General features: G+C 38.3%; 2 protein-coding genes across 6 annotated transcripts in view; both read right to left on the bottom strand.

The window, feature by feature from the left end:
* LOC135203608 (uncharacterized) overlaps positions 1-12,231 on the bottom strand; it is a 29,701-nt gene extending 17,470 nt beyond the window's left edge. The window contains exons 1-2 of the mRNA XM_064233430.1: positions 12,074-12,231; positions 4,808-5,105 (exon numbers count right to left, since the gene is read on the bottom strand). Coding sequence (XP_064089500.1) covers positions 4,808-4,881 — 74 coding nt within the window. The 5' untranslated portion in view covers positions 4,882-5,105; positions 12,074-12,231. The remainder of the gene's footprint in view (positions 1-4,807; positions 5,106-12,073) is intronic.
* Positions 12,232-20,662: 8,431 nt separating this feature from the next.
* LOC135203606 (tumor susceptibility gene 101 protein-like) lies at positions 20,663-71,228 on the bottom strand. 5 transcript variants are annotated; one of them, XM_064233424.1, is made up of 9 exons: positions 71,141-71,228; positions 67,076-67,141; positions 66,352-66,417; positions 56,394-56,557; positions 54,667-54,805; positions 27,493-27,743; positions 26,692-26,916; positions 26,231-26,367; positions 20,663-25,879 (listed from the first exon to the last, which is right to left on the bottom strand). In XM_064233424.1, the coding sequence occupies exons 1-9, from the start codon at positions 71,190-71,192 to the stop codon at positions 25,693-25,695; spliced, it is 1,287 nt and encodes a 428-aa protein (XP_064089494.1). In that variant the 5' UTR covers positions 71,193-71,228; the 3' UTR covers positions 20,663-25,692. The 5 variants fall into 5 exon arrangements, with proteins under 5 accessions (XP_064089494.1, XP_064089495.1, XP_064089496.1 ...); XM_064233425.1 differs by having other exon boundaries at positions 27,493-27,689; XM_064233426.1 differs by lacking the exon at positions 66,352-66,417.
* Between the last annotated feature and the right edge of the window lie 861 nt (positions 71,229-72,089).

Below are 72,089 nucleotides of genomic sequence, written 5' to 3'. Positions count from 1 at the left end.
TCCTTGTATATGTATGTTTAATATGTTTTGTGAATAAGTTTGAGCCGATTCAATACAGTTTGAATATGCCTTTTCCGTGATAGTCTGAAGTCCCGTGAAACCGTTATAAGTGATACTGTGTGTATGTGTAACAAAACAAGTCAGCCGCCAAAGACGTTACAAGTTGGCGTGGCTTAGGCAGTTCAAAAGAGCGCCACGCATCTCTATATCCCTTCTTGATTGGCCCTTGTGTCTAAGGAGCCAGAATAACCAATCAGCTTCTTGCATATGATGCCATGTGAAAGGGGGCATTTGAAACAGGCCGCACTACCAGTTCGTTAGCTGGTCCCATACAGCAGAGTGCCCAGTCAGTGCCCTCAGTCCCGCCACACAAAGACTTATGTCACCATGAGTGTCAATAACAGTCTAACCTGCTGTCCGTTTGTGCACTAGCATGGTTAACGTAATAATTACAGTTAAAGGCCACCGGTGTAGCTAAGAAGAATACATCTGCGTTAAGCGTTCCCTCGATTATCATATTTGCATGTCTTACATTGCATGCACGTGAACTTCTCTCTCTCCTGTTTTTCCTTCATATCCCGAACCCACAAATGACCGAGATCAGGTCAAGTTTTTGTTTACCAAAGATATGAATGTGGTCAGCTGCCGCCCTGTATAATCCTTTAATTGTCTTGTCCCTGTGTCTGAGCAGTTGGACTTAATCTTTTTGTTCTTAAACTGTACCCATGTTTATGCTTGTTTGGAAAGATTACTCATTCTCCAGGTGTTGGATTCTAGGTACTTATCTCCTTATAATCCCTATCTGTCACTTATACGACCTTTCCTGTACTCTGAATTTCTCATATAAGTCAGTTTGTCTGCTAAGTAAAGGACGTTGAGTCGAAAGATCTTGCAGAAACTCCATTGTTTATCTTTCCTTCGTGGCTTATACCTTTATTAATATATACAAATTTGTTATCTCCATACATATAGTACAGGCCTTGACCCCAAAAATCTACAATAATAGTCTAGATGTGCTTATTTCACACCTATGAATGTATGAAACCACCATCTTGGTTTGAACCAATGCTCAAAATCTCTAAACCATGAAATCTTTTAACAGCCACAGTGGTTAAGTCAAGTTTGAGGAAATTAAGACACAGCAGGCAAGAGGAGGGAGCATGCAACATTTTCCAAAATTTAACCTGACCATTCAAACATCCCCTTATATGACCTGCCCAACCTTTAAAAGCTTTACATACCATATAAAACAAGTCCCTACTATTAAGACTGAATAAGAAGTCTGTGGCTACCACATAAATATTACTGTATTTATTATAAATTCTACACCTAGTTATAACTTGAAGTATCATACTATGAGGAGGGACTTTAATCTTATGGAAGAAAAACCTTACTATGAGTTTGTCCAAAAAATTTTAAGGAGCAAGGGAAAGCAAGCTTAAGCATTCCTAATAAACAAATTAAAGTAATTCTGCAAACCCTTAACTAAAACCTTGCAAAACCTTTCCATTCTAAGTGAAAGCCAGATTCATGTGCTAGCTTTATAAAGGTAGAGTAAAGTTGTTACCTATACACGTTATATGTACGTATTATTAGTTAAGTATGCATGTCAGCCCTTTTTTCTGAAGTATCCATTACCATTCAATAATTAGTGAAATAAGGTTCCTATGTTAAGATAGATAAGGCTCTTTAATACTCTTTCATCCAAGATAACTTTAGTTCCACACAAATCTTTCCAAACACTAACATTGTTCACACATACTCGTTCGCTACACAAATACATATGTACATCATTGGAATCTCACATGGTTAAAAATATGAGAAAGTTGACCACATCTGCTACAAAACTTCTACATTGCTGAAGAACAAACATATGTAGTATATGCAACTCTGTCATTCATCCATTGCCTAAGCTTTGTTTTTTTGAGAAAAATAAAAAAATTAAATTAAATAAAATAAAATAAAATGCAGTGAATTACAAAATGAAGTTTTCATTAGTAAAATGAAGTTTTATTGAATACTTACCGAACAATTATACAGCCGTGATTTCCGCTCGTAGAAATCACGGCTGTATAATTGTTCAGCAAGACACTTCAATAAAAATTAATTACTTTACACAAGTCTTATCCTCCAGCAATAAACATCATTAAACCTAGGAAACAATCTTTTGTCTATTAAGTACATCCTTCCACTTAAGTTTTGTCATCATCCCAAAATGAGATTGAAACTCTCATTCCTGGGATCTTACTTCATGGTATAAATTGACAATTCTGACATTCCCTCCAGTAAGACAAATGTAATCAAACACAACTCAGAATTGTTCTGTACTCTTTCAAGGTCAAAGAACAGTCTTACATCACCTGACCACAAAATAAAAACAGTAGAATCACAAATATCAAAAAACTCCATTTATCCCCTCTACATCTATTTGAATTTATTGCACAAACCAAAATTGACAAATTAAATTTATCTTTTTCCTAACATACAACCCCACATCATCCTGTGACTAGGATTAATATCTCCAAATTCTCATTCATCCTTCCTCCAGAAGGAAGTATGAGAATTTGTCCTCAAGATAACTTATCACTGGAGGAATTTTGTTTATATGGGCACATATCCGACAGACTTCTCAAAAGAAACTGCCTCAAGTAAAAATATTTTTACTGGTCTCAAGATTCTTGAAACTAAAAATCAACAAACTCTACTGAGTCTGAATTTTTGTATGAAACAGTAATAGCTAAAATCTAAATCCCATAGGCGGTTATTTGGTAAATTAGTTTTTGTTGTTTGTTACAAAATCAAACTTCAGTATTCCAAAGATTAAAACTATTGTTCTGGTATTTCTTATGTGATTTGTAGCAACACCACCTAATCACTCTAAAGGATTTAAATGGATAATGTAATTATGAAACACTAATTCACCTAGGGTCTTACACCAAACATGTGTTTTGAAAGCTTAAGAAAAAAAAAAAAATCATAAAAAAACACCCATAGACTAAAATAAAAATTTCTAAGAATCAAGATACATACTACTGTATTAACAAGTATTACCAGTTCCTCTTCATTTCCACCAAGTCTACGGGTCTTTGAATCAATAACATATTTCAAGGAATCAATACACAACAAACATTTTTACAATATGTACATATTTACCTTAATTAGCTCAGGAGATTTTGGCTAGTATTTCACTGCAATCTTTAACGCAAGTTTATAATAAAGACTAAACTATCCATCCTTATGTAAAGGAACCGTCCAAATGAGAACAGGAACTTTTATCGTATTAGGAGAGTGAAAATGACCTTCAAGCCGCTGCTTAAGTTCCTACCTGCCAGTGCATTACAATGAGTCCAGGCATCCTTGAAAATGCCTACACTTCACTCCTGTTACCAGTTCATCAAGTTCCCTATACTTCCAGAGCCAGGGGCTTTAGTCCTTTCTATTTCTTGGCCAAGTTATAATTCAACCAACTCTTTATAACCTCTTAAAAGATGACATTGGATCACAGGCACTTTCCTTCTGACTAGAGATTAGTGCTTCATCAATATGCTGAACAGCAGAAGTTTGCTCTCATCCTACAGACAACTAGTTCTCTCCTCCCCTTAAAAGTGGTCACTAAAGGAAAATGAAATGACATTCTTGTACCTAGGACATGCAAGTGATGGGTTCCCAAGCCAATTATCTAATTTTGGTTTTGAATGCAAACTACCACATCAATAATGTTACACAGACCTTCATGCATTCTGGAACAAAAACCTTTGAAAATATTTAAAAAAATAAATAAATAATAATCACTTCTTTTTTCAAGGGCAGAGGCTCGAAACATGGAAAATAGTTCCAGCAGATTTTTTTTTTCCACAATAAATTTTTGGGTGAAGAATATTTTTCTCTCTCCTCTTCCATTCATAAGGGGCTAAGTTTTGGTCTAACTTATTACTGTAGTTACACAGAGGGCACACAGGCCTAAATTTGTACAGCAGAAGATTGTGATGGTGGGTCCATAATCAATATCTTTCATCATACATTCACAATCAGCCACTTTCAACAATAAAATAAAAACCATAGCATTAGTAAACAAAAGTATGGGAAAGGATTACAAAAATTATCTTAAGAGCCCTTTCCTCAAACAAAATCTTACCGATATAATGGGCCAGAATTATAAATTTACCACACACGATTATTAGCAATGTATTTCTCCAATGAATGGCGTTAAAATTTACTGGTAGATTCATGCAAATTTAATTATGATAGGTTATGAAAGAAGTTGGCACCAGACCAACCAGAAAACCATGTATACTTGCTCAGCATGCTACAAGAGCAGTTACCTATCTACCATGATCAACTTCATGAAACATGCCAGTGTAGGCCAAGTACTAAATAGTATATAGTGGAAACCCCGTTTTCACAACGGATGCATACCAGACCCTGCCCTCGCTAACAGCTAGAATCTGCGAATAGTTAAAACCCCTATAAAAATGCTTAAAACTGCCCATTTTGTTAGTTAAAACAAAAGAAAAACCCACTAAAAATGTTTAAACTTGGATCTTTTTAATAATTTTATCACAAAAAGTGCATTTTATGATAAAATTGATAAGAAAATTACAGTAATTTGTGGATATTTCCCAAAGAAAAATACAGCGAAAAGGTGAATTGCCCACGAACAACACCCGTAAAGGAGGAAGTGAATATGCAAGTCTGCAAAAACAGGGGTTCACTGTATAATACTATACGTATACTAAATATTATACATAGGATGACTACAAAAGTCCTTAGGTTTACTTGAAACAACACGAGATCTATCACCACCTACCTCAATCCTCTACTAGGCCCCCACTTCGGTATGGCACAGGCATCCTCCGATTTGATAAGTTCTTGGTCGCCCATTCTTCAAAAAAAAATCCCTTCCCACAATATGTAAAAACAACGATACCCCCCCAAAACTTTTAAAAACTATTGACAAAAAATAAGACTATACAAGTGTCAAAACAAAATTTAAATAACACAAAAAAATTCTAATGAACTAAGTCCCGCTTCAAACTGGTGCGATTTTGTCCGAACAATAAAGCAAGGACAAAGACGCAAGGCTGCCCATAATCATCATCATCAATCTGTGGAAGAGAAAGTAATAGTATATGTAATTTCATGGAAATTAATTACTGTATGATGTATGTACATTACACAGTCCAAACAATAGGCCACAAAACACAATGACAAACTATTATGTACTAAACGCAATTTTACAGTTCAACCAAAACCAGTTGTATTTGGAGCTCTACCTGTAAAAAAAAAAAATACTACTTTAATTCGCTGCCATGAGCATCAGTCAAGAGCTGTGCCCCATCCTGGCAACACAAAAAGACCTCTACATTCCTCTTGAATCGTTTTCTCCAAAATTATGAAATAACAGCATAATTCAAGCACTTTTCTGGAAGTGACCACATTTCAAGAGAGGTGGCCAGAATATCACCGTTTGGTCATTTACCACCCTACACCCTTTTCTGCATGGTTTAGTCAAAAATATTTAATTACTAAACAATATCTCCATGTAGATTGCCAGGAACCCAAACAAAATCTGTCATCTTTTGGAGTGAGTAATAAAGGAGAACTCTGGGTGGGGTGTGGGGGGCAGGTGTACAACAGGACTAGGCTCTTGACCTGACCAGACCTTACCTACCTAACTTAACTAAGGGCGACACGTCCTCACCGGGCCAAAGGAGACTTTCCGCCCTGAACTTTGCTTCCATTCCAAGACAGGCAGTGTAAGAGCCTGATCCAGATATTCTGCAAACTACCCAGACTCAGCATACTAACACAGATTACTTCATATTGGTATCCAAACGTTAAAACTCATTTTTGTCGGTTCCTCTCCCTACCCGTCAACTATGCAATAAATTACCCATTAAAATACCCCATTAAGGGGAAACACCGCAGTGGATCCATCGCCATCACGTGGATCAGCCTTATTCACTCTATATTTAATTGGTGAAAAGAATACAATTACATCTTTAAGCATACCATTCAAAATATTGAAGTTTCATAAATATAATGCGATATATGTCTTCGTAAAATATGTTTTCAAGGCAGTTTTTAAATCCAATATGGCATCCACCAACTGAGGTGCTGTTTGTATCGCAAATGATCCAACATCTTTCCCCAGCCTCCTCAGCACTCATTTGAACAAGGTTAGCATATCTATGAAACTTTTATTGATCTCACTCAAGATTGCAGTTGTAATCAGCACAATAAAACAACATTGTTGCCTATATTAGTGAAAGTATTTAACTTCTTATTCCCGGGGTCATGGTTAGAACTGAAATTCATTTTTACCTTGTAATCGGGGGTTTTATCCTTACAGCCATCACAACTGAAACTCCACAGTGCTTGATTGTAATTATACATGTCTTAATTCACTTCAAATTGTACTTGAACTATGTAGCAGTTCCTGGTTCCTAAGCGCTCACTCCACAAACACAGTTGCAGGCAGCACACTACTACACAATTTATGAGGTGCAAAGCTTTATTCCCTTCATTGTTTACTTCACTCATTATTTAGTTTAACTTTACTTGGTTGCTTCAAAATATTTATTTAATTTATGTCTATTACCCCTTTTTTGCAACCACATTAACCCCGAAAAATTAGATATTTTTAAAGTGGATACGAGCAGATGGCAAAAGGACTCATCGTTGCCAATCTAGTGGAGCTTCACACATACGCCAATCCATTTACAAACAGTTTCCATGAATTCTAGTTGTCACAGTAATGCAATAATGATAAATTTCTCGGTAATTCTATACAATAGCTCCGCCAGCAAGTTATCAAATTTAAGTACTTTCACTAAAAAGACGGAAGTCCAAGGTTTCGTTTGATATATAAATCTAATCGGCGCTAGGTCTAGAGGTGGTTTAAAAATCAAAATTAAATTAGACCCACCAGAAAAAAACTAAGTCCCTCGACTTCATAACACTCAAATACCTCTTCAGACTGAGCTCTCGTTAGTTCATTTTTACATTAAAAACATGGATTATGTCATTATTATATCATCGACTGTATTCTACGTATGAAGACGTCACCCAAATGTCATAGTCTTTAACCAATGATTGTTATCCACATTTTACTTGGGAATAGCATTTTAACAAAACTAGAATCACTTGAATTTGAATACCCAATCAGGTGACAGTTTTACTAGGAAACTAACACCAACACTTTTCACACAATTTTCACCGCTAATTTTTCAGTCTTTTGAGAGCCATGGAAGCGTGTGAACCTTCAACTTCTGGTGCGGTTTCTCATTTACCATCTACTTTAACATCAATTTCTGTGGATTTTCTTCCAAGTTCTTGTCTCAATTGTTATTTAAATTATAAAGATTTTGTTTTACATTATTGTGGTAACATCGGAAGAATAATAAAGCACTGCCAAGATCACGGCGTTATTAAAAGTGAGTGTGATTATATAGAGCCCGGCACTACCATAATTTCCGACTGTTGTAAGGCATACGATTGCTTAAATGAGGAGGGATTTCTTCATTTAAGGGGGCCGGCCGGAACCCCTATATACTATGGTGGTATAGGGCGAAAAATGCAGTCATGAAAAAATTCATGGAGCTTCATATGGCAATTGAGAATACGTATACGAAATATTTCGTCAAAATTCCTCGTACTTTCGTAGTTACAGGGTAATTAGTAAACATAAATCAATAAGCCTAAAACATTCATCCATACAAGAAAATGCAATATTTCTTCTGTTATCGTAAATTTTGATAATTATTGGCAAAGAAATTGTGAGAAATGGCATCTGTAGAGATTCCGTGGCTCACATAAGCGATTATCTAGTCTAGTTCAATCATGAATCAGTTGGACCATAGACTTCAAGTAGGTTACACGTTCGAGTTTCACCTCGTGAAATTCGCTTGCTTTTACATATGTTTACGTATGTTTCGGCAAGAAATTCATCATGCCAATGAGGAAAAGACAAGGAAAACATCTCGCTAACATACAGACGAAGAAAAATCGCTCAATTATTATTACAGAATATCATAATATACGCGTAGTTAGTGAAGAGAGAGGGGAGGGTTGCTTAGAACGCCCCCTTCTTGCCTGACAGCACACGTCACACTGTGCCCAAGGCTACGATCGTTGAGCAAAGATCTTCATTTATGATAAATAACATAGTTTTGGTTTTTTAATATCCAAAATGGAATATGTAATTCATAATAATCATGATTTATTAAATTGTCTTTGTAAAAAGAGAGTACACCTTCGAGTCTCACTTCTGACATTCTCTTGCATTTATGTTTGTTTATCTTTGTTTTGGCAAGAATGTCATCATGCCAAAGAGGAAAATACAAGGAAAACATCTCGCTAACATACAGAAGAAAATTTGCTGTAATAAGCAGAGTTAGTGAAGGGGAGGGAGGGGGTTACGTAGGAAGGAGTGCCCCATCTTGCCTCAAGCAGTGCCCCAGGCTACGATATATGAGTAAAGGGATTATCATTTATGATTAAATTATGATTAATAAAATAGTTTTGGTTTATTAATATGCAAAAAAGAAATATACATTCATAATAATCATTATTTATTAACATTGTCTTTATAGAAATACGAAGGAAAACTTTGAACGCCCGTATCTCAAAACTATACTTATTGACCTTCAAAATCTATCTCCTCACTTAGTTTTAAAGCTATAACATTGGAATTTGGTATATAACTCAGAAAGACATTATAGAACAATCAAATAGAGCCCTTTTTTCCAATTTTTGTTTCGTCTTTTTTTATAAATTTTTTTCTCGTGATTTATAGGGTTTATTTTTTTACCATACTGAAAAATTCATATCTAGCAAAAAATTGACTTTTAGAAAATAAACTCTCCATTTGATTGGAGGTCTACATCAGGTCTATATATGGTAGTAATCCCAGGTCTTAATATTAAATATCAAAGGAGCAGATAGAATTTGAAAAATGGTTATTTTTGGGATAAATTGCCCTGGCGTCACAAAACCGAAGGTCAGAGGCGAAAATCATATGCGGTTTGGAGATGTCCCAAGTCACCTTATTAAGTGGTATGAATGTCAAAGTCCTGTCGTTAAAAAACGGCATTAGCCGGCCGGCCCCCTTAAAGTCAACCACTCCTTGAACTTTATGGACCCGCACATTGGAGCTCATACTAATACTATTGAGAAGCGGTGGCAGGATTTGAAGAATCTTGCCTAAATACGGTCATCGAAAGGATCAGTTTGTTGGATACTGGCTCTTGCCTATTTTTAATTAAATTTTAAAGTATTGGATCATAGACTCCATGTATTCTTAAAGATGGCAGCTCACCTTTACCCTCCAACCTAAGTAAGTACACAAAGGGTTTTAGGCTGTCTTTATTTAATATGGCTGTGTAAGGGGGAAACCCATTATCCATGACCTTATACTGCCATTTAACCATTTATTTAAATAATTATCTAGAGCACGCTTCTTCTACCAAAAAATCATAGTTTCCTTGGACAAGTCATGATTGGAAGTCATTGTTTAAGATTTTTGTGAAGTACCCCAGCGTCTATAGGTACAAGTAGTACACGGATTTAGCACACAGAATGGGAAGTTAATTGACACAAGTGACTCCGCAAACATCGAGATGGTGTCAATCTTCTAAATATTCAGAGTTTAAGTAAAAATTTTGAATGAGTCACAGAGGTGTGAGCACTGCATAGAGTGAGCACTGCATAGAGGTAGACTTTCATTAACCTGTGTTTAATCTTAAAAAATGACCTTAATTAATAACTTTGGAGACAATACTTCGAAAGGGTAGTAGAGATCTCTAGCTCTTGCTCTCACCACCACCAACTCATGACTAGTGCCCATCTCCGGTGTCAGGACGTGTTAAAGTACTTTTTCGGAGGGTGGATCCACACAGTGGAAACTAGATTCGCTAGTCGAGTTGGTTGTTCCCCCTACATATGCTAACAGTTCAAATGAGCGCCGAGAAGGCTGGGAAAAATGTTGGATCCTTTGCGGTTATGAACGGCACCTCGGTCAGTGGACGCCATATTGTTTTTAAAAACTGCCTTGAAAACATTTTACGAAGACCTCACATGCCTATTTTAGTTCGTATAACGCTTTCACATATCACATTATGTTAACGAAACTTCAATCTTTTGAATGGTATGCTTAAAGATGTAATTCTGTTCTTATTTCACCAATTAAATATCAAGTGAATAAGGCTGGGATCCACTGCAGAGTTTCCCCCTAGTAGAGGTCTCGAGCTCTTGCTCTCACTACCAAAAACTCATGACTAGTGTCCATATCCGGTGTCCGGATGCATTGAAGTACTTTTTTGGAGGGTGGAGCCACACTTGGTGAAAACTGGATCCAGTAGTCCAGTCAGCTGTTCCCATCACTTAAAATAAGTGTTTATTGGATTAGCCTAACCAAACAACCTTGGTAAAACTAAAAACTTGGGTAGATCTATATTAGGTACTATTCGTGGCAGCCTAGACTATGGCAGCTGCGGTTTTCCTATGCAGTTTTACATCCTGAACAAGAATTTTAGGGTAAAAAACCGCATGGTACAGGGGTGGACCATGTACGATCAATGTGTACAACCCCAAGAAAAGTACATTATAACGCGTCCTGACCCCGGAGTAGAGGTCTTTAGCTCCATCTCTCACCAACAACAAGTCACATCTGATGCCCATCTCCGATGTCAGGACGCGTTATAATGTACTTTTTTTGGGGTTGTACACATTGATCGTACATGGTCCACCCCTGTACCATGCGGTTTTTTACCCTAAGTACCATTTATTCGGTCAACTGTAATTAACCCGCACAGCCTTGTACTCAACATGGCGAAATACATTTGACGCCCCAATTCCTGGTGGCTTTCGTATTCGCGGGGATGAACGATGTGGAATGCTTATATAGAAATACCAAAAACTGCTACCACTTTACTCAGTTTCAATTACCAGTTTAAGGAAGGAAAGGAATAAAGGATAGGCCAAACGTCAAGCGCTGGGACCTACAAGGTCATTCAGCGCACTACCAATTAAGTACAAATTTGGTCCCTTGTTTAGGTACCAGCACCTAGGAGATGAACATACCAAATTTAAAAAGCAAGGAAATACATGGGTATCCCAATAGGCGACTGGCCTGGCCTGCAGGTGGCTCCTAATATTCTTTAACACAAAATTCGTCAATTGTACAAAACCATAGGCTAACTAGTCAAATTTGAGTAGATCTTGGGTACTTATCCGTGGCGGCCTAGACTATGGCAGTTGCGGTTATTCTATGCAGTTTTACCTACTGAACAAGAATTTTAAATTATAATTATTCGGACAACTCTAATTAAACCCCCCAGAGGCCAGTACTAAACACGACGAAATACATTAAACGGCCCCCAATCCCTAGTAGTGGATATCGTATCCGCGGTTACGTTCCTTACAGTCCATGCGGACTGCATTTGTAGAAATACCCAAATTTGAATTTTCTAAATTGTTTAGACTGTCATTACATAAAATATGGGGGGGGGGGGGACTGGGCACAACTCCCGTATAAAGTAAACCCAAGGTCTACTGGCTAGCCTAGGCCACAATGTCTCCTACCTTCACTGGGTCACGTCTAACCCAAGACTAGCCTATGTGTTTACCACGAGGGCCGACTCAGCTACGAAAACACGTAGTCTTCCAACCTAACAAAGGGATTGCATCACCCAAATAAGAAATACAAAAAATAAAATGAAAACCGGAATTCGTCTCGGACACAGTCGTCCTTCAGAAGACACCTGCGCTGGGGCAGAGTACCGTAAGCCTCGTCGACCTACGCAAATTCAGTTTGGTTAACGTACATAGAAACATCTAAGGTGAAGATTACGTCATATTCTATGTGTACGTCTAGGTGGGGGCACAGAATGCCCTTGGAGGGTATAAAATTCGATAAATTATCCCGTCGTGGCCCTACGGTACGCCATGGTCAGGTCTACAACGAAAAGCTTGCCCACATTTCTCAAACTCATATTTACCTAAATCGACACCAAGACACCCAAACGCCATTACCTAATCGTCAATTGATAACTGAACTTAACGAAATACTCACTTGAATTTTAGGAATGAGTCCCGAGGAAGAGAAAAAGGCGTTCTGAAGTCAGGACACCTTTTGTTGCTATGACCAAAACATCGAATGGTTCTAAAAGGAACATTTTCTTTGACGGCCGTTTTCTATTAACGCGTCCGATTGTCATTTCATTGACCTTGGCATCTACTTCGAACACCTGCAGCCTCTCTCTCATGCTTTTTCCTGTCTTACATTCCTAACTTGTTAAATGCTCAAACTACTTTAGAATCAACATATCTTAGTCATCTACTTTATATGTAGCATAGAATGAAAAGAGATCATGTAAATTGTTAAGCACATAATAACAAGGTCCACTCGCAAGTTCTCTTCTGCATCTTCAGTGTCTAGTCAGCATGTAATACTCGACACAATCAAAAAAATTTTTGCAAGGGAACCACTATTAAGCAATGTTGCGTTGCTCTTTCGTCATGCAATAAGACAAATGAAAACCAGCAATTGACTATCAGTTTCATTATGCTACAGGGCATTCGGAAAATAAATAGTAAAAGGATCGCTGAAAACATGCCGTTAGTTAACATGGGGAATCCCCGTATACACAGCATTCCCACCCATAGGTTCCCCCAATGTATATTACCATAAAACTAAAATGCTGATGACTTTTCTGCAATTAATGACAATAATGATGATGGAGCAGCTTGGGTTGTGGAAGTTTTTCTGCACTATGGGTATAATTCGCGACTAGGCAATTAAAGTATGAACTGAACGTCGTAATAATTGTTGTGTTGTTTTCTCTGAAGCTACCTCAAACGGAAAACTGTAACTTTGTGTTATTAATGGTAGTTAATAATTACCTTTAAAGATAATATCACTAGTTCTATGACAATGGGAATACAATTATAATTATTGGAATTGGTGCTTCGTAAGTGATGGACAAAAAACTACCAGTCAAGAGATGTTTACAATATCTAAACATCCACATCATTCCGTAGTAGGTAAAATGCCTTCGAGGGATGAGAGAGGGCATATAGGACGCAAAAATAGAGAGAGAGAGAGAGAGAGAGAGAGAGAGAGAGAGAGAGAGAGAGAGAGAGAGAGAGAGAGAGAGAGAGAGAGAGATAAAAAAGCATAGCGTGGACACTTGGATACTGAGACCTTTTAAACCACTGCATTGGTGATGCCAACTAGCTGGGCACGGTTACAAAGAAATGACTCGTAGTCAAGATGAAAGTTTCTGTTTGCCTGCTTTTCCATTCACTTGTCTACTTAATATAACCAAATATATGCGTGTATATTCATTTGCGCAAAATGCCGATGCATGAGTCAAATGCTTTCATGACGGCTCAATTTTAGTAAAATACACCACATTAAAGGGGTAACTGTAAAATAAATTTCTAGAACTAAATGACGGTTATCAAAGAATTGTTTCCATTGTCATATTTTCTTTGTAGTGTGATTTTATAAATGGCAGCAGCAGATGTTAGCCTTAGGGTTCTCGGCAAGTCTTCTGGGATGGGGTTGTTACACTCAACCCCCTTCTCAACTGCAAATCTAACTATCAGGCACGCGATTCACTGATCAGCAAGAAACGCCGTCGTAAAAATTTACTCCATAGGAAAACCTGCCAACATCATCTGATGCTCATCACTTCTTTTCATTCCATTCTTATAGCTTATAGTCATCTGTATTTTCCTCTATGTATATATGTGTGTGTAGCCCCGAGTACAGAAATGAGTACAGTTTACCAAAGCAGAAGATTGCTACTCATCTTTATTATCCAAAATATATTTTTCTATCGGAAAACTGCATAAATAAAGTCATTAAAAGGTTTTATAACGGCCAATCAGAGAAAAGGCAGTCGGTAAACAATGCGCTTAGCCTATTTTCCATGAATATTTGGATGTTGCCCCGTTATTGAGTAAACTAAATTTGGGTTTCATGCAACTACAACGTTAGTTTCAAAACAATAATATAAAATACGTAGAGTATCTCGTGTTCAGAATGTAATTTATCTTATTTGTGCCACGGTATCTAGATCTTGATTTGGGCATCTCAATACGAACAAAACACAAAAGTACTTTCTCAAAAGGGTACTCAAACAATGGCCTAGCCCATCCACTGGCTTAAATATGGTCACCGTATCAACTGGGCAAAGGTCGATACAGTAATCCAAGTTGATGACTACCCAAAGAAATATTCTGGACTTCCTCCAAGATTCTGGAAATAATGTTAATTCTCTGTACTACAGTCAGGCGGAATTCAAATATCACAGCCTAAGTTTGTTGGCCATCGAGAGACTATTATCCTTTTAAATCAGACTTGTCTGAGGTCGTCAACAAACTGACCTTATAGAAAGCCATGCCTTGTCAAACATAAATACAATGTCTGTCCTTGTTATTTCCAGTTAAGGCTCGTCGAGAGAGAGAGAGAGAGAGAGAGAGAGAGAGAGAGAGAGAGAGAGAGAGAGAGAGAGAGAGAGAGAGAGAGAGAGAGAGAGAGAGAGAGAGCATCTCAGATTTACGCGCTATCATTTACCTGCCCCACTGATACGCAATATACTTCCTGGTTGAAAATTTTTATTATTTCCATATTCATTCAGATGATCATGTAACCCTTACCGCCATGTCACACGAGTCCCAGCTTTGAGACACACTAGTGAGTTTTTCTTCTTCTTTAACCTGGTCGACAGGTAACAAATTCAATATCAGTGGCAAGCCATAAAGTCGGGCATGTTCGAACCGCGTGACCCCGTCTTTAACATCATGCCTGACCACAATCTTTACACCGATAGTGGTTTCTCGTTCAAAATTGTACAGCAAGATGTGAATTACAGCAAAATTCGGGTTCTTGTGATTCAGCTTGCTATAGGATCTTGGTTTAATCTTATTTTCCACCGAGTTGTGGAACTATCTCCTTCGGACAATGTAGTTCCGTCAATGGTTGTTTCAGACTAAGTAACATGAATCAGCCACTGCCTTGCGGGCTTGTCCTACAACCACTCGGCGCAAATGTTTACTACCGCTGTTGATTATTTCATCTATCTTTTATTATCCAATAGAATTTGCCCTTTTCTTATCAAATGTTGGATAACGGAGACTTGCACCTGAATTACCTATTTATTTTCGTTGTTCAACTTCCTAGGCGAACACGTTACTTGTAACATATTGTTAAAGTCGTAAGAAAGTAGACCTTGGTAGAACTAATTGATTAATCCCAGACATTTGAGCATATAAATTAAATAAAAACAATGCATTTGCAATCGTTGGGGAAAGGACCCACTGCAAAATCTCTTAACTGTTCACCAGTGTTCTTTCAACTCTATTCCTTTCGGTTATTCATCTCCAACAGACATCAATTTATCTAGACTTTCTCTCTCCCAAGGCTAAAGACTTTTCCTAGACCGAACACGAAATAAAATTGATGCCAGGACTATAGGAATATAAAATTGTCATTTCCTCATTATAGGCATGATGCACAATCTACATATGAAACGTAGCATTATTCCACATTAGGAATAGACCAAACAATATGAATTATAACCACAGTTTCCTTAATACCACCAAAAAAGAAAAAAAAAAAAAAAAAAAAAAAAGTTAAAAAATATGAAGCTGCTTGGTTTGGATTCACGCCAAGTCGAATGACGTTTCTTCAACAACATGGGCCTAGGGTTAGTCACTCACAAGTGGTTCTAAACTTCCAGGTACTAAGGATTAAAGGATTAATTTAGGAAACTGGATTTTGGCGGTGGAAACCAATAAAGGAGGAGAAAAATGAATGGAAAGCAAGTATTTTTTTTATAGACTTAAATGAATGTAGGGCACATTTTTATACATTTTTTCCTAACATGTAACTGCATTTTACATCTGTGAAACCTGTAGACATTTACATCGAGGACAGGAGAATGTCCCTGAAAACAGCCTTTTTTTAATACTAATGACCATCAATTGTTATACATTATATTGAAGGCTGTGATTATGCAATGACATTCAATTTCCTAAAATAAAATTACAGCAATTTCAAATTCCGATTAACGCCTCGAGTTGCAAGACAATAATAATAAAAAAAAAAACTTAAAATTACGAAGAATAGCTGTCTCGCAGAAGTCTTCAAATACAAAGAATAGCTTTCTTCAAAGATGTTGTCATTTGGGTCTGGCTCCGACTTCGACAGATATGTGGGGATTGTGGTCTTTGGTCTCTTTAATTGTAGATGTGGGGATTATGGACTAGTCTATTTGATCGTAGCATATTTCGATACGGAAGTAGAAAAACTGTTGCCAAGCGTAATGCCTTGCATTCCAAGGATCCACACAAAATTATTTTTTTTAATCTATGTTGTTTTATATGTACAAAATACGATATAGCCTACAAATCGGCTAGTTTCACTTCTATAAACGCTACTTAGAAATTCGTATAGTGTCTTACCTTCTTCTCGTAAGAGAAACAGCTGGGTTGTATGTGACAAATAGCAGGGCGTTCTGAGAACATGCGACGACACACCCCTGGTAACAGACTTCTGATTGGCTGTTTCTGAGCGCACACCTTCTGCTACCACCCTCGTGCCATATGATGCATAATAGATATTCTAATCTTATTCAGATAAAGAACCTTGTCGATTTTTGTGCATTTCGGCATCTTTAATGATATGAGTAATTGCTATTTTCGTATACTGCGTTCGTGAACATACGAATGTCGGGCAATATGGCGTTAAAAATATATTTTAATTCACTGTACGATCACTTCTCCAATATGCTTAAATTTATAAATTTCCCACAACTATTGCAAATCAAAAGAAGAAAGTTGTTTGCGATACTTATTTTATACCCTTGATATTGTGAAACAAATCGCTAGCAGAAACTAGAAACTACACATAGATAATTAGTCAATAACGTGTAAAAATAAAAACAAAGCACGAACAACAGGTTTCTAGGAAAATACCAAACAGGGTTTTGTGTGACGTCACCGAGTGACGTCTCCAAGTCATTAAAGGTAGTCAGCAGCTTATCTGTATGACTTCCAAGACGAAGAATCGCCTTCTTTTCACGAATAAACGGGACACAAATGTAAAAGTTTGAACATATCCAAGTTCAAATAGTATTAAACTACTAATTCATAGAACTTACTTTACTTCTAAACATCTATTTAGCGGGATTTCATGCCACCGTAAATTGAATGGCATCCACCGTCCAGTATTGGAGTTTTCGGAGCACAACCGTCATGATGTCATGGTGACGCAAATGGCTTACGTCATGATGTAGGAAACAAGGTCCTTGTTTTGAATAATTAGGGGTTACAACATCTTTAAAGGTATCTAGGGTACATGACATAGTCAAACTGTGAAAACGATAAGCTGACAAAGAAATATTAGGTTAGCAGAGCTTAAAGCTCTTAATGATAGAAGATCGGCATGAAAGACAAAATGATACATTCTCGCTCGTAAATGAACCAACCTTCATTTCTAAGGTCGAAAATTAAACAACCTTGGTTTTCTCGTCCTTACAACGGGAACAATGGAAGTGCCCAAAAATAACAAATAACAATGATACAGTAACTGATTTCGTCGATTTAAGAAGGAGAGAGAGAGAAAAAAGTCAAGAATTCCAGACATCATTAAACGGCTGGACAAGTCTTACTAAACACGCCACACAACTTGGGATTGGCATAAGGCCACTTAATCAACGAAAACCAACCTTGTGATGTTAAGTGAATAAGTGAATGAGATACATTTAATCATGAAGGATATGTCTGTTGAAACTTGGGTTATTCAATTGCTATTTTGCCCGTTTAATAGAATTTATCAAAATAATTAGTTACGTTAAAATCTGTATATACTGAGTTCCCTTTAGTCTTATATACTATCTTTTAGCCTAAACTTTTTTCAAATTGTTCAAGGTAATTCAGCACTGAAAAGTTAGCTGATAGTATAGGTTTGAAAGATGTAACAGGAGGAAAACCTCACAGTTGCTCTAGGAAACAACTGTTAGGAGAGGGTAGATTACAGAATTTAGGCCAATAGCCAAGGTGGTTTGAAAGGTGAAACAGGAGTAAAACCTAGCAGTTGCCATCTTGGAACGATATATCAGTGCCATCCTATCTTCTGTCATTTCCACTTAGTATTATTATTATCATAAAGGATTAGTTTATCCAGATCTCCGAGTATTAAACACAAAAGGGAAACAATATGCAATCTACCTCATGTTGAAAGGACTTAAATATCAATACAGTCATCACTTTTAAACAATTGATATCTACAAGTCTTTTTGAAACCCAACACCATCCAAAGTACTTTACCGAAAAAAACAAAAATTCTCTATTTAAAAACATAATTTCCCCAGATGTCTACATATTATCTTATCTCCATGAGAAATGTCTTCGTACAGAAGTTAATCTTGAACCCCTTATCTACTAAAAGACAATACTGCGATGCGCTACCTGTGAAACAATCGGCATTATTCTTTGTACTATGTTGTCTCTACGTCAAGATAAATTTTGTTTACTCCAAAACAGATACAAAGTTCTGCAAGTCAGTGTTTCATGACTTGTACATTAATTGTTTCAGAGTTGTTAGTGTTAAGACAATAAAACATAACAATCATTTTGCAACGGTTAATAATCATCAAAGATACTTTGTTCATGCTATCCTCATTTTATTTCTTATAACTTAAGTAGATGACCAATAAAATGCATTTTTATTGGAATTTATAACTACTGTAAAATACTAATGAAAAAAATAGAATGTTAAATTCTTAAGAGCACAGATTCTTCTAAAAAAAAAAAGAAGTTATAAGTTAACTGCAATCGTCAAAATACCAAATTTAACAACTTCTATATGTCATATAATAGTATATTTACTCTCTAAACAATTAATGTACAAAAGTATTTTTGCTAGTATTCGTGGGAATACACTATAAGATACAATCTGTTGAGACCTGGAGAAAGGCATTTGTAAAGCATTGTTTTCATCTATTACGGAAAAAGAAATTTGTGTAAGATTCTGACAGATTTCTCCATATCTATCTATACTGTATGTCGAAGATCTTCTCCACTGTAGATTGCAATCATAGCAATAACTATCATTCGTCCATACCGTAAAGCACTATTAAGTGGATTAAGCAATACTGAATTGCAACTTGAATATCAAATCTAGAACAGTGGCCAAGCACTGGGATCTATGATGTCACTCAGCGCTGTAAATAACACTGAAGCAACTGTTAGGAAAGGGTGGAAAGTAAGATAAAAGAAAGAGAATATGAACGGAGGTACTATAGTAAAAGGAATGAAAGGGGTTGCAGGTTGGGCCCAAAGGGATGATACTAAGAACCTTGATTCCAAAAATGCACTGTGCGAGGTGCACTGATGGCAATAACCCCCTTACAGAGGATAGGTAGTTGGCATTGTTTATAACATTGTTACAATGGCAGTGTTCTTACTTTTACTGACAAAATAAAGATTTTAGGGGTAAGGATACTGATTGCCTCAATACCACTGTCTGAGTTTACAAAAAATAAAAATACACTCCTAGCAGTAAAGACCCACATCAAAACAAACTGAAAACTACAAAAGATTTCAAGTTTGTGATTAAAGTTACCAATTTAAATAAGCAAGTAGGAGACATCATCTTTTGTCACGGATCATTAAATGGGGACCTAATCAGAGGCCTCAAGGTGGTTTATGAAAAAATATTTTGCCGAGTACAATGATAAGCCAACAAAAGCATTCACTATTCATATATATGTTGTAATACAGTATGCAGTTCCACAGTACCATGCTACAGTTTACAGAAAGATAGTATTAATCATGACCTTAATCTCCAAAGAATCATTGAAATAAGACAGTGGTAATTGCGATTGTGATGTTTCTCACACTACCCTCTTTAAATCTTTTAATCAAATCTGTGAGCGTTAAATTAAACTTTGCATTTCTGTGGCACAGTGCTGAAAGTTACGATAAAGAGGGTTAATCCTCTGCAGTCTTGTTAGTCCATTTTATGAGTAGTAAAAATAAGAATGCCTTCAGTTGCCTAATGTTGGTCATAAATAACCTATGCTACGATACTAAATTCCACTCTCTTGACTTGTCTTCTTCATGATTTTTTAATGTATTTCATTATTACTTTTCATAATTTTTTAATGCATTTCATTACTACTTTTCATAAATGCGCATGAAAACAATCGGCTCAATAAAACTCTATTTAGGAAATTCTTCTTGTAGACATTACTTGATACTTAAGAGAAAGCATTAAAAGAAAGCACTTTTATTACAAACAGACTTTTTTCCTCTTGTCATCTGATCTGCTCACTCACATCATGATTGCAAAAATCTCACATCAGGTGGGATTCACCAAATATTATGTACACTAAAGACTAATAGGCCAGGATTTCAAACCTACACAGGACAATAGACTTGAGAGAAGATCATATGGTTAATAGCAGCAGCTTTGTGGTTTGGAGAAATACACCACTTAATGTAAATAAAATTCCAGTACTAATGATGAAATATTTCAGATACAAAACACACCACATATTACACTTTGACTATGCAGTGTAAACTTCTTACTGGTTTTATGGCAATTCAGTAATAAAGAAAAGAGCAGACAAAGGATAATAAGAAGACATTCTACAAGCTTTTCCTTATAATAAGAGTGATAGATGTGTCTACATGAATAACAGGTTTTTCAAGTTGTCGTAATTGCGGCACCTAGAACAAAAGGTAGGCTTGTCCACTTGGACGAACAGGTCTAATTCCGGTCCAAAATAAACACAAACCGTTTCACACTGAGAACCTCTTTGCAACATGATCTCACAAGTATGCCAGATGATCTAACTATAATGTGCACAGTGAAAGGGTTCTTATGACACATAATCAAAACTGTCAATCAAGGTATTTAGGTTGCTATGTAGAGATCTCTATTCTGGAAACACTCAGCAGAATGTAAAAGAAATCCTTCAAGAGGACACACTGATAACCACTGGGTCACACAAACGTGTTTCAGAGACAACACTATGTATATTCCTCTGCATTTTCAACGATAACAAGTTTTATTACACAAACTGAAATCAATGTGATTTGGCTAAAAATATAGATATATTCACAGGATAATAGTTTTGGTTAATATAGTTACCAACCCACACTCTCGTGGAGTTGCACTACACAGTTATATACAAAAAAATTCCTTAAGAGTATGTTTTTGAGGCATTCTCCTCTGCTATATTGAACTCTGCTTTTTTTCACCAGGGAGGCCCAAGGAACCTCACTGATGGCTGGTTTGCGCAAGGTGTTCAAGAACATTAATCTTCCCATAACATAAATAGACATCAATATTTAAGTATGGACTGGATATTTTATGAAAACCAAACAACATAAGAAGCGACCTTCTTTGGGGCTCCAACAAATGAAAGCAAACAGTGTTCAACCAATGCATCATATGAGTTTTTGAAGATAAGTCCTGAGATATGTCTTCACTCAGGCTACAATTAATGTAAGTTCATGGCTTAAAAACAATGTTTTTACATCATTATTCCTTAATTCTGCTCAAAAGCCATAAGATTAAATTATGTAGTTTAACTTTACAGAACGAATCCTATGTTGGTATCTAGCAAAACCTTTTACATAGGAAATTATTCCTCACATCCTATTTTATGTTCTTTCACCTCCTTATAATAGAGTAAAAAGAACAGGAAATAACTCCTTGTCAGGAATATCATCCCCCAAAAGCTACATAAACCAACTGCTCTTTGTAAATCATCAAAAGTGAAATCCTAAAAAACTAATCTACAAGGCAATTCTGTAAATACTAAAGTGATGATCCTTAATTCAACAAGATACAAACTGCTCTACTGAACAGTTCAACAGTCATTGTGACATTAGTATTTACAAAGATAAATAGTATGAGCATTATTCAAAATCCACCAGAGATGACAAGAATACGCCATTAAGAAGAGTTACTTTATAACATCACAGAGCTGCATATAATCTGACACACAAATGTTTTTTGTGTAGTTGAAAAAATCATTCCAACCTCACAGATCTCCACATCACCACATCAGCCCTTTAGAAAAAATATTGTCGATACCTATGAAAGCTTGCTGCTAAGAGCGGCTCTTTGGATAGAAATAAGTTTTCGACTACAATACTTTGCTAACTTGTCACCTTCTAAAGGGTCATCAATTAATGGCTGTAACCATCGCTCAAATAACTTCTCAAAATAAAAACAGGATAACAGAAGAGGACGCATATCCAAATGTGTGAAATGACAAAGTGAAACATTTATAAAGAAAAGTTTGGATCAGACATTTCATGGAAGGATATTAATCACACTGTAGTGTTGAACAATTAATTACAATCATATAAACAAGACAAAGACAACACAAGTTCCACACAGTCAACATAAATTCCAAACACAACACAGAAACACTGCACAGACAATCAAAACTAATCCTTCCCAGTAATCCTTACATAAGGTGAAAAGGCTGCTGCAATTGACAGCTAAGGCTAAGAAATAATATGGGAATAAATTAAACATAATGCTGAATAGAAGTGAACTTGCACCCAAAAATGCAATCTGTTGTGTATGCAATTTTTCTTTTGAACCCGTACCTTTATGCTTATGAAAACCACTAGTGTAAAATAAAATTTCTAAGAATCTGTTAATAATATCTGGGAGAGCTGTGCTCCCTTTCTTTTTAGTAGTATACAGTAGTGTCTGACTGGTTAATTTGTTTGTCATGCAGTAATAAAAAAAAATAAAAAAAATTATTGCACATGGTGGATTACAGTTTAATACATTGTTCACAACTTGTGTCACCTATGAAATCAATCATAAGACAACAAAACTGAATCCCCAAATAAAAACCTACACAAATACAAGACAATTCAGTTTAATCATAGGAAAAACTTACTTACAAATGGAGAATAAGCAGTCACACAGAAAAAGGGTTTAAACATTATGATAATTACATTAGATGGGAATAAGGTGCATTACAAGTAGTCCCAAATACAACTATACTTAGGATAAAATTCTTGATAATCAAATAAAAGATGGTATTTCAAAAGCAATGAGAATATTGAGAGACAGGTGAAGCTTAGAGACAACACTAGAGTGCAAGATAGAGGAAGTGACTGACAAACTACTTTTTAACCTTTAGTCCCCAAGGAGTTGAAAGCTGATAAAACATATCTGAGACTTTTTTTTTTTTTTTTTTTTTTTTTTTTTTTTGGTCATGACTATCCAAAATTACTTATAATCCGATAAACATTACCAAAACCATTCCCTTCGCCTCATTCAGTAGTAATTTATATGCTATATAGTATAACCTCTTTGGTGATGTTCTTACTGTACAAGCTAACTGGCAACTTATAAATATTTCAGCACAATAAACAATGCCAATGTAAACATTTTGGAAGGAAAAAATACAAACAGAATTCAATATTCATTCCTTCTAGTACCAGTGTTCATATTCAAAATCAAAGATTGGCACACAAATGCTTAATACTTCCTTACATCGCAAAAGCATGCAATGAGGAGATTTACAGCTGCTATTTCTCAAAAAGCAGATCACAAGATACACCTTTCTCTAGTGCAACTAAACCAATAAACCAATTACGTATTCTCATGATAAAACTAATAATAGAATCATAAGATAAAATGGTTTATGTATCAATTTTTGGCAACAAAAAATTCTTTATTCTGCTGGACAAAAGACAATTGAATTACGTACACCTTCTCTAAAAATTCGAATTTTCAAGCTTGAGCCCTGTGCTTTCAAGCACAGTAAAAACATAAGAAACAGGGCCTCTTTCAGATACCCCAGAGTTACAGGCTAGTTTCTGTGCAAACTTTGTAAGGGAAAACATATGACTAGGCCCTTAAAATTTTCTGAAGCTGAAAACTTATTCTCAAACACAGATGACTACCCACGAAGTTCCATTCAAGACAATGTAACTCATTGATACAAGGGCAAAAAATATACTGACATAGTACTAGCAACTGCACTGCATATCTAAGTTCCTCCAAATTTATTGCTTACATTGCATTTCATTCCTATTTAATCTTCTTGTCTGGTTTATTGTACACATAAGAAGATCTGAATTATTACTCATTAAAGATGTGAATTATTATCAGTTTCTGTGCAAATACCTCCCATTACTAGAATGCATTTCATGAATGACACCCGAAGATTGTAAATGAATTGGCCAAAACCTTTCTTACTCATAAAGTCTTGTGCTCATGAGGCACATTTAACAATAAATGTTTTACTACTGAGTACAAAAGCCAATTAGGACTTTTAATTGTCAATAACAACAAATCCCAAACTTTAAGGTAGCTGCTGCAAAACTTTCAATGACATTTTACTAGCCAGCAATAAGAACTAAAATAGCAAAAGGAAGCATACCTACAAGGTCTGGGTAATATGTACCTATGCTATTAGGTAATACATACCTATGCTATATCTTGCTTTCGTGCTGAGGACTGTGTCCGAAATGAATATGAAAATCATACCTTGATTAAATATATAACTTTGAATTTAAAAACATGAAGGTGTGATTATAGATTCAACAAAATACTAGAAGTGGGTGGAAAATGGTAGTTTCTTGCTTTTCAGTGCACCCTATTACTGTGACTACCTACTATTATTGTAAATTATGTTTTATCAAAGCACTGGCATTGAAAAAAATCTAATTTCTGAGTAGAAAAAAATTCTAGTGCACCAAAGATACTCTAAAGTAGTGGTGGTGATAAAGTTGAAAAAATGTAAGTCCACTACATTCAAGACTAATTTTGTATAATCAAAAAGATGACCACTGAATCATATAGTAATTACTTAACAACTGATTACCCTGTCCATTTCAGCATTCAACAGAGTATCAAGAAAAATAAACAACAAAGAATTACTGCCAAAAATTTTACCTAACATCATTCAAATTAAATCTCCCATTTTTTAGTTGCTGAAATCTTCAACATCCGTTAACTCTTGTACTTTCACACTATGACATGACAAAAAATCATAAAGAACTGCGGAGATAATTTAACAAATCATCCACTCACATAAAATTCAGCTAAACTGAAGATGTTAGAAAGTAAGTTTCAATGAAAATCTGGTTAACTACTCCTTTCTCTTTACAACTTCTAAACTAGAGAAATACAAGAACCTATACTACCTACCTACATGAAAATATAAATATTTAAAATCAATCATCACTTTTAAACACACACACTGACAAACTAAATGCAGTTCACAAAAAAAAAAAAAAAAAAAAAAAAACAATGTTATATGAAGAAAATAAGAGAATTGAAAACAAAATTGAACGAGAAATATCAGGGATTTGATAAATCCTTTCCCAGATGATATATCAAGGGAAAGTTAATAAAATGTATAAGGCTTTACCACAAAAAACTTCTGTATTCTACAACAGAACAGAAGTTTTTCCAGTGCCTTTGTTTTCCTAAATACATCAGAAAAACATAATGCTCACCAACTCTAAATATATTTTACAATACAATGTTCATCGTCCATATACATCTATGTCTATACAATACAACATACGCATAATAGAGTATACAAATGATAAACAATTTGTCATACCTTACAGATCAAAATTGAATCATCCACACAAATTTGCCCACAGGAATAATTTTTCTTCTACTTAACCAGCCATGTTCCCCTTAGCTCGACATTTAATCATTGTGGCCCTAAGCTGAAACTGTTTCCTTGATAGGGATCTGACGTGCTTCAAAAATGTGTCCAAGTCGATGACATCTCGACGTAAAGCTTCACCCAAGTAGTATATGGCATCCTGAGTTGCTTGGTCTTCAGCATATGCATTCAAGAGCCTGGATCAAAAGATAATATCAATGATTAAAATGTGTGGCTGTTTTCACTGATAATACCAAATCATCATGGCAGTCTGTACTTCCCTAAGATCATATGATTTCTGCGATACCCAAATGCCTCTGACATTAGCACCAAACCAGAACTAGGCTTCAAAGGACAAGACAAACTCACAGGTTAACATAGCCAGAGGAAGCCAGAGGAAAGCCAATGAGAATTATCATCTGGAAATTCTTCAAATTACATGAAGGTTTTTCCACAAAATAATATATGAAAGGAATAAAGAATGAACAAGTAACCTGTAAAAAGAATTACTACAGTTGAACACTGATAGTGAACATAAAATAACATACTGTTTATATAATGGTGCAGTAGTGGTTACAGCTTCATCAACATCAAGAGGTTCTGTTGCAGAGGAAAGTCTTGATAAAACAGCCTTGATCTCTGCTTCTCTTTCACGTAAAATCCTCACACTCTTGTCTAACTCTGCCTGCAAAGGACAAAAAACAATTGATCAATTGATGGTATGAGGGAAGAGTTAAATTACATAATTTCCTATGACTAATTAGGAAATGAAAAATGTGTATCTTATGTCATGTTTCTGGTGTGGAAAAATAATGGCAACCTTAATGTCAACTTTACAACCAAATCTTTGCAGTAAAACAAATTGTATTTTGCACAATTCCTTGAGAATCTGTCATAAGTTCTCATATCTAAAGAGTATATAACCAACTTATGGAATTACAGTGCACTACTAAACAGGATGCTACAGCATAACTTACCAATATAAAATTATCTGCATATGAAAACTAACCTGTTCTTGTTCCAGCTTGCTGATCAATCCTTCCACTTTAATCTTCCCTTGATTGAGATCAGCTTGTTGCTGTCGAAGAACAGATACTTCTGCCTGGGAACCTCCATAACTATCACGAAGTTTTGCTCGTACACGATCACTAACAGCAGAGACAAGTGATGCTCGTATGTGCTCTTCGGTGATCGTGCCAGTTGCTGCAGTTGTAATGCCACTGGTTTCCGTCGTCTAAGAGCAAACGTTTAATGCACTTGTTATACTAAATGGTAACAAGTAAATGATACAAATAATTGAACAGTTCAAAACTGTTAAGAAATGAGAGAGAGAGAGAGAGAGAGAGAGAGAGAGAGAGAGAGAGAGAGAGAGAGAGAGAGAGAGAGAGAGAGAGAGAGAGAGAGAGAGAGAGAGCGAAGCAAATGCACAGTTAGTGTTCAGTGCATGGTTTTAGAGTTTAGCATATAGTTTACCTCAATGCAATACATATGTAAACATATTCCTAACACATATACACTACATAACTGTACTAAAAACAAAACTGTACTGCATTAAATGTCAATTAAAAATACTGTACCAGGGAAGACAGAGAGAGAGAGAGGGGGGGTGCTCAGTAAGTGAGTAGTACTCTAATACGCAAAGTTTTAAATCTTTTCTTATATTTAACGATAAATGTTACCACTGCAGTGAAAGGGAGGGGAGGGAAAGACAATTAATTAGTGGAGTAATTTAATCTGTACAAAAAAAATGCTTGAATACCAGACCAAATAAAATATACCGTATTCTTAAATACATCAAATCTAAGCTAACCTGAGTTGTTAGATTTGAAGTAGTGGACGGGTACGGTGGGTAAGATACCCCAGCAGTGTAAGGCGGAGGATACGAAGGCGGACCAGGCTGACCAGGAGGATAACCTGCTGAGCTGGTAGGAGGATACACTGGATACGGAGTGTTCGAAGGGGGATACCCAGGTTGAGTGGGATACGGTGGATATCCTGTGGCACTGCCTGGATTGGGAGGGTATGGCATATTAGGACCTCCCCCGGGCATAGGCATGTATCCTGAAATGCACAATCTTCAAGATTACCAAATCCCCATTTCAACTAACAAACTTCTTACCTAACTATCCTTTCACATCATCTCGACAGGTTTTGTAACTGTGCAGTGATCATTCCTCTCTTTACAGAGCCAACTTGTATGTGCAAGCAACACTAGGATGCATAAATAAATCAAAAGTAACTGGTAACTAGAAAGCATAAAAGATTTTTAAATCATCAAAACAAGAAGTAAATTCTCAACAATGTTGCTGGTGCTATCTTGAACATTACAAAATACAATAAAAGGGACTTTTTGTGAATTTGTGGCAAGCTGAAATACATGAAACATGCTATTTTTTACATAGCAAAGTTGCACAATGTAAATGCTGGTACATTCACTTGAATTCTATACCAAAATAAAAAAGAAAAAATCATATACCATATCTTTAGGTCTACCATAGGATTTACTCTGTTCCAAAGATTAACATTTATCAAAAGTAAACACAAAACCTTAAAAAATATAACTTTCAGTGATTCATGCAAAAAATCATAGATACAAATATAATAAAATTCAATAGCCCAATGTGTTGTCTGAATCATAAATAAAAGTGCCACTATAGCATGCATAAATAACTGTTGTAGAATTATAGGCACACAAACTACTGCAACTTAAAAATCCTAAAATCCAAAACCATAGCCATGGACTAACAACACTGTCTCAAAGAAACAAAAACATTAGAGGACACCTTTTCATCTAATGCTTAGGAGCAGTAGTTTATATCTGGTCTTGCAGGATGTTAGATTAGGTACTGACACAGTCAGGAAAATAAGAAATTACATTCTCAATTTTCACTGGTCACTTGTACTTGTATGGTGTTTTTACGTTACATGGAACCAGTGGTTATTCAGCAACGGGACCAACGGCTTTACTTGACTTCCGAACCACGTCGAGAATGAACTTCTATCACCAGAAATACACATCTCTCACTCCTCAATGGAATGGCCGAGAATATAACCCCCGACCACCGAGGTGGAACGTTAATACCATACCAACCACGCCGCTGAGGCGCTTTTCACTGGTCACATATACAGCCTTATTAACTCAACTAAAGCTATTAATCTTGTCAGAATGTGGTGGTAGCCTCAGAACCACATTAGTCTGAGCATGGACATACTTCACAGGTTGACTAGTCCCCATCTGTAAGAAAGCTACTTGTCTTAACAACTGAAGCACTTTCCTTCATGCAACCCAGAGGTATGTTACTTAGAGGGGTAAGAAGAACACTTCTCATTCAAAGTATTATATCTTATCTTTGAAAAAGAACTTCTACATTATTCCTTCCTCATTTATAACACATTCTTTAACCTATAATCAAAGGAGGTTTTGGAGATTTCCTTGGGAACTATTGTCTTTCAAGTGACTATTTGTGTTCTTCAAAAAATAACTTCTCCACCAATCACTATGGAGCCTCTTTGGTCATTGATGGCTTTATTCCATAAAGGCTGCAACATGCACCAACTATTTATGGTTTTAACTAATCTATTGCAGCTTTAAGGATAGTTATGGCATATGCAATGATGAATGGCTTCCAGCATTCCCATAAACTCAAATAAACGAACTGCTCTAAGGATGGAGTCAAACAAAAAGTAGCGTATGTGGCCTTGTTGGACCAAATTACACCTTGCTGTGAAGAAGGCAAGTTGTGAGGTAAAAATATCTCAAGAACTTCATCTTCATCATTATTACTCAAGATAGCCAGGTAAAATGTCTATGGTAAACAAGATTGTATTCTATTCCCTTTTCATTTCTTTAAAGCACTCAGGTTGTTAGCCTGGCACAAAATGCCCTGCTCAATCATAAAACTGGCAGTACAGCTAAATTTTAATAACTTAAACATTTTCAAGCTTTAAACCTTTTAGCCAACGGTGTACTTTCCAAGAAATTTTCTGATTCACCCACATTAAGAACATATCTTAAAGAACAACCCAGTGTCATGCCTTACATGTTGTAAATGGTTCTACATTACCTGGTAAGAAAAATGATTTTGCAAAGTCTGCATAGAAAGCATTTTTTCTGACAGTTTTCTGTTTCTGTTTTCTTGCCATAAATCTAAAGACTTTTCTAATTTCAATAAACACTTATCCCTTACTACAGATGTAACTCTAGCTAATGGAGAAGTTGAAGAGATGCAACATTTCAGCCATTCCTCAATATTTTTTTTTTTTGTGTATTACATTCAGTATTACAAATTTCTGAATCAGAGAAGACACTTGATGCACTCTCCAGGGTTTGGCAGACTCAACCACAGAACTCCTCTAGAGGTCTGGAGTCATATTAATCATGCTTTTTACATATACGTAGGCACCAAACAATGTAGTAATGCAAGTGAGCATGGATACAATGATTCACACTGCTGATGCTAGAAAACAAAGGATGCATCACATGAAAGTTGCAGGAGAGCATGGAAGATCAGCAAAAAAACTTTGCAATTTTTTTGCTTTCTCATTCTACGTATTATTTAATATTTCCTGACCAAAGGGAAATGAAAATGATATTGTTATGATACAATAAAGTTTTATACATACTTACCTGGCAGATATATACATAGCTATTACTTCGTCGTCCGACGAAGTAATAGCTATGTATATATCTGACGGGTAAGTTGAATGTATAAAAATGATATTGTTATGATACAATAAAGTTTTATACATACTTACCTGGCAGATATATACATAGCTATTACTTCATCGGACGACGAAGTAATAGCTATGTATATATCTGACGGGTAAGTTGAATGTATAAAACCTTATATGCTACATCTACAGATAACAATGGAAAACTGTATAATACATACTCCTCTAAAGTAGCTAAAGCAAAAATAAAGTAAGTAACAAAAGAAAATTGTAATAGGATTTTAGAATATGGGTAATACTAACCAAAATCACTTTAATTGGCCAAAATACATGCAAAATGAAAAATGTTATTTTCATAATAAAATAAATTTTTTAACATACTCACCTGGTAGTTATATATATAGCTTACGTCCCTGACGTCACGGCAGAATTTCAAAAACTCGCGGCAATCGCCGATTGGGTAGTCACGTGTACCACCTGTGCGCCCTCTACCCAGGTACCTGGAACCATTCCAACTATTCCTCAGATCTTCCATGCCCCTAGTCTCTAGAGGGGAGGAGGGTGGGAATTAAATTATATATAACTACCAGGTGAGAATGTTCAAAAATTTATTTTATTATGAAAATAACATTTTTAAACATCTAACTCACCTGGTAGTTATATATATAGCTGATTGACACCTTTGGTGGCGGGTCAGAGACAGCTATCATCGTTGGAATTGACATAAGGGTTAATAAACCAACTTAAGGTTCCTACCTGTTAAGGAAGCTGACTTCAATGATATCCTGCCTCATTATGTCTGCCTTCCTTAAGAGATCCAGCGATCCACCCAGGGGGCTGAAGACCTCTAGGAGCTGTCAACCGGTGTATAACCTCTATGCGACTAGACCTCCTACAATACCCTTGTTCCAGGCGCAACCAAGGAACAAAATGACCACCTGACTGAAAATCAATGATTGTGGAAGGCTGCGTCCAATCTCCACAAACAACCATAAAAATTCAATAGTTCCAAGGCAAGAAAAAGGGTATTGGGTTATGGGGTTGCAGGGGTAGTCCCTTCTCCCACTACTGAATTAGCTGCTACAAATGGCCCCAGCGTGTAGCAGTCTTCATAAAGGGTTTGCATTTGTTTCAAGTAGTGCAAGACAAACACTGATTTGCTTCTCCAGAAAGTCGTGTCCAGGATACTCTGAAGGGACCTATTCTGCTTAAAGGCTACAGAGGTTGCTACCACCCTAACATCGTGTGTTTTGACTTTCAGCAGCTTGAGGTCCGCCTCAATACATTCCGAATGAGCTTCCCTTATCAATTGTCTGATAAAAAAGGATAGCGCATTCTTTGACATTTGCAGAGAGGGCTTTTTAACTGAGCACCAAAGCGCCTCTGACTTGCCACTTAAATCCTTCGTCCTTTCCAGGTAATACTTAAGAGCTCTTACCGGACACAGGACTCTCTCTAATTCTTCACCTGTGATATCCGATAGATTCGGAATCTCGAACGCTTTGGGCCAGGGCTGAGATGGGCGTACATTCTTTGCTAGAAACCCCAGCTGTAGAGAGCAGATAGCCTTGCCATGTCAAAAACTTACAGTTTTGCTGAAGGCATGAATTTCACCGACTCTTTTTGCTGTAGCCAAACTGACTAAGAAAAGTTTTCATGGTAAGGTCTTTTAATGATGTTTTATGCAAAGGCTCGAACCTATCACTCATGAGAAACTTCAGGACTACATCTAGATTCCAAGCTGGTGAGGACTGTAGTCTCTCCTTAGTGGTTTCGAAGGATCTGAGGTCTTGGAGATCTTTATTGTCAGACAAGTCCAAGTTCCTGTGTCTGAAGACAGCTGCCAACATGCTTCTGTATCCCTTAATGGTCGAGGTCGAAAAGTTACGTCTCCTCTTAAGGTAAAGAAGGAAGTCAGCTATGTGGGTCACAGAGGTACTGGAAGAGGAAACAGAGTTATCCTTGCACCATCCTCTAAATAACTCCCACTTGGATTGGTATACCCTAATGGTGGATGACCTCCTTGCACTTGCGATTGCTCTAGCTGCCTCCTTCGAAAAACCTCTAGCTCTTGTGAGTTTTTCGATAGTCTGAAGGCAGTTACTTGTAGAGCTTGGAGGTTTTGGTGATTCCTTTCCAAGTGGGGTTGTTTGAGTATATCTACTCTCATAGGGAGACTTCTGGGGGTCTCTTTGAATTTTGGCCTAGCCTAACCCCTTTATTTCTCTACAAAAATGAATAATCTACCCACCTGTACGCTTTCTCCAACTCCAGTACACTCCAGAAATCACCTTAGAACACCAGCACCACAAGACTTACGACCCAAAAAACAACTCCTACCAGACAGAGAGCTCTCCCATACCAACCACACACCACCAACACGTGCTTTCTCCTGCCCCGTGTTATTGTTTACATCCTGCCAACGCCGCCGCCATCTTGTCTATGACGTCACAGCCTATGACGTCACAACACAACTTAAATACATCAACAGACACCTTCTAGAATCTACCACATGCTGTCCATATAGGACACCACCATATTTAACAACAATGCATAAAATACCCATAACAATTCATACAATATATAATCACACTTATCTATACCCATAACAATTATACAATATATAATCACACTTATCTCTTTCTCCCTCCCCTCCGACTGTTTCCTAACCTAGTATTCCCCTCTTAATTTCCTTCGTCCTCCAACTCTTTACCCTCTACATAATTTCTAATACATTCCCCTGAAACTCCTGCTTTAGTTAATACATCAGCCACTTGCTCCTTTCCTTTTATCCATCTCACCTCCTTTATTTCCCCGGATTCAATGGTTTCCCTTATTGCAGCAATATCTATTTTTAATCTCTTGCTACTTACACCAGTGCTCGATTTGATGGCGGTCATTAGTGTTTTACTATCAGTGTTAACCAAGGCTTCTAAATTTCTCCCTCCTACTACCTCTTCCCACAAATGCTTGAAATATATCAATCCTTCTACAGCTTCCCCAACACTCAGGGCTTCAGCCTCAATGGTGGATTTTGCCACTCTCCTGGATTTCCTAGACTTCCACCATATGGGACTTCTCCTCTTCCCATCTGTCAAGGAAATAATATAACCCAGTTGAGTATGGCCATCTTCTATGTTTCCAAATGAAGCGTCTGCATAAGCTTCCCAATAAACCCTTTCTTCTTCCATCTCACTTATTGTAACTTCGCCCATCATGCTCTTAGTTTTTCTCACAATTTTAATAAGTTTCTTCATATCCTGAGTTGTTCCTTCTTTAAATGCTTTACTTAATTCGCTAATATCATATGATATTTCTGGCATCGTGTGTAGTGATACCCAATTCAGCTGTCCTACCACTGATCTGTACTCTGTTAACTCCTTTTGTTCTAGCACTCTATTACCCGTATATCTTCTAGCCTCTGGTTCTCTTATGGAATTTATATACTGCCACTGATTAAGGGAAAATCTATTCTCCTTCTGCTCTATTACTACTCCTATATACTTGAACCTTTTACTCTCTTGTTCTCCTACTTGCAATTTCCCTTTCAATCTCCCAATCGTTTCCTTTAAGAATCCTTCAGTTCCTCCGTAGCAAAAATCATCTACGTGTGTACATAAATGCCTTCCAATTTATTGTCCTTTTTCCAAAAGAATATATTAGGTTCTAGTCTACTTCTCTTAAAGAATCCCCATGTTTGACTATTATTGTTTTCCCCGATACTCCCACTACCTGAGCAGGTCCTCTCCATTCATTTTCATTTTCCCTCTTATAGAATACCTCATCTCCTACCACTGCTTCTTCAAATTTATGTTCTCTGATGTTTTTGTTTAGCGCTATTCTTATTTTATTACAGGACTCATTTTTTATAAATGCTTCTCTGGCCTTGTGCATTGCATTCAGTGTGTCCCTTACCATACCCTCTTCCATCCCTTTTTCTCTGTTTGCAGGACTTGAACTTTCTTCTCCTATTAGGTTAGGCAGTGAAGGGTTTTTTCCAAATACTAATTGGTTGGGAGAGAAACCTCCATTATTCATTAAACAGTTCCTAGCACTCACTACCCATTTCAAAGCTATTGACCAATCTACTTCCTCTTCCTCCATCATCTTCCTTACACTTCCCTTGATCATGCCTACGGTCTTTTCACATAATCCGTTGCTCCACTGAGATTCTGATGCTGTGGCTAATACTTTAATATTCCATTTTTCTGCCATCCTCCTTACTTTTTCATTTTGAAATTCTCCCCCATTATCTGACAATATTTTGGAGGGCGCTCCAAATATAGCAAACCAGCACTCAAAAAGTATCTTTATTATAGTTTCTGGTTTCTTATCTTTTATCCAACAGGCCTAACAATATCTCGTTGCCATATCCACTATTACCAAGAACTCTCTCTCTTCTATCTCTCCCACATCCATCGCTACGACTTCATTGAACGTTTTACTCCAAGAAAAGCCTACTACCGGTTTGGCGGGGTTTCTTTTGTATTTTTTACAAACCTCACAATTTTTAATCAGTTCCGTTAGTAACTTTCTTATTTCCTCTTTTTCTTTTTCGATTAACATTACTCCATTGTGCTTCCTCTGTAGCTTCCATATTTTATCTCCACTTCCATGACCAAACTGTAAATGTATTTCTTCATTGTGTTCTTAATTTCCCTCGGATTCTTTCCCTTCCAACCCTCCAGTAATAATTCTTCTACCTTCCTCCTCCTTATAGGCACTCTTAAATGACCCTGTTCGTCTTCTCTTAACTCTACTTTCATTCCCCCTAATACTTCTACTATGACACAATTTTCTTTCAAATTTAGGGTCATACCCATTTTACTCATGGTTTGCTTACCTATCAGCCAGGGTATATCACCTTGCAGAATTTCCGTCTTCAAATAAAACTTTCTGTTTTTTAGTATCACAGGTATTTCTATTATTCCTCTGGATTTATAAGATGTCTCACCAAAATTAAACACTTTATTAGACTCTGTCCTAGTGTCCCTCATTCTCCTCAACTCTTACTGACTCAAATCCATGACAATACGTGCTAGTCACAATTCCCCGCAAACTGTTGATTTACACCCTGTGTCCAAAATTGCATCAACCACCTCCCACGATGCTTCCACTATTTTATTAACTTCTCCTACATAAACCTCTTCTTCTTCTGTCCCATTTTCTGTTTTCAGCTTATTTTCTTCTAGTCTTGTTTCAGTTTTCTTCCTATTATGAAAATTCTGAGGACAATCCCTAGCCCAATGCCATTCTGAGCTGCATATTGCACATACTGTTACCTTCCCTTCTTTGTTTATAGGATTTCTACCACCCCTTCCTCGGTTCCATCTTCCCCGATATCTTTGGTTTTCCCTCCCTCTCCCAGAACTGGCATTGCCTTCTGACGAACCCCACCATTCCCGTTCCTCTTTAGTCCCTAATCCCTCAAAGTCTTTTCATTGTTTGCGACACTGTTCCGTACTCTAGCTTTTCTTGCCCACAAGCCAATAATACCATTTGTTTTTTATTTTCCGTGAGATTTGCTTGCTCTATTACATGATACCCCTTGACTTCCCCTTCAAGCGCGCCTTTCCCCATTGCTCTTCACACTCAGATGCTGCCTTCTCGTATCTAATTAAATAGTCCGCCATATTTTCACTAGATTCTCTTCTTATTAGAAGGTATCTTTTTATTCTACCGTAATTCTCCATTACCGAGTCTTTTAGATAGGCTTTATCTAGTTTCTCTAGGATTAACTTTGGACCCTCTGTACCAGTAAGTTTATCTTTATCTAATGCTTCCACTAGCTCTCGGGCTTTCCCTTTTAAGCTCATTCTCATTTCTATCGCCGGGTATTTTGTATCTTCTCCATACAACAATAGCCAATCTTCGGCTTGACCTTTCCATTCTTTGTATTCTTCTTGTATCCCGCTAAACCTAGGACATTCCTTTCTCCATCTAGTAGTCTCCCTTTGTTCACTGTCGGATCCAGGCATCTTTGATCAACCACGCTCTGCTACCAGTTTGAATTTTGGCCTAGCCTAACCCCTTTATTTCTCTACAAAAATGAATAATCTACCCACCTGTACGCTTTCTCCAACTCCAGTACACTCCAGAAATCACCTTAGAACACCAGCACCACAAGACTTACGACCCAAAAAACAACTCCTACCAGACAGAGAGCTCTCCCATACCAACCACACACCACCAACACGTGCTTTCTCCTGCCTCGTGTTATTGTTTACATCCTGCCGACGCCGCCGCCATCTTGTCTATGACGTCACAGCCTATGACGTCACAACACAACTTAAATACATCAACAGACACCTTCTAGAATCTACCACATGCTGTCCATATATAGGACACCCACCATATTTCAACAATGCATAAAATACCCATAACAATTATACAATATATAATCACACTTATCTATACCCATAACAATTATACAATATATAATCAGTCTCCACCATCCATTCCAGTACCTCTGTGAACCATTCTCTTGTCAGCCAAAAAGGGACCACTAGAGTCATTCTGGTGCCCTCGTGAGACACGAACTTCTGCAGAACTTTGTGTACTATCTTGAAAGGAAGGAAAGCGTACACGTCTAAATGCGACCAATCCATGAGGAACGCGTCTATGTAAGTCGCTTCGGGATCTGGTACGGGAGAACAGTAAGTCTCCAGTCTCTTCGTTTGTGCTGTGGCGAAGAGGTCTATGCATGGACAGCCCCAAATCCGCCACAAGCTCTTGCAGACATCCTGATGTAGAGTCCATTCCGTTGCCAAGACTTGACCTTTCCTGCTCAGGATGTCTACCCTGACATTCCTTTCCCCTTGAATAAAGCGTGTGACTAAACTCACGTTCTTCTCTTTCGCCCAGAGAAGGAGTTCTCTCGACATCTCGTACAGGAACCTGGAGTGGGTTCCGCCTTGCTTGTTGATGTAGGCCAACGCCGTCGTGTTGTTGGAGTTGACCTGCACAACCCTGTTCTGAACTGAGCTTTCGAACTCTTTGAGAGCTAAAAAAATAGCAGTCAGCTCCTTTTGATTTATGTGGAACCTCTCTTGTCCTCTGGTCCAGGAGCCCAAGACCTCCAACTTTCCTAGTGTTGCCCCCCACCCAGAGTCCGAGGCGTCGGAAAACAACACTAGGTCTGGGTTCCTCTACTTTAGGGAAAGGCCTTCCTGGAGCTTGACGGGGTCGTTCCACCAGTGTAGACATTGTTTCATCGTCTCCGACATGGGAATGCACTTTGTCTCCAGTTCCTTCCCCTTGTCCCAGTGCCGATTGAGGTGGAACTGAAGTGGGCGAAGGTTTAGTCTTCCCAGGGAGACAAACTGCTCTAGCGAGGAAAGGATCCCCAGCAGACTCATCCATTCCCTCACAGAGCACATCCGTTTCCTTAAGAAGTCCTGCAGTTTTATTAAGGCTTGTTCCGTCCTTGACGCAGACGGAAAAGCCCGAAAAGTCTGACTCTGAATCCTCATACTCAGGTACAGGATCTCTTGGGATGGGGTCAGTTGCGACTTCTGCTTGTTTACCAGAAGGCCTAGTTCCTCTGAAAACGAATTGTTGTCTGAAGATCCTCCAGGCAGTGAGTGTAGGAAGGAGCTCTGAGGAGCCAGTCGTCCAGATACAGTGAGGCCCTGATACCTCTCGTGTGTAGCATTCCCGCTACGTTGTTCATCAGCCTCGTGAAAATTTGCCGAAGCAAAGAGCCCGAAACTGGAACACTTCTTCTTTGTAAACAAACCTGAGGTACTTCTTGGAGCTCGGGTGGATAGGGATGTGAAAATACACATCCTGAAGATCCAAAGAGACCATCCAGTCGTCGTGTCTGACTGCTGCTAGGACTGATTTCGTCGTCTCCATTGTGAACTTTGTCTTTTGTACAAAAACGTTGAGAGCACTCACGTCCAATACTGGTCTCCATCTCCCCGAGCTCTTGGGAACCAGGAATAATCGATTGTAAAAACCTGGTGACTCCAGATTTTCAACCTTCTCTATTGCCTCCTTCTGCAACAACAGAGAAACTTGCTGTTGTATCGCCTGCGCCTTGGATTCCTCCCTGTATCTGGCCGAAAGATCTATTGGTTTTACTGCTAAAGGAGGTTTTCTCAGGAAAGGAATTTTGTACCCCTCCTTGAGCAGTTGAATGGACCAAAGGTCTGCTCCTCTCTTCTCCCATACTTGCCAGAAGTTGGACAGTCTGGCTCCTACCGCTGTCTGAAGAAGAGTGCCGTCAGACCCTGCTTCGTCCTTGTCTGGAGCCTCTCTTCTTTGACCTATTTCCCGTAGGTCTAGTGTTACCTCTATCGAGGGCTTTACCCCGAAAGGGCTGAGAAACCCGAGACACAGGAGCTTCTTCCTTGCTTTTTTGTGTTATGAAGCTCACTGGCAGGGCAGCACTTTCCTCGCTGTCTTAGTTATTAAATCCTGCGTGGCCTTTTGGGCTAAGGCAGAGGAGACCTCTTTCACCAACTCTTGCGGGAAAAGGTGTGCGGAAAGAGGCGCATAAAGCAGTTCCGATTTCTGAATGGGCGTGATCCCATTAGCAAGGAAAGAACAAATTTGGGTTCTTTTCTTAAGAATGCCTGCCGAGAAAAGCGCCGCTAACTCGTTGGAACCATCTCTAAGAGCTTTGTCTATACATGACATCAGATGTACCAGCTCTTCAGTGTCAGCGGTCTTGAAAGACTCTATCCTCTTTCCCAAGGCTCCCAGAGTCCAGTCCAGGAAGTTAAAGACCTCAAAGTCTCTGAATATTCCTTTGAGGAGGTGGTCCATCTCTGATGTTGACCAAGAAACCTTAGTCTTTCCCATGGCCACCCGACAAGAGGCGTCCACCAGACTCGAGAAGTCCCCCTGGGAAGAGGCAGGAACTCCCAGGCCGAGAGCTTCTCCAGTCTCATACCAGATACTCGATCTAGACGCTAATCTGGCCAGAGGAAACGAGAATACTGTCTTTCCTTGGTCCTTCTTAGTCTCCATCCAATCCCTCATGACTTTCAACGCTCTCTTGGACGAGCGGGACAAAACCATCTTCGTAAATATGGCCTTCTTTGACGCCTTCCCTAGAGTAAATTCTGAAGGCGGGGAACGAGGGGCAGACGGAATAAAGTTCTCCGGAAAAACTTCTGTAAAGACCCTCATGAGTCTTTTTAGGTCCGACGAGGGGTGCTGTTCCTTCCGATCCTCTTCATCGGAAATGTCATCTACAGGATTAAGGGGGCCGGCCGGCTAATGCCATTTTTTAAGGACAGGACTTTGATATTCATACCACTTAATAAGGTGACTTGGGACATCTTCCAAACCGCATATGATTTTCGCCTCTGACCTTCAGTTTTGTGACGCCAGGGCGATTTATCCCGAAAATAACCATTTTTCAAATTCTATCTCCTCCCTTGATATTTAATATGAAGACCTGGGATTACTACCATATATAGACCTGATGTAGACCTCCAATCGAATGGAGAGTTTTTTTTCTAAGTCATTTTTTTGCTAGATATGAATTTTTCAATATGGTAAAAAAATAAACCCTATAAATCACAAGAAAAAAATTTATAAAAAAAAGACGAAACAAAAATTGAAAAAAAGGGCTCTATTTGATTGTTCTATAATGTCTTTCTGAGTTATATACAAAATTCCAATGTTATAGCTTTAAAACTAAGTGAGAAGATAGATTTTGAAAGTCAATAAGTATAGTTTTGAGATACGGGCGTTCAAAGTTTTCCTTCGTTTTTCTATGAAGACAATGTTAATAAATAATGATTATTATGAATGTATATTTCTTTTTTGTGTATTAATAAACCAAAACTATTTTATTTATCATAATTTAATCATAAATGATGATCCCTTTGCTCATATATCGCAGCCTGGGGCACTGCTTGAGGCAAGATGGGGCACTCCTTCTTACGCAATTCTCTCTCTCCCCTTCACTAACTCGGCTTATTACAGCGAATTTTCTTCTTCTGTATGTTAGCGAGATGTTTTCCTTGTATTTTCCTCTTTGGCATGATGAAATTCTTGCCCGAAACAAAGATAAATAAACATAAATGCAAGAGAATGTCAGAGGTGAAACTCGAAGGTGTACTCTTTTTTTTACAAAGACAATTTAATAAATCATGATTATTATGAATTTCATATTCCATTTAGGGTATTAAAAAACCAAAACTTTGTTATTTATAATAAATGAAGATCTCTTTGCTCAAAGATCGTAGCCTTGGGCAGAGTGTGACGTGTACTGTCAGGCAAGAAGGGGGCGTTACCAAGCAACCCTACCCTCTCTCTTCACTAACTACGAGAATATTATGATATTCTGTAATAATACTAGAGCGATTTTTCTTCGTCTGTATGTTAGCGAGATGTTTTTCTTGTCTTTTCCTCATTGGCATGATGAAATTCTTGCCGAAACATACATAAACATACGTAAAGGCAAGCGAATGTCAAGAGTTGAAATGGAACGTGTAGACTACTTGATGTCTGTGATCGCACTAATTCATGACTGGACTTGGTACCTGAGCCTGAAGTCTCCTTCTCGACTCGGGGAATGTCTACAGATGCCATTTCTCCCAATTTCTTTGACAATAATTATAAAAATTTACGATAATAGAAGAAATATTGCATTTTCTTGTACGGATCAGTGTTTTAGGCTTATTGAGTTATGTTAACTAATTTCCCTGTAACTACGAAAGTAAGAGGAATTTTGACGAAATATTTCATATACGTATTCTCAATTGCCATATGAAGCTCCATGAATTTTTTCATGACTGCATTTTTCGCCCTATACCACCATATATAGCGGTTCCGGCCGGCCCCCTTAACAGGATAAGGGGGGATATCATCGTTCCCTTCTTCTGATTGTCCTAAGACCGAAGTAGCGACGTCCTGCTTCCTCGTCGTCGTCTCCTTATTATCTTCTTGACGCCTGGCGCCCTGGAGTCGAAACTCTTGATGCTCGGCGTCCTGGCGTCCACCCTCTTGACGCCTGGCGTCCAAACTCCTGACGCTCGGCGTCCTGGCGTCCAACCTCTTGACGCATGACGTCCTGGGGTCCAGCTACTTGGGCGTCCTGGCATCCAATCTTTTGACGCTTGCTGTCCTGTCGAACCTTGAGGTCACTTGCTGCTGGACGCTCGCTGCCTGTACGACACACGTCAAAAGCTTCCTCAGGAAGACTTACAGCGCTTGGAACCTCTTGAGCTGGACGATTACTAACATCTTTCTTTGCTGCCAGTTGCCAGACCTGCATCAGGGAGGAGAGTTTCTGTTGCATGTCTTGAATCAAAGTTATTTGAGGAGCTTCTTGCTGCTGGGGACAGACTGGTGAAGCCGCAACATCATCCAACTCTCTCTCCACGTCACGTAAGGGTTGGGAAGAACGTTCCGGGGACGAGTACCAATCCGAAGGAGGAGGGGAAGCATGCACTGAAGGCAGAAAAGCGTCCGATATCTTTTTGTCTCCTACCGAAGCAGACAGCCGCCTGTGCGACAATTTACGTCTGTATTTAGCAGGAGAGCTACCATCGGAGCTGGAAGGGAAGCGCTCCGGGCTGCTCCAATGGCTACATCCTGGGGCCTGAGGCGTCACTTCACGACGCTGCTCAACAGTGTATTTTCTTTTGAGGGGTCTTGACTCCGACGTAAGACGCCAGCCCCGTCTGGGAACTGCGTCGTCCGATGAAGAAGAGCACAATTTTACCTCGCCTTTCCTGTGGCGAGGGCGAACGTCCTGGGAAACGTCAACAGGTACGCTCGAGGGGACGACCGCTCGGGAGCTAAAACCTCTCGCCTCCCTTCGCCTGTCGACTTTCCTTCTCACAGGGGTTGGTGAGCTTGGAAGAGGTCTAGGACTAGGCGCACGACAGGTCCGAGCGGCCGCACCCTCCACTGCACTTGCACTGATTTTAGCACTGACACTTGTGTTTCTTAAATCTCTCACATTTGACCATAACTTCTCCCTGTCTTCTTTGAGGGATTCTACCCTTTCACCAAGGGCTTGAATGGCCGCCATCATGTCCTTTAAAGTTGGATCATTACCTGTATCAGTAGGGGGTTCTGGGACTACCACTACGGGAGAAGGATCAATAGGCTCATTAGCAAGGGAGAGGGAACTGTCAACTCCCTGACTAACTCTAGAAGAGCGAGACATACTACTCTTGGCTCTCCTGATCCTGTCCTTTTCAAGCTTTCGCACATAGCGGTAATATTCCCTCCACTTATTATCAGGTAAATCTAAACATTCATCACATCTATCATCCAACTCACAACTCTTGCCTCTACATTTCATACAAACCGAATGTGGATCTAACGAGGCTTTAGCAAGCCGAGTCTTACATCCTCTCACACACATTCTCACAATCGAAGAAGAGTCAGACATGTTGAAAAATCCAAAAGAGAGATCAAAACAAGCAAGAGTCAAACCAACAATATCTAAAAAGGGTCAAGAGAAATCCAAAGCAAATCCAAAAACAAGCGAAAGCCAAAGCCAAAGTGAACTTCACCAAATAAGCTGCGAAAAACACGGGCCAAACGAGCGAAATTCCAACGATGTCACCGGTAAGGCGGCAGGGAAGATCTGAGGAATAGTTGGAATGGTTCCAGGTACCTGGGTAGAGGGCGCACGTGGTACTCTTGACTACCCAATCGGCGACTGCCGCGAGTCTTTGAAATTCAGGGACGTAAGCTATATATAAAACTACCAGGTGAGTTAGATGTTTAAAATATGCTGATTAAGATAAAAATTCTTCAAGGAAAACCATGTGAAAAAGAAGTGTACTTCTGCACATCTCTAAACTAAATAAGAAAATGTTTCAATATAAGAGATGTGATTTTTCTTCTAATGGACTATCTTATCCATTACTTCAAATAGTAATACAACTCTCCCTACAGGGTCTGGCCAGGCAAAATGGTAGTAGTTTAAGTAATATGAACACACACACACCAAAGCCTTCAATCCCTTCATGGAAAGGAATAATTCAACTCCAGACTGTGTTACATGGAGAGTCCAAGATGGGATTAAACTGGAAAGATGATCAATGCTAGAAATCTAATAGATTTAAACTTTCCATTCATGCATCGTATAATGGGCACTACCATGCCATAAATACAGCTTCTCCAGTGTTGAATTTCATGCACACACCAGTAATATTCTAGTAATCTAAATAGTTAATAATGCACAGAATGTGACCTCCCTCCTAAGTCTTAACCAACCATCTATACTTCTAAGGTTCCCCCAGACCAGTATCTTAGCCTAATCTCTAATCCATTGCAAAGCAGTGAGACATACTTCTACCATAGGAGAAGAAAGAAAGAAAAGGGAAAAAAAAAAAAAAAAGCACATGTGAGGAAGTGCAGTATTAGTCCAATTCTAAAACTACAAAATACTACAGGCAGTCCCCGAGTTACGAAAGCCGGAACATCATAGAAAATCCTAAGAAAACCTTACTTTTAATGCTTTGGGTGCATTAAAAAACCATGTAAACTGCATTCTCATTGCATTTTTCATCCCAAAAACCTTCAAATATTGATTATTTTGCATATTTGGTGTCATATTTTATCTGCCAGATGAGTATTGTAGGCGTCGTAACCCTGGAAATAATTTCTGATGAATATAATTGAAAAGCGCCTTAACCTCAGAACATCGTAAGCCGAACCCGTCGTAACCCGGGGACTGCCTACAATAGAGGCAGTCCCCAGTTATCAGCAGACTGGCTTAATGGTGATCCGGTTTTATGGCACTTGTCTAGTGCCGTAAAATCAGCGATTTATGGCGCCATAACGGGCCAAGTTTCGGTCATCAGCGCCATAAGGCGCCGATAATAGTCATGGCACCATAACATACCTAACGGGTGCAACTAACCGAAACTTGTCACCATAAACACCATAAATCACCGGAATTCAGTTAACCCTCTTACTCCGACTGGACGTATTTTACGTCGACTTACAAAAGTTTTTTTCTGGGCTCAGCTCGTGTCGGCCTATGAAAGTATCCTTAATATCATTCTTTCTAGGTAAAAATTAGCCTTAAAATTACCAGAGAAAAACAAAATTAAGAAAATGTCAGTAAAACTCGACTCGCTCACTCTTAAAATCTTAAAAGTGTCGGTATGAATAAGAGGTGGGGGGCGAGTGTGGAACACTACCACGAGACAAACACCAATTAGAACTTCCTATCAGAATCCCCCCAAGAGAGAGCTGATACCAACGGGCGATGCAGCCTCTACTACTTCTACTAGAGGACGCCACGGACAGCAGCGCCCCTAGCGTACATCCTTAATTTTTAGCGCTAGCGTCAAGACGCAGATTTTACTTGTGCTGTGCTATATCAGGATTTATCCCTTTTATCTACAATGGAACGCTCTGCAATTGCCACGGCTAAGTTAAGTAACTCATAAGTAATATTTTACCACATTTTTATCTTCCGGGTACCAGTATTTTCCTCTTAATAGGTCATATACGGTTCCCCGGTTGTCTCGTGGCGGCCATGCTGCCTCGTAAGAATTCCCGGTCCTCCATACTGGGACTTCTTATACTTATGGGCTTACTTTATCACGTTCATTGTTTTACATCGAGTTTTAGCTAGTTTAGCCCACCTACCATTCTCTTAGCTTGGTATTTAGGGCTATTATTTTATTCTGTCCCAGCATCCCGGCTCTTGCTCTACATCGGCTATCGCTGGCTCCGAGTAGGCTTCTGTTTCTTGGAACAGTCTGCCTCCTCCTGGGCTTCTTTCTCTTTTACTAAAGTGTCTCTTCCACCTTTTTCGATGTATATATTTATTTATTTAGGGTGTTAGGCTAGCCCCCCTTTCCCCCTAGGTGCTTGTTCCTTGTATTGGTACAGCTTGGTTCACGTGGCCCTCTCACGGTTGTGTTGCTCGCGGCCTAGGCCACTTGCGGTCACGTGTTCCATTGCACCTTACCCTGCCCCTACCCTCTCTTTCTGGTATAGGGAGGAGCTGGGGAACCCCTTGGTTGTCATGACAACCTCAGTCGCCTTCTCTCACCCTCTCGGAGGTGACCAGGGGTTCCTCCCAGCGGGGGGTATAGGGCGACCACTCTTGAGGTACCGGGTCTCCATGCGGGTAGTTGGTGAGGCGGGGAGGAGTAGGCCATCCCTCCCTCCTTTCTCGCTCCCGCCGTGTTTCGCCGAGACCTTCCTCCCCCCCTCCCCAGTTGCTCAGCCACCTCCCTTGCTATACGAAAGGAGCCTTCCGTCGCAGCCGGGGCACCTTTGGTTATAGGTTACTGGCTCCGCTAGCGGGCGGGGTGGGCACTACGAGTGGTCGGTTGCTTGCCTACGATATCCTTATATCTCTCCCCCGCTACCGGAAGGGAGCTTACTCCTTACCTACGCACTCTTCTAGTAGACGGGCGGAGAGAGGTTGTTTTATTATTGTTAATTTAAGGATATACCCTAATTGTACTATGTTTTACAATGAATTGTGTATTATTATTATCTTTTTATCAACCATCCCCGCCATTTTCCGTCGTGGTTTCCATTACCACCACTCCTGGTTGTTTGTCTTTTGTGCCTCCGCCATCAGCGGAGCCATAACCTAGATACCAACCTAGTTACCACACGTATTTTGGCGGGGCTCTGGTTTAATCTAGCTTTATCGCTCCGGCACCAGCGGAGCATATGTTAGACTGTAAGTGTTTACTTGGTACTCATGTACTTTTCCACTTACAGGCTACCAACTGCCAGGTCCCAGCGTGTAACGCGACGCTGTTCGACTCCTGTGGACATGATGAGTGTAGGTCTCACGCCCCCTGTGCCATGTCGTTCAACGAGACGATCGTTTGGCACCCTGAAGCCTGCGCCATCTGCTACGACCTGGTCGGTCAGCTGGGGAGATGGGGTAAGGCCATTATAGGCTTACTTATCATTTTACTAACAAAAACTTCTTTAGTCGTAAGTTTGTTAACCCGTTCCACCATTGGCAGCTAATCTCACCTTTCTTTCAGGCTACCGGTGTGAGGGAAGTCGCCCTCGCCACCCTGAAAGCGTGGGTGGGCGGCTTCGGGAAGAACGCCGCCAAGGGCCAGCCCTACATTTTGGACAGGAAGCTGGCCGTCCAGATCTTTCCCGCGGGCAAGTCGACGGGTTACGTTGACCCCTTGTCCGCTGCCCCGCTGATAGCCTCCATCCAGCAAGACCTCCAGCAATCATTTGGGGTCGTAGCCTCCCAGGAGTCGGTCCCGGACGTTGCTGCCCTGGACCTTAACCTTGAACCTATGGCGGTAGGGGGGGAGGATTTGTTGGTTGAGGTAGGTATGTCGAGCGCCCAAGGTCTTTCCTTGGGTGCTCCTGGATCTTCTCCTGTCCCCTCTTCTTCCGCTTCATTCCAAGGCTTTCCGGGATCTGAGATCCCTATTCGTCTCACCCGCTCTCTCTGTACCTCCTAAGGAGAAGGGAAAGAGAGAACCGAAGACTCTAGCCAAGACGACTTCTAGGAAGTCGTCTTCGTCTTCTTCGGCTAAGAAGTCGTCGACTTCCTATGCCGATGCGGTGAAGGCAAAGCCGAGCTCTTCTCAATCAAAGAGCTCCAGAAGCAGGCTTCGAAGGAGAAGGCTCGCGCTCCCGCCGAGTCACTGCCTTCTCCGCCTCCACCGCTTCCACTCCGGCTACGCCGGTAGGGGTAGCGGGCACTAGCACCTTTGATCCCTCTTACTTTCTCAGCAGGGGTGATGGAACAGGTGGGCGTGCTGGTAGGCTCGCAAATCTCCGCACTGGGGACACGGTTCGAGCAGATGTTTGCGCAGTTATCAAACAGTCTGTCTCAATCTGGACAATCAATCCAGGATCTCTCTAACAGAATGAGAGAAAATGAGGACCGAGTAGCGGGCTAGCTCATGGTTCCTCCCCCAGTCTCCCCAGCATCTAGCACGGGGATTCTTCAACTCCCGCCATATGACTCCTTGCCAGCTTTCTCTATGGAGAACCCATGGAGAGTAGCTGCCTACGCTCCGTTCAAAGATGGAATGATCTCTATCTCGGATGTTGGTAACTCGAAGGATTGAGGACTTCGAGTTTTACCCTCCGGGTCTGACGCAGCCTTTCATTGGATATGCTAGGCTGACGCCAACGGCTCTGACGAGGGAAGACAAGATCTCTAAGGAGTCGGTCCTATATAGTAGAGATCATGCTCAGCGGAATGGGTTCACTGCCTTGAGGACTGGGAGTGTACAAACACCAAACTCCAGGCCTACAAGAGTCCCTTCACTATTTTCGCTACGGAAGAGGAGGTTTCTCTTCCGTTCGCCACGAAATTAGTGGAGAAGTCCCTTCAGGCAGTCCTCAAGGATGAGCCCATCCCACAGTTGAGGGAGGCGGAGTCTACTTCTCCGCTCTTCCCGTCCTTCGGAGAATTGTGGGAGAACTTGCCAGCTACGTTCACGCTTGGTAAGCTCAAAAACCGGACTGCGCCATGGACCAGTTCGGTGAGAAACTACCTAGGCTGCCGGATTCTCTAATCCAGGCAGAGTTTGATGCGCGACTAGGTTTGGCAGGTCCCTCAATTCCCTCATAATCACGGAAATGGCTGCCCTCTCTTACGCTACGGAACCGCTGTTCAAGATTCTGGCGAAATCTCAGTTTCAGACGGTTCTAACGGACGCTTTTGACTTCTTCCAGGCTAGGAGGAACTGCGGAAGCATGTCTTACAAGAATGCACCATCAGGCATGAGCCTAATAGACTCTTGGCCGCTAGCATGTGGGGAGCGGATCTCTTCCCAGAGTCCGCGGTGAACGAGGTACACCACGAAGCTGCTAGACTCAACCAGAGCCTTAGAGCTAGGTGGGGTATTTCCTCAAAGAGGAAACAGGAATCCGTTCCCACTGCTGGCAAGAAACCGAAGAAGGCTGGTAAGAGGTTCCAGCCATATAAAAAACTCCAGCAACAGCAGCAATTTGTGCAGGCGGTCCCGGTTACCCAACAGGGACAACCTGTCAGCTCAAAGCAGAACCAGCCTATCCTCCTGTTGCCCCCGCAATCTCAACCATCCACTTCCTACGCTATCTCGCCGGGCCTTTCAACCCTGCATATGAGGCTCAAGGCTACACTCAGCCGAGAGGTAGGGCGAGAGGTTACTTCGTCAGCGTGGCGCAGGAAGAGGTACGAGGAGCAGGCAGTTCAGAGGAGGGCGTGGTGGCCAACCCGCCCATCAACAATGAGGCTCCCCAGGTAGGAGGGAGGCTGTTCTCTTCCGCCACAGGTGGGGGTTCAGCAATTGGGCACAGAGCATAGTGTCCAAAGGATTAGGATGGAGTTGGATCAAAGATCCTCCTCCAATCAAATCATTTCATCAGATGCCGTCAAAGGAATTGACAGATTACGCGGAAGAACTCCTTCAGAAAGGAGCTATTGCGAGAGTCAAACATCTAAAATTTCAAGGTCGCTTATTCAGCGTGCCAAAGAAAGGCTCACAAAAAGAAGGGTAATCTTAGACTTGTCAAAGCTAAACTCTTTCATTCGCTGCGACAAGTTCAAGATGCTTACCCTCTCGCAAGTAAGGACCTTACTTCCGCGTGGAGCCGTCACATGCTCCATCGATCTTACAGACGCATACTATCATATCCCTATAGCCAGGCACTTCCGCCCATTCCTAGGGTTCAGGCTAGGAAATCAAACATTCTCATTCAAAGTGATGCCCTTCGGTCTGAATGTAAGCCCCCAGGGTATTCACAAGATAGCAGAAGTGGTTGTACAACAATTGAGAGCTCAGGGAATCATGGTAGCAGCATACCTCGACGATTGGTTTGATCTGGGCACCAACAGTCGAGGAATGTCTCAAAGCCACCAAAAAGGTAGTTCACTTTCTGGAACATCTGGGGTTCCAGATAAACAAAACGAAATCCAGACTTACTCCGGAATCTCGTTTCAGTGGCTAGGAATCCAACGGGATTTGTCTTCCCACAATCTGTCAATTCCAGTGGTCAAACGGAAGGAAATAGCAAAATCTGTCAGGCAATTTCTCAAATGCAAACAAACGTCAAGAAGAAACCAGGAGAGAATCCTAGGGTCTCTTCAGTTTGCTTCGGTAACAGATATCCTTCTGAAAGCAAGGCTGAAAGATATAAATCGAATTTGGCGGTCAAAAGCAAACTCCAAATATCGAGACAAGTTGTCAGTAATTCCACAGATCCTCCGCAACCAGCTACGGCCTTGGTCAAAAGTAAAGAACTTAGCCAAGAAAGTACCCCTTCAATATCCCCTCCCAGTGTTAACCATTCACACGGATGCATCCTGTCCGGGTGGGGGGGATACTCTCAGTTCAAACAGGTTCAGGGACTTGGTCAGTTCAATTTCGCCAGCTCCACATAAACGTGTTGGAAGCAATGGCAGTATTTCTTACTCTGAAGAGACTGCTTCCCCCGAAGAAGTCTCATCTAAGGCTAGTTTTGGACAGTGCAGTGGTAGTTCATTGCATCAACAGAGGAGGGTCCAAATCCAAGCATGTGAATCATGTCATGATAGCCATCTTTGCTTTAGCAAACAAACACAAATGGCATCTGTCTGCCACTCACCTGGCAGGAGTAAGGAATGTGATAGCAGACGCCCTGTCCCGGTCAGTTCCTCTGGAATCAGAGTGGTCTCTGGACGTAGGGTCATTCCAGTGGGTCAGCCGGAGAGTCCCAGGTCTCCAAGTGGATCTCTTCGCCTCACAGCGAACCACAAGCTCCCTTGCTATGTGGCCCCCAACCTGGACCCTCTGGCTTATGCCACGGACGCCCTGTCGTTGGATTGGAATCAGTGGAGGAGAATTTATGTTTTTCCTCCAGTGAATCTTCTCTTGAAAGTCCTAAACAAACTAAGGTCTTTCAAAGGGATAGTAGCTCTGATTGCACCAGACTGGCCCAAGAGCAACTGGTATCCTCTTCTTAATGGAATTGGGTCTCCGACCTCAACGGATCCCCAATCCCAAGCTATCACAATCAGTACAAATGAGGACTGTGTTCGCTTCCTCAGGAACTCTCCAGACCCTAACTTTATGGACTTCATGAAGTTTGCGGCTAATAAAGATGCTGACATTGATCCACAGAATATTCTCTTCCTAGAATCAGATAAGAGAGAGTCAACCATTAGACAATATGACTCAGCTGTTAAAAAATTAGCATCTTTCTTGAGAGAATCGAACACTACAACCATGACAGTTAATTTGGCTATATCCTTTTTCAGATCCTTATTTGAAAAAGGTTTAGCAGCTAGCACGATTACCACTCATAAATCGGCTTTGAAGAAAATCTTTCAAGTAGGTTTTCAGATAGATCTGACTGAATCTTATTTCACATCTATCCCTAAAGCCTGTGCTAGACTTAGACCTTCTCAGAGGCCTACTACAGTTTCATGGTTCTTAAATGATGTCCTCAAACTAGCTTCAGATACTGACAACTCATCTTGTACATTCATAATGCTCCTGAGGAAGACATTATTCTTATTAAGCCTAGCCTCAGGAGCTAGAATTTCAGAACTGTCGGCTCTATCCAGGGATGCGGGTCATGTCGAATTCCTCCCATCAGGAGAAGTTCTACTTGCTCCGGATCGTAGCTTTTTAGCCAAAAATGAGGATCCTCTTGCAAGGTGGGCTCCTTGGAAGGTTATCCCACTTCCACAGGATCCTTCTCTCTGCCCAGTATCAACTCTTAGAGCCTTTCTATCTCGTACTTCTTCTAGATCCTCAGGTGCTCTCTTCATGAGAGAAAAAGGTGGTACTTTATCAGTAAAAGGCATTAGACAGCAAATCCTTTACTTCATTAAACAAGCCAACCCTGAGTCATTCCCAAAAGCACATGATATCAGGGGAGTAGCCACCTCAATTAATTATTTTCAACATATGAACTTTGAGGATCTTAGAAAGTATACTGGATGGAAATCCCCGACAGTCTTTAAACGGCATTATTTAAAGTCCTTGGAATCTTTAAAGTTTTCAGCAGTAGCAGCGGGAAACATAGTTTCCCCTGATACTGTATAGTAGTTGTAGTATAGATCCAGGTCTCCTTTCTACCTACATCAGCCAACATGCCTCACCCTATCGCCAGGCTATTCAAACATCATAGCCTTAGCCGTTGAATCATATAGTGGATTGTCCCTTATTTTTTTGCTAGGGACATCCACACTTGTACTGATAATGTACTTCAGTGTACCTACCCTTATTTTTATGCTAGGGTAGGACACAATATGTTTGTATATATTCACCATTTTTGTATTTATATTGAACTTCAGTCACAATGTGTTTGTATATACTTTACAATATTTGTATTAATGATGGATTTCAGTGTACCTACCCTTATTTTTATGCTAGGGTAGGGCACATGAGTTTGTATATTTTGTAATTTTGTTAAGTAAATCCCCTTTTTTCTTTATATTACATGCAGCTCTGTAATTTACTGTAATTACCATTTAAGTACTTTAAGATTACTAACGTTCTATTATTTTACTGTTTAGTATAAGTTAGTTTAAGTGCTTAATTTGTATGCTGTAATTGATTTACTTATATTATATCCATCATTTTACACTGTTTTTCATTGTTCCTTTTCCCATCTTGTCTGTTTCTCTGGTACTCTTTCATAGGCCGACACGAGCTGAGCCCAGAAAAGGGATTTTGACGAAGGAAAAATCTATTTCTGGGTGATTGGCTCGTGTCGCCCTATGAAACCCCCCCTTGATGGTTTGTTTTCCCCCCCTTGCAGGACAAGATGTATTTAGCTGTTTTAATTAAGGATGTCCGCTAGGGGCGCTGCTGTCCGTGGCGTCCTCTAGTAGTAGTAGTAGAGGCTGCATCGCCCGTTGGTATCAGCTCTCTCTTGGGGGGATTCTGATAGGAAGTTCTAATTGGTGTTTGTCTCGTGGTAGTGTTCCACACTCGCCCCTATATCATACCGACACTTCTTTTTAAGAGTGAGCGAGTCAGTTTTACTGACATTTTCTTAATTTTGTTTTTCTCTGGTAATTTTAGGCTAATTTTACCTAGAAAGAATGATATTAAGGATACTTTCATAGGGCGACACGAGCCAATCACCCAGAAATAGATTTTTCCTTCGTCAAAATCCCTTTTTTTAAATTCGCGGAAAAATACTTATAGGCCTACCAGCCTAAAACTTTTGAATCACGCGCCTTGGGGGATGCTGGGAGTTTACGGATCAAGGTGTTGTTTTGTTTACAATCGTTACGCAGGCACGCAAGCGCGAATTTCTTTCTTGCCGCACTAAAAAAGTATCTGTGACACATCTCGGAAATTATTTCGTCACTTTGACATAATTTTTGTACCATTGTAAATTAGCCGTTACATGAAGTATTATATATAAAAATGTGCGCATTTTTATGTAGAATACAACAATAAAATACTCATGATTGTAGCTTTTATCAGTTTTGAGATATTTTCATATAAATAATGATAATTGCCAAAATTTCAACCTTCGGTCAAATTTGACTCTACCGTAATGGTCGAAAAACGCAATTGTAAGCTAAAATGCTTATATTCTAGTAATATTCAATCATTTACCTTAATTTTACAACTAATTGGAAGTCTCTAGCACAATATTTTGATTTATGGTGAATTAATGAAAAAAATTTTTCTTACGTCCGCGCGGTAACTCTTCCGAAAAAAATCATACATGCGATTGTGGTAATGTTTGCACCATTTTAAAATTAGCCGTTATATAAAGTTTTATATATGGAAATGTGCGCAATTTCATGCACAATACAACTAAAAACAACCCATGGCTGTAGCTTTTATCAATTTTGAGATATTTTCATATAAATAACGATAATTGCCAAAATTTCAACCTTCGGTCAACTTTGACTCTACCAAAATGGTTGAAAAATGCAATTGTAAGCTAAAACACTTATATTCTAGTAATATTCAAGCATTTACCTTCATTTTGCAACAAATTGGAAGTCTCTAGCACAATATTTCGATTTATGGTGAATTTATGAAAAAAATAACATTTTCTTTACGTCCGCGCGGTAACTCTTCCGAAAAAATCATACGTGCGATTGTGGTAATGTTTGCACCATTTTAAATTAGCCGTTACATAAAGTTTTATATATAAAAATGTGTGCAATTTCATGTAGAATACAACAAAAAATAATTGAAGGTTGTAGCTTTTCTCATTTTTTAAATATTTGCATATAAATCACGATAAATAGAAAAAAAACCACGTTCGGTCAACTTTGACTCTACTGAAATGGTCGAAAAAACAAGCAATTTGTAAGCTAAAACTCTTACAGTCTAGTAATATTCAGTCATTTATCTTCATCTTGAAACAAATTTGAAGTCTCTAGCAAAATATTTAGATTTATGGTGAATTTAAAAAGAAATCTTTCCTTTCCTCCGCGCACGGATTCTCCGCCACAAATCTCCGAAATACGTACGTCCCATTCTCGGAATATTTGCTCTGTTTCATATTAGGCATTTCATAGAGTTTTATGTATGAAAATGTGCGCAATTTCATGTAGAATAAAACTAAAAATATTTGAAGGTTGTAGCTTTTCTTATTTCCGAAATAATTGCATATAAAAAATATATATATAAAAAAATTCGACATTCGGTCAACTTTAACTCGTCAGATATGGTCAAAAACTGCAATTGTAAGCTAATACTCTTACAGTATAGTAATATTCAATCGTTTGTCTTCATTTTGAAAGAAATTGGAAGTCTCTAGGACATTATTTATATTTATGGTGAATTTTTGAAAAAAATATTTGTTTATGTACGTCCGCGCGTTACGAATTCATGCATTATTTTGTGATAATATTTTCTCTGTGTTGCTTTTATCGTTTTACAATGTGTTATATACCAAAATGATCGCAATTTAGTGTACATTACAACGAAAAAAAAGTAACTTGTTACCTTTAAATGTTTTGCGCACAGCGCGATTTGAATACAATTATATATGAAATTTCGTTTTTGCGCTATCATATATTGCATTATTTATATATGATAATGATAATTTTTTTCATTTCTGATGGTTGCATACTAAACTTCAGGCAATGACAAAAAAAGGAGCCAAAAATGAACTCTTAATCTTGAAAACTAAGCACGCTGTGATTTTTTGAAAAAAATATTTTTTCCGCTTCTGCGCTCACTCCGAAACCCCTCCGGCACACGGGAGACAATTTTTTATTTACCGCTCTGGCGTAAGAGGGTTAATGGCAGTTTTCACTTATGAGCACCCTGCCAAGAACGGAATCCCAGCCAATAACCGGGGACTGCCTGTAGTACTTTATTTTGAATATGCAGTGCAGATTGCTGACACAAACTCTTCAGGTCCCCGAGGTTATTACCAAAGCCTTACACTAAGAAAAATATAACCTACAACTTACCTGGCGTGCCTGAGGGATAAGGTGAAGGGTATGGGGCTCCAGTTGTTGGTTGTGCAGTCTTGGGTTTGGAGTAAACTGGGGGCATCTCACTAAAGGTCATAATCATTATCTGGATAAGTCCTGGTAAATCTGATGAACTCTGAAATTGAATAACAACAGAACATCCAAATACATTAAACCATGTAGAATGCCTTCCTCGGAAAAGTTATTCAGGAGCATGTCCATTTCTCCACAAATCATTAAACACTTGCCATTACCTGTAGATACAGTCTTTCAAGATCCTTATCATTCATCAAGGCATAAAGCATCCATCATCACTGTTCTATGTGCCATTTCCTAAATGTTGCTTACTGGAACAACCCATAGCTGTTCATTTAATAAGCTATCAGAACAAAAGGTGCTTCATCAAAGTACACAAACTCATTTAACAACTATCAAACAATCCAGCATTTGCACCAGTTAATAAAAGTTGATGAGTTTTTTTTTCAAATATTTTACTTTTCTCTCAAAAAAGAATATTTAATTACTATAAAAATGGGGTAAACAAGCTATCAATTCACTCATATATCAAAACAATAGTACAAAAGAATATAAAAAGTATGTTTTCTTGAACATTGCATGGGGTCTTTGAAACTTTATATAATAATGCTCTATATAATGAATATCAAGAGCAATTAATGGTGTCTGACAAATAAATGAAATTAAAACTTTCATGACATCCACAACTTCCAAGTTACCGAGATAACAGTATTCACCATCATACCATGTCAAAATGAAGCACAAAAGGAGAACAAATGCATTCCTGACAATGCTTTTTTTCAAGAATCTTCTAAGGAATGCTTTCTTAGCATACAATGAAAATCAACTTTACAGAAATTTATCATTAAGAAGTCCTCATCTGCATAAGTCATTTCAAACACGGAGTCAAGGTAAATGTTACAAGTAATGTTAAGGTTATCAATGCTGGAAAGATAGCTGTTTAATATAGCATTCTGTCAGGGAAACAAAAGTATATTAGCCTTTTTCATAGCCGATCACAAAATACACATATGCCTCAGTAAGTAGGACCACAAATTAGTAAGTAACTGGATTGTCTGGCACCACGACCTAAGACCATAAAACCCATAACTAAATCTAATTCAAGGATACTGTACCATTTTCACACAGCAAATATAAAAATAAAATCTTCAACAACCAAAACAAATACTATAATCATCCAAGTTATGACAGAAGCTGCAATAAAAGGATGAAATATGAAGAGTTGCAACCAAAATTTCCAATGAAAGACCTGAAATTTGTCTATCAACCCGTCATACAATATGAGCAGCTCATAAAATCATAAAATGTAACCTCATACCATGAATATTACCAAGTGGAATCATTACAACAGGAATACTGTATCAACAGCAAACGTTTTCCTGCTCAAGTTACTGACAACTGAGGTTGGCGAATCATAAAAGGATAAAAAAAATATCCTGTAACAAAGAGGACACTTAGAATTCTGGTTAAAATCTGTGCAGATTCATCTTTATGATCTCTATTTCAAGTCATACTGATCAAACATTAAATATATATAAATATATTCAGAGGGACAAACTGCTTCTATCTCAGTCTTTATGTATCCTTACTACTCAGTACTATAATTTACAAAACATAAAGGAAAAAAATCAACAGAAGACCTTTACTTACCCAAACTCCAATGAAAAAATACCAAAAGCGTCACTTACTGGATTCCACTCATGTAGGTATGGGAGATAAACTTTTCCATTCTGATCAACATGACGAGAAGCCTTAATCAGCATGTCTGGGGTGGGCTTTACATACACCATGGGAGACGACAAGGGATGGTTATCGAGTAACCATATGCAGACAGGTATGTTGTACACAGCACCTGCCCATTCATAAGCATATCAATAAATACTCTTCATAAGGATAACAATACATAATTATGGTCACTTCTATTTCAAAAATTATTTATTTAGAATATACTTCATCACTTTTCTTCATTTTTGTTTCATTCAAATGAGAGAAAAAATATCTAGTCCTCCAAAAGAATAGTATACCTCCATTTCAGTGAGAACAATATTAGTTTTTGTATGTTAGCTTTGCAAGTTTACTCCTTAGTACATAAAAAGTAATGTAAAAATAAAAAATATCAGCATCAGCTTTAAGACCTAACTTATTTACAGTACAAACAAAGCAAAGTGAATTATTTCACAAATATTTACTATATCTCAGGAATGAAAAATGACAACATTAGGACAAAAAAACTAAGACTCCCAGATCATGTGAAAACATTACTAATAAACTACATATTAAAATATGACTTCTTGTAAAAGCTCAAAGCTGATCAAACTAAGTTATGCAGTACATACAAAATAACTTTTTATCTATATTACTAAACAACAATTAAAATGTGAGATCCTATATAAGCTCAAAGCTGATAAAAAGAAATTATGAAGTACAAAATAACTTTTTCTATATGGACAAAACTTATTCAGTATACCTATCTTCCTCATTAATATAAACCTTATACAGTCTATACTCCATGAATGTTTTATTGCAGTTTCTGACCTCTAAAAAGTGAAATTTTTTGTTACGCAAAACTCTTCCATACATACCCACCATATACATATACCTCATCTTTAGTCTTCAAATGCCCCATTATGCTACACTCTTGTCTAACATAAATGATCAGTACAACATGATGTATGCATTGCATCACCAGCAATTTCAGGTAACCTTCAATCAACTGCCTCACTTTCTGGACAGTCTTTAAAGGAGGTTTAAAAATCGTTGGGGCTGAGAAGAACTCATTATGAGTGATTGGTTTAATAAAAACAATTTACATAGTTCTATAGAAAAAAATTATGATTGGGTCTTGGCACTTGTATATTTTCAATTCTAGGCTTTGTTGGATTGAACTGCAATGGATGTGGCAGAGCAGTGAGCCCCATTAATTAGTTACTTCAAATAATTATCATTAATATTCAGAAGATGAACCCTATTCATATGGAACAACATCAGAGTAATAATGCATTGCATCTTTGCTTGAACTTTTAAAGTTCCAATTGCAAGACATCCTCAGGGAGACTGTTACAGTCCAATAGTGTCAGGAACAAAGGACCTCAGGAACTGAAAAGTTCTACGGCAAGCTACATTTACTGCTCACTGTTACTGCTGTTTTTGTTTGTTTGTATGGTGCTTTTACGTTGCATGGAACCAGTGGTTATTCAGCAACGGGACCCACGGCTTTACGTGACTTCTGAACCACGTCGAGCGTGAACTTCTATCACCAGAAATACACATCTCTCACTCCTCAATGGAATGGCCAAGAATCGAACCCGCGACCACCGAGGTAGAACGCCAATACCATACCAATCACGCCATTGAGGCGCTTTGTTACTGCTCTTCAGCAAATCTGGTTACTGTCAGCAGGAAAAGGGGATTAGGGATCGAATGTGAAGGAAATTATCTGTTAAAATAAAACTTGTGAAAAATTGACAAACAAGGGACCGTCTGTTGAAGGTCCAAGTCATAACTGCAAATATTAAGAAACAGAAACCTACTACTACCACAAACAACTCCATCTAAGAGAGATAAATGTTGTACCAAACCCTACACTGACGAAAGCAGTGACTTCAGGCAGTAAGAGGAACATCCAAGGAACAGGCAAATGGGCAAAGCCAAGAGCTGTCACTGACACAAAAAGGCAAGGATCCCAGATAAATAAACACATAATTACTGAACTTACATTAGCAACTGCTAACTGCAAAGATGGGGACTAGGTGTTAAAACCACACTTTTGTTTCTTATGAAAAAGGACAGAGAAATAAAAAGGTGTAACAATGAAATTATTGAAGCACAGTAATGAATTATGAATAACAATGAGTACTCAAAACAAACTTTGAGGAAGAAGACTGAGGAATTCTGCTGGTCTGTAACAGTTCTGCAGAAACATGAAAAATGGGGCAATATTGAATGTGTACCTGAGGCTCTGAGTGGTGCATGTTCCATGCTACTGCTGATAATCTACTATCCATTAGACAAGAGAGTTGTTGTCATGGGACATTAAAAAACCATAAATGTAAGCATAAATAAGTAGTACTGGGATTGTGATGAAACAAGTTAAATTTAGTTAACTTATAACTCCAAAACAAAGAGGAGTAGAATTAACATACATTAAGCCAGAATAATTTATGGCAAAACCAATAAACAGGAGGCAAGTTTTTACCAATAAATCAACATATTAATCCTCAACTATAAAGCAATAAACTTAATAGTTATAGTACAATTCTCCTCTCATAACTACAAACTTGTTCAAATCATCACCTATGAACACTCCTAAGTGGCAATACACAACCAAATCTTTATCATCTTGAAAGAAAAACTATATATAATTGTTGATAAAATCTTCATTCATTTTGTTGCAAGGAAATCTTAGTTTCAATAACTTGAATTAAATGAATTTCTCTTAGCAAAAACAATACAGTGATAACCAAATATTAAGTTCCTAGACTTAACAGATAATGGCTTTTAAATCTGATCTGGCTTCATCAAATAAATCAGTCCTACCAAGAAATTCTACCCCTTCTTTGTTATGGCCCAAATTAAGTTCTTGAAAATCACATCAGGATACTTCTGTACAAATCTTATGTGTAAACTGTCATGCTAGTAACATTAGTTAGTTGAGCAAAGCAAATACTACAATACAGTAACGACATCTACACTCCATATTAATGTGAATTCTGGGCCTCAAGCAGTCAAATTTCAAGCTCAAATCAAACCTAAAACCATCACCAAACTACAAAAACTACCAAGCAACAAGCACTACATACTCACCATGCAGCATCTTCAAATCCCTACTACCTCTACTGCAGGAACTACAGTCTACAACATGAACTAATATGCTAATCAAAAGAAGCTCTTCTCCCAAAGCCATAAAAAATTTCCAAAAACATTGTTTGTCCCCCATCACCACTTGTGTGTTCAGAAGTACAAGATCTGGGGTTGGTAGGGTATCAAAAAGGATACAAGGCTAACAAGGAACAAGTTATACAAGTAAGCCACACTGATACCAGGCTGATATTAAGTACTCTTCAATATCAACTCACGAGTTCTATTAGGCAGTGTTACCAAGTGAATTGTTACATATAATAATTTCTTACTGCACAAATAATCAAGTACTGTACTGCAATTCAATGACTGGCAACACTGTACATGTAAGGGCAGGACTCAATAACTACAAACTCCTTGATTACGGAAGTATTAAGACAATCATTTAAGTTATCCTCTACATTACTATATTTTACATTTGTTTAGATACCAACAAAATATTAAGTTAAATGGAAAATTTTTAAGCCAAATAACATCAGGTAAACTACAACGACGAACCTTCATTTCCTATGCGTATTACTTTACATATTGATCTATATACCACATACCATCAAAATCACACTTTAATTAGGAGTATATCTTTCAGTATAAAAAATCTCATATAACCACATACTTTACAAATGATTAGTTATACTATTCATGTTTTGCTTAACAAAGTACTATAGTATTCACTGTCACAAACCTATCTACCAAACAAAGAAGAAAAGATCTTCAACAAATAACCTCCTGAGTACCTTTCAGTGGCACTGTCCTATGAATGGTTGCTAATCTTTCTCTCGCACTAAACCTATCTCAACATCCAATATTCTATTTGTAAGTGTACTAAAGTTTCCTTACTGCCTTTTGCTTTTCATACATTTTTTCCGGTCTCACCTAACTGTCTGACTTCTGTTAAGTTTTGTTCCCCTTGTCATCTCTCATTCAATTACAAATTGCTCAGGAGACACCAAGTGTCATGTGATTCAGTGGTCTTGTAAAACAACATATGTAATAATAACAACTGAAATAGGTACGTATTGAGATAATTATTAAAGAATATGTGGAGTCAGTATTTTATGTTACTCGGCAGATATTCTATAACTCGGCAATTATGCAGGTGCACAGACGTTTTTGCTGCTCTGTGGGAAGGATAGCAGAATCTCAGTTCAGGAGATGGGAAAAGCGAGTGTCAAAACTTTTTCTCGTTAATGCTACATCATTCAAAATGTAGTCGTCAGCACTGGCTCTCAAGGAGACAAAACAAGATTTCATAATCAAAGATTCATCGCTTTTGGAAGTGGTTGATCGCAGAAGAATGTAAACTCAGATGTGACAAAGGCATGGAGATCATGTGTTTTTGTGCATGGGCGGAAGTGGAAGTGTAATCACACACATCCGATCTCATGGGTGGGACTATTAAAAATAAATTTGTTTGTTTTTATGGTGTTTTTATGTTGCATGGAACCAGTGGTTGTTCAGCAACGGGATCAACATCTTTATGTGACTTCCAAACCACGTCGAGAGTGAACTTCTATCACCAGAAATACATCTCTCTCACTCCTCACTGAGATACTTATCAACCATACATGCATGAGTATCTGTTTGACTATATGATGTGGTAGATGAGGAGTATAGTTGGACACTCTGGGCCATAAATTAAGTGGGATGGACCAATCCTGACACTACTTTTACTGCTGAAAGGATAAACGGTTTTATGTTTATGCCAAATTTTGCCTTTTACCAATTTTCAGTTTTTTTTCTTTAATATGTGACCTTTGTTCCATGAGAATTTATTATTATTTTATTTGCAAATTACTTACAATTCCAGCAACTTTCACTTTACTGTTCTGGCCATTATATATGAAACCAGAACTATCAAGACAGGAAACCATGTTGTCTCAAAGTTATCTGAATAGAAAGACTGTTCTTGTTACCAAACAAAACTCTCAAGATGTCTTTATTGCCTGTGGATAGGATTACACTTTTTGTAGGGTTAGTGTTATTCATTTTCCCTGCCTACTTGCTTAGGGGAGCTAAAGCTTCCAAAAATAAAATGGATGATTCAATGATATCCTAAATCTTGGGGAGACCATACCCAGATTTCGTTCCCAAGAATAAGAATTTGAATAATTACATTATTTAAATTCCCTGGACACAACAATCTTTATCATACAAAAGTAAACCAGTTGTAGACCTGTGGACGTGCCTCACGAATCCCTGGGTCTCCAGACGTTAACCAAATCGCATTTTTGTTTCTGTGGCACAGAGCCAGCTGTGGTTTAGGAGTTCTACAGGATTGCTGAACAGCTTTCAAATAACTTCCTTTTATTTAAATTACAATTTAAATCACTCATTTTCTTAATTTTACATGTGATAAACAAAGAATTCTAATAATTCTCTGCAGGTGGTGTCCATCCTTCGATGGGTTTGGGATTTGTCATTCCAGACGGTAATTTATCAAGGATCCTTTCCTAATACCACTTCCTGCCTATTTTTTTTTTTACAAAAGCAATGTTCTTCAAATGTTTTGGATTTTTATGGTGTCAATTAATTAATTTTGTTTTGGTACAGTTTTAAGTCACATACTTCAAAGGTAAAGTTATAATTTTCAAGTTAATACAGTTTAACGATCTTGGGGTTTTGTGTATATCCACTTGGGATTAAGTTTAGGTACTGAAGTACTGTGGATTAAGTTAGCGTTTTCCTTACTCACCCTTGCCTATTAGTATTTTGCTTGACCCTGGTGTCAACAAGCAGGTATTGTTGGCCAGTGATAGACTTATTGCGTATTGGTGAACTCAACTGTAGTACAGTATTTTTCAACTGGATTTCCTAATTGGTTTCATAACTGATACTTATATCATTTTGAGATCCTGTGCATCAGTCTTTGTGTATTTGCATTTCTTGATACACCTAAATAGAATGTACTCATATACAGTACAGGCTTTATTTGTGCTTTCTATATTTTGATTTATTTAATATAATGACTGAATATAAAATTTAATACAAAGGCCAAGCACTGGGACCTTTAAGGTCATTCAGCGCTGAAACTAAAACTTACAGTAAAAGGTTTGAAATGTGTAACAGGAGGAAAACCTCACAGTTGCGATATGAGTCAATTGTTAGGGGAGGGTGGAAAATAAGATGGAAGAGAATATGGAAGGAGGTACAGAAACAGGAACAAAAGGGATTGCAGCTAGGGGCTGAAAGCATGCTGAACTATCTAGAGTGTACCACAAAAAGTGCACTCATGGCACTAACCCCCTATGGGGCTTTCTGTATTTTGGGTCCACCCATCTTAGTTTTAGCACTGCATTTGTTTTCATGTTAATCTAATAGGCCACATCATATATATATATATATATATATACATATACACACACACACATTTAGCATAGACATGGGAACCTGTACAAAGTGATTTTCAAGGCTAATAGATCCCCAATCAAACTTGTTTGACTTACCAAGAGTGGTCACTTCCAAGTTAATTTTCTATCTCAGCAGGAGGGTTTACAAGAGACATGCATTAAGTGCTATAGCAGACAACACATCTCTTCCTTCCACTTTGGAGATGTCAGCTTTTAACCCTACAGCAGTTTCTTCTCTGCCATGAGCAGTTAGGAAACCTCAAGTCTTAAGGCACCAGGACAGACAGAACTGCCTCAGGTGATGCTTAGGACTCAATTGTTCCTTCTACCTCATCTTCAACTATCATTTTTAATTCATCATTCATGGCCTCAGAGAGACAGATTTCTGAGTTATTCGACATTCATTCTCCCATGCATGGAAAGTGGCTTAAAAAAAAAAATTGATTCTGCTTATCCGATACAAGCTAAGGTTCAAGTGTTAATATTACTCCCAAGATTCTAGGTTCCCATTTAGCCAGTTCTGGGACTTCCAGATGCTTGAACTTGTCTCTACCTTAATTGGACTCTAGACTAAGAAAAGTACTATTGAACAAATTCAATGCTTTACAAATATGTTTAAATCATTACCAAATCCATTTTATTGTACAGTAACATCTGATTCTCACAATTTAGTCCTGGCTACACAATAAGCAAGACAATTACCAATTGTTACACAGATGTCCATAAGAAAAATGAGACCTGTATTGAATACCATTACTGATACTTTTTGTGTCTGCTAAATAGAAGACTAATTTCTAGCCACAAGGAGACCACAGAACTGATCTATTGTATGGTCATATAAAAACTCCAATGTAGTTTTTAGACAATAAATATTCAAGAAAAAACCATTTTTTGCATCCCCCATCATCATTATCAATAGTAGTTGAATGAGACCAGTCCTATTTCTAGACTCTCATATAGCGCTCAACTGAAGGGTGTGTTCTTGACTGTGAGATATAAATAGAAACTACCATTTTTGAGAATTCACCAAGACACAGGTCTTCACACAATCTTCTACATAAAGAGAGATGTAGACAACGGACTGAAGTCTGCAATGAATATACGTAACTAGATAAAAAACCTAAAAACTCCAATAAGTGATTATGTGGCATTAATGAAGTCCATTACTGCAAATAAAGGAAGGATCTATGGAATTATTTAAGTCATCACAACAAAAAGAAAGAAATGTCATTGAGGTAGTGCTAACCAATCTGACGACTTAACACACAATTACTTAAAATGCCAACTTTCATGACAGTTCCTGTCTATAGATAAAGCAATACAATATTACCATTAAAAAAACTCTGTGCATATAATATCCAAATTTCAGTCCAAGAACTAGACAACTTCATTACGAAATTTTTCAACAGGATCTTCAACACTCTTAGCTTACCCAATTGTAAAGTTTCATGAAGAGTTAATTCACTAGTTATTATCCAATCAACCTTATTCCTTCTTGAAGAACAAATCCCTAGGGCCAGCCCTGCAAGAACTAAGATTTTCAACCTGGTGGTCTGGATAAACTCTTGTTTCTTTTATCTAGAGTATAATCTGCTGTGGAGAAAAACTGAGAATGACTGTCTAAAGTTTTTTATTCAATCATTCTGGTCCCTTTTTCCATACAGGTCAGTCAGCACTTTTGAATTAATATTCAATCAGCTCTCAAAAGAAACAAAGCTAATTATATCTTCAAGAGAAAACCCTAGCTATAGCAAAGTTCTGAAATAGGTACACGCTCACTATTTTCATTGTACATATTTTCCAAAAATTATGTCAAATAAATATTGTATAGTATATGAAAATGGCAGGAAGAAATGTACTTGAGTGTATATAAAAAAATATAAAAAAAATAAAGGGGAAAAATAAATGAACAACAATTTACACAAATTTTTTCAGTGATTTACAGTTACAAAACCACTGCTTCACAAAAGCCATCAAATGCTCGAAATTATTGTCACAGCTCAAGGAGAACCAATACTATACACATACATATTACATAGTAATTAGCAGTGACAGACATTTGTTTTAGTTGGGGAGAAGCATGTACATTAATTACAATTAGGTAATTTGTGAATTAACCAGAATGCACATAAGAAAACCCTTTGACAACTTATTGAAAAAGTTATCAATCTGACGTCACATCTAAGCAACATACGCTCTTAATAAATATTTTGTGCTCATTAATAGACTGATTCATTATATGAAAATACTAGCACACAACAAATCTACAACTTTTTTAAAATATAGATATTAAGGGCACTGCAACATCAATCCCAACTCAACAAAAGTAGAGAGAACAGCATTATTAAAGTGCTTATGTGGAATAGAGATGAAGGCGATCCATAGAGCTTTAGTAAAAACACAGCAAGCCACCCCTTACGAATGAAGAATTATTCTCCCGTTTGTCACGACCACTAACATTTGAAGGCTCTTGTAAAACAAGTAATAATCGTATGTGTACTAACACAGCAGCAGAGGATAAAAGAAGGGTCAGTCTGATTGCTTTCCAGTAAGACTGCTCACTTTCCTACTGTAAATGGTGCCATGGGGAATGGAAAGGGGGGATCGTTATCCAGACTACCTCGAGTTAAAATTCACTGGGTTATGTACTGAGAACAGGGGGAGGGTGAAGGGGAAGGGAAAAAAATCTTGACCTATACCAAATTGCAAGTGACTCAACTTTCAAACTGCCAAGTCAGATATATTGAAACAAAAGGAAAACTAGTGAAAACCTCCCTTGAGGAGATAAATTAATCTCTTAGTGTAACATGATATCCTGTAGGATAAACATGAAGTCAAAGAAAACACTATGAAAAAATCCCATACAGCATTGCTTAAATGATAAAAGCAGTTTTGACAATTTGCAGTCCTATATTTCTAAAATCTGTGGTCTCTTTGGATATTATGACAAAGCTCTAATTCTATGTAAACAGAACCCTCGTTGCTACTATCATGCACATGCATAGACCAAACCAAAATCGGATATCGAACAGTGCAAAAATAAAGCAATACAAGTGAGCAAAGTGTCTCTGAGGGGACTCCGAGGGGACAGGGCGTTGCAGGAGTGCAGTGGCAAAACTGTAAGAGCATGGTATGGGAGGGGGAGGGGAAGGGTCTCATGCAGTTCTTGATTACTATAGCTTAATTTGTCTCTTATCTTTTGAAGTGTGAAATTCTGAAAAAACCAGTTTAATTACAGGTGGCGTAACTTGTGCGAGTAACAAAAAGAAAAAACTAGCATGATTTTTGACTGCTCTCAGCTGAGAGTTAAAATTGCTTGTCTGCTGAACACAACTAGCTGAGATATGTGAGAAAGGGACTGCCTAAGTGAACTCTATGTTTTCCATTACTGTAAAGGTATATTGCTTGCCTCAGGTTAGGTAAGTAGCCACACCCACCATACCTTTATATGTAACGGGAATTGTGCCTTCAAGGCACAGTAAGTAGCGTGAGGTGCCACTGCGGAATACTTGCAAAGAAAAAAGAAAAAATACAGTGAGGGTTGAATTGGCTCTGCCAGGACACACAATGCTTTGTTCGTCGGAAGAGGAAGTTACACTTGGACTCCATTTCAACTTAGGTCATTTCTTACCTAAACAGAGAACTAAATAACATATTAACAGCATAAATTTCTGAAAAAAAAAACACACAAATGACCACTGTCAAATAGCCTCCAAGCACTTCCACTCCATCACTGAACACTGCCAAATAAAACAAGCACTGGATGTTTGGAATGTAAGAATGCAATTGAAACAATGAAGACTGGTTAATGTTGAGAACCATAAGTAGTATTCAGCTTGAAGGGGTAAAATGAAACATCCATTACTTTCACTAACAAACTAAAATGTTCATTTGAAGGAAACACTTAAGTGCTCCATACAGAGCCTGACCACTTGCTACCATTCCCAAACGGACGAAGAACGTGTTTCCCTTAAATGACAAACAGGGCTTAACCACCTGAGTTGAAACCCAACTCATCTGTGCAGTGAGATCTGGTTGGATCTGTATTCGGAAGTCATCAAAACAAATTGAATCTAGTTCACTGACAAACAAAAGGATTCCTTGTACATCACAACCAGGGCTCAGGATAAGTGGGCAACACACTTGTGGTTAAAATACATTCTCACCTTTGTAACGGACAGGGATCGTCCCATCTAGGTTCAACAACTCACGATCGCTGCCATCATTAAAAACTAAAAATAGAGGTAAAAGCGGATGACACTTACGGCTATACATTTAAGTATACAGTGATGTATTGAAAAAAAATGTTCACTGAAAACTTCAATTACAGAAAGAAAATGCAAGACTTCATGTTAAGCTAATCAAACCAAGGTTATGGATGTACTAAAGCATAATCTAAACAGGTATATAAAATCAATAAAGCATATCCTCAAACCATTTCTGAAACAATTCAACTATATAACAAATAAGATATCAATTCACTGTGCTATGTTCTATGGAAGAAGCATGAAGTAAAAAGGAACAGGTGAGGTGAGGCTATATGGTTTTAAGAGCATATCAGTTTCCAAGTTACAACCTTCAGCATACTGAAATGAAGCATTACTTAAAGATTAGTGACTGTAGAAAGTAATATGATCTGTGAAAATCATATAATATTACTTTTATTAAAATTCATTAAAATAAAAGGAAAAAGAAAATCTTTAAACTTTGACAGAACCATTTCTAGCTCTTACCAAAACTGGTACCGCAAGACAAGAATGAAGTGCACATACAAACTCAAGTACTGATTTATGCACATAAACATTAAAAATGGGTAAATCATACAAATACCAAGCAAGAAAAGTGGTGCTTTTATTGATGATAATCTTCAACCATATACTGGGAAACTGCTTGTTTCTCTATATACTACACATTGCCTTCATACCTAAGGATTGCAAAACAATAACTTTTGCAAAAAGTCAATTATTACAAAAAGTGGTGCTCCACTTCAAATTGTTTTTTAGGCAACAGGTAATATGCTTGAAGGGGTCAATAAAAACACAAAAGCATACAAGGTGCACTTGGCTTAAGAAATAATAAAATGGCATCTTTTCCAAGACCTCAATCTTCATGGTGGCAGGAATGGTGAAAAGATGTAATGTCTTCCATTCTGCCTTGTGGTCAAGTGTTCTGTCATGAACTATTTAGATCCAAGGAGATAAAGGGGATAGTTTTGGACTAAGGAAGGTCTTAGAAAACTGGGAATAAGGGAAGTCTGCAGCTTCTGCCACAACCTTGGATATCAAAAAGATTCCTAAGGTGTTACATGAAGTCTGCATCCACGTCTTTGGTCAAAAAAGTTCCACACTTCAACTGAATTTGTATTGCTTAAAGCATCTATAGTAGCAGTTTGTACACCTGGGAGGTACTTGCACTTAGAAACAATATAATCCCACCAAGGGTATTCTAATCAAAGGAAGAAAACATAACATAGATGTAGTATAATGATGTTGACCGACAAGTGGACAAAGGGAAAGAAATAAACAAAAGAGAAAAAATGGTAGCATATCATTCACCTCTCTGAAGCCTGTATACACCATTCTCCTCTGAGCCAGAAGCATAGTTGGCCACATTTAATCCAACAGAGCTCAAGTAAAGGGATGAATACTGCTCAGAGTTGCAGAGCATCCTCACAGTTGATGTCATATGCAAGTTCCTTTGATTGAGTGAAGTATGATGCAGTAGTATTTTAGCTTAATGAAGGTTATGCCATATAGCGCTGGAAACCCAAGAAGCCAAACCAACAACATAAACATAAAAAAATTAATCACTACATCCAATTTAAAGGTCTTTTACTTATAAAATCCTGAGGATAAGTTCCTTATAAAAATAAATAATGTGTGGGCTTGATATTGGTACAGACTTAAAATTGAAACTACCACTGGCATTTGTCCACCCATGTAAGATTATGACACCTGTATACAAGTACTATAAAGCAATAAGAAAAATGACGACAAAACATTATTCCAAGAAATTAAGTAGTGTAAAAAACCTGGAAAGTATTAAGCATCAGAGAACATGCAGCTATGTGATGTGCTTACAACACAAAAGCTGATAGGTAAACAGTGGCTATCAAATAACAGCACAGTGGTCTAAAAGAATGGGACTTAAATTTGAAAGCCAGTCACAGAAAAGTGAATACAAAACTAAAAGTAAAGACAAGCGGAGATATTAACACATTGAAGAACAAGCAAGGATGTGATTGGATGAGTGCATGGTGCTAGCTGTGCCATTTAGAAACCAATTAAAACTCAATCTGCTTCATCTGACTAAATTCAGATCAAAGGTAGTATGTCTGATTTACCCATGCCATGTTTCAGAATGTGCAATGCAACAATTTGTAAGTTTGTAAACAATCTTCACACAACAACACTACATACGGCTTCTAAAAAAAAATTATTTAGGTATTACTGTCTCTGCAGTCATAACAAGCACAAGTAATGCTTCAATCAGCAGCCTTTTAGTATACAAAGAACTTCAAAACTATATGAAACAAATACCCATACCTGGAATATGTCAATAACAACAAGAATGTTAATGGTCACTGGAGAGAATGTTAATCTTAAAGTGGCGATGACACTAATTTCATGTTTAACAATGACCTCCTTGGCAAATACAAGGTCACTATTTATATGGTGCTACAAATTTCAAGTTCTACATAAAATACTGAATTCGGATGTTTAGAAAATAACTTTTTTGGTACATATATGGCATTTAATTAAAATTGTGTAGGTAACAACTGTATCTGCTGAAGTACCATACAAAATTACTGAAAACTATGGGTGAACTGAAGGTCAGGCATATATTAACTGTACCATGGTGTAAATAGTATGGGCATATAAACAGCCAGCTACCTTATAGCTAATAAACTATTTTTTTTAAACTAAACATAGAATAAATACTCAGAAAAACATACTGATAAAGTAACCTAGAGCATTTATCAGTATTTCAATGTACATACTTGCCCAAAGGTCCCTACTATAATTTCAAACTACTATACATAATTTCAACCAAGTTATCACAAAAAGAATTTATAAAATCACAAAGTCAATTTAGTGTAAATCACCTCACGAAAAAAAATATATACATAAAAAAAAAATCTCGTGTTTTCTCTGGAACTATCATGACCCATGGACTCTCAAATATGAAAGTTATGGCCACAATACAAATAAGTGCAGCAACTAAAGCTCACCCAGCTTACTACTTGCAGACCTAGCTTGGCACACAGTGATCCTTCTAATGGGCTAATATTGATTAACAATTTACGAATTCCTAAACATTACTGGGGAGCTAGGATTAGTATTAGATAAACAAACAGGAAGGAATTTGTTTTGGTAGCCTTGAAACAAAGTTCCACGTGACCTTTAAAGAACTCCAAGTCAACATACTAAAAATTGCAAAATGCACACCAAAATAACAACGCAAATTTCTTTACAACTATTTAGTGAGTGGTCAATAAGTACTGAATAATTCTTCTGGGTGAATCCAAAAAGACAAACTCCAAATATATTTCAGTAGTATTTCATATGCCACTATCTAAATGCACTACAGCACTTTAATCAGCTAAATACGTACAGGTAGTCCCCGGGTTACGACGGGTTCGGCTTACGACGTTCCGAGGTTAAGGCGCTTTTCAATCATATTAATCGGAAATTATTTCCAGGGTTACGTCGTCTACAACACTGATCTGGCAGATGAATTATGACACAAAAAATGCAAAATCCCGTCGTAACCTGGGGACTGCCTATATCTCCCGTATTCTCAATTCCTTCTACAGTATGAAGCCCTCCAACTTATTAAGTAACAAAATCAATCCCGTTAGACCAAACTACTCAAGTAACCAACTGACCAATAATCGAAATTCATAAGCTTTTACTTTATCTTTTTACTATACATATAAGGTGTTTGTCATCCGCTTCACAAACCTACCAATTTTCCAATTTCACTGTATGCAAATTTCACATGAAAAGAAACCTGTAAGGTACACATTAACAAAACAAATTCACAAATTTTGGTGAAGAATCCATTCAGAGTCAAAATAAGTACAAAGTAATCCATAATTTTTCAGTAGAACCTCTCCTATTTTATCAATCACAGATTACATACTCTCTGATATATTCCTAAATGAAAATTTCATGCTATATTCTTTTTATGACTCATATTCTATCACAAAATAGTACTGGTCTTCTTACCAAATTTGTCTAGCTTTGGCGAGAGGCCTCGGTAGTTGTGCAGCGCTGTCATGACATCCCTTTTCGTTTTGTCCACATTCTGGTACTGTGCAGAAAAATCGCAGACATCAATAAAATCATCAGAAATCATGTAATAACCAATTTTACTTACTAAGTAGATTTAAAAAGCCATAAACACAAAATGATATTGTTATGATACAATAAAGTTTGTTCATACTTACCTGGCAGATATATATATAGCTGTATTTTCTGAAGTCCGACAGAATTTTAAAAACTTCCGACACACGCAGTGGTCGGCCAGGTGGTTAGTACCCATTCCCGCCGCTGGGAGGCGGGTATCAGGAACCATTCCCATTTTCTATTCATAATTTTTATTTCCACTGTCCCCTGAGGGGAGGTGGGTGGGTACTTGATTATATATATCTGCCAGGTAAGTATGAACAAACTTTATTGTATCATAACAATATCATTTTGTTCATGAAACTTACCTGTCAGATATATATATAGCTGAATCCCACCTTTGGAGGTGGGAAGGGACAGAATAGAAGGATTTTGGGAAACAAATGCATGCAGATGATTTACATCTTGGTTCCACCTGTTAGCATAGCTGACTTCGTGATTACTGTCACCCAAGTCTGCTTCTGCTTTACTAGAGTTGCCAGCGAGGTAGAGACCTATAAAGCTGGTGCACTCCATATGATCTGTCAACGGGGGCGTGACCACAATGTGACTAGACCATATTGACCATACCATGAGGGCTAAGAAGTAAAATAAATATATATATATATAGATATATCACCACCTGACCAACCTAGCCAAAGTTAAGGTGTGTTAACTAAGGCTTAAGACTTAAGAAGTCGCCGTTGTCGGCGACTCAACAACTAAATTAAGAGCTCTTCCTAACCATTTTCTACAGGATAGGATGAGTGGTACTTCTTGCCCCCAAGAT

The sequence above is a fragment of the Macrobrachium nipponense genome, chromosome 36, assembly GCF_015104395.2.
Source record: "Macrobrachium nipponense isolate FS-2020 chromosome 36, ASM1510439v2, whole genome shotgun sequence".
Lineage (NCBI taxonomy): Eukaryota > Metazoa > Arthropoda > Malacostraca > Decapoda > Palaemonidae > Macrobrachium > Macrobrachium nipponense.
The sequence above is the reverse complement of the archived record's forward strand: the minus strand, read 5'-3'. Positions and strand labels throughout refer to the sequence as shown.

Coding starts and splice junctions, on each gene's coding strand:
- LOC135203606 (XM_064233424.1), bottom strand. CDS start 71,192: ATGACAGCGCTGCACAACTACCGAGGCCTCTCGCCAAAGCTAGACAAA. Junction 56,558..66,351: donor AATTCCCGTTACATATAAAG/GTATGGTGGGTG, acceptor ATGAATGGGCAG/GTGCTGTGTACAACATACCT. Junction 26,368..26,691: donor GCAAGCTGGAACAAGAACAG/GTTAGTTTTCAT, acceptor TGTCCTTTGCAG/GCAGAGTTAGACAAGAGTGT.